The 69,424-nt window shown below is 43.5% G+C and overlaps 10 protein-coding genes across 10 annotated transcripts; 5 read left to right on the top strand and 5 right to left on the bottom strand.

Moving 5' to 3' along the window:
* Positions 1-12,872: 12,872 nt before the first annotated feature.
* On the bottom strand, positions 12,873-14,390 carry LOC128297374 (venom serine protease-like). The gene is made up of 5 exons (XM_053033003.1): positions 14,166-14,390; positions 13,829-14,047; positions 13,646-13,748; positions 13,126-13,577; positions 12,873-13,052 (listed from the first exon to the last, which is right to left on the bottom strand). The coding sequence occupies exons 1-5, from the start codon at positions 14,388-14,390 to the stop codon at positions 12,873-12,875; spliced, it is 1,179 nt and encodes a 392-aa protein (XP_052888963.1).
* A 7,196-nt stretch (positions 14,391-21,586) lies between these two features.
* On the top strand, positions 21,587-23,024 carry LOC128299077 (venom serine protease-like). The gene is made up of 5 exons (XM_053034933.1): positions 21,587-21,590; positions 21,641-21,852; positions 21,923-22,135; positions 22,198-22,306; positions 22,387-23,024. Exons 1-5 carry the CDS (start codon positions 21,587-21,589, stop codon positions 23,022-23,024), a joined length of 1,176 nt encoding a protein of 391 aa, XP_052890893.1.
* A 22-nt stretch (positions 23,025-23,046) lies between these two features.
* Positions 23,047-24,290, bottom strand: LOC128299086 (venom serine protease-like). Its single transcript, XM_053034943.1, has 2 exons — positions 23,735-24,290; positions 23,047-23,666 (listed from the first exon to the last, which is right to left on the bottom strand). The coding sequence occupies exons 1-2, from the start codon at positions 24,288-24,290 to the stop codon at positions 23,047-23,049; spliced, it is 1,176 nt and encodes a 391-aa protein (XP_052890903.1).
* Positions 24,291-24,863: 573 nt separating this feature from the next.
* LOC128297081 (splicing factor 3B subunit 5) lies at positions 24,864-25,245 on the top strand. The gene is made up of 2 exons (XM_053032643.1): positions 24,864-24,880; positions 24,945-25,245. The coding sequence occupies exon 2, from the start codon at positions 24,971-24,973 to the stop codon at positions 25,226-25,228; it is 258 nt and encodes an 85-aa protein (XP_052888603.1). The 5' UTR covers positions 24,864-24,880; positions 24,945-24,970; the 3' UTR covers positions 25,229-25,245.
* Positions 25,246-25,270: 25 nt separating this feature from the next.
* LOC128297082 (exosome complex component MTR3-like) lies at positions 25,271-26,306 on the bottom strand. Its single transcript, XM_053032644.1, has 2 exons — positions 26,117-26,306; positions 25,271-26,054 (listed from the first exon to the last, which is right to left on the bottom strand). The coding sequence occupies exons 1-2, from the start codon at positions 26,280-26,282 to the stop codon at positions 25,294-25,296; spliced, it is 927 nt and encodes a 308-aa protein (XP_052888604.1). The 5' UTR covers positions 26,283-26,306; the 3' UTR covers positions 25,271-25,293.
* Positions 26,307-27,010: 704 nt separating this feature from the next.
* LOC128298081 (glycoprotein endo-alpha-1,2-mannosidase) lies at positions 27,011-28,826 on the top strand. The gene has a single exon (XM_053033813.1). It carries the CDS (start codon positions 27,011-27,013, stop codon positions 28,469-28,471), a length of 1,461 nt encoding a protein of 486 aa, XP_052889773.1. The 3' UTR covers positions 28,472-28,826.
* A 203-nt stretch (positions 28,827-29,029) lies between these two features.
* On the top strand, positions 29,030-31,015 carry LOC128310095 (mitochondrial-processing peptidase subunit beta). The gene is made up of 3 exons (XM_053046646.1): positions 29,030-29,209; positions 29,374-30,588; positions 30,670-31,015. The coding sequence occupies exons 1-3, from the start codon at positions 29,141-29,143 to the stop codon at positions 30,808-30,810; spliced, it is 1,425 nt and encodes a 474-aa protein (XP_052902606.1). The 5' UTR covers positions 29,030-29,140; the 3' UTR covers positions 30,811-31,015.
* Positions 31,016-31,299: 284 nt separating this feature from the next.
* LOC128297747 (uncharacterized) lies at positions 31,300-32,781 on the top strand. Its single transcript, XM_053033439.1, has 3 exons — positions 31,300-31,444; positions 31,584-31,743; positions 31,820-32,781. The coding sequence occupies exons 1-3, from the start codon at positions 31,309-31,311 to the stop codon at positions 32,262-32,264; spliced, it is 741 nt and encodes a 246-aa protein (XP_052889399.1). The 5' UTR covers positions 31,300-31,308; the 3' UTR covers positions 32,265-32,781.
* A 120-nt stretch (positions 32,782-32,901) lies between these two features.
* On the bottom strand, positions 32,902-40,142 carry LOC128297236 (exportin-4-like). Its single transcript, XM_053032845.1, has 5 exons — positions 39,579-40,142; positions 38,244-39,217; positions 36,622-38,143; positions 35,857-36,237; positions 32,902-35,786 (listed from the first exon to the last, which is right to left on the bottom strand). Exons 1-5 carry the CDS (start codon positions 39,627-39,629, stop codon positions 35,313-35,315), a joined length of 3,402 nt encoding a protein of 1,133 aa, XP_052888805.1. The 5' UTR covers positions 39,630-40,142; the 3' UTR covers positions 32,902-35,312.
* A 6,467-nt stretch (positions 40,143-46,609) lies between these two features.
* Positions 46,610-49,294, bottom strand: LOC128298400 (protein bric-a-brac 2-like). The gene is made up of 2 exons (XM_053034150.1): positions 48,017-49,294; positions 46,610-47,890 (listed from the first exon to the last, which is right to left on the bottom strand). The coding sequence occupies exons 1-2, from the start codon at positions 49,292-49,294 to the stop codon at positions 46,610-46,612; spliced, it is 2,559 nt and encodes an 852-aa protein (XP_052890110.1).
* Positions 49,295-69,424: the final 20,130 nt, after the last annotated feature.

Below are 69,424 nucleotides of genomic sequence, written 5' to 3' on the forward strand. Positions count from 1 at the left end.
TCAAACAAGGCGGACGTCGTCCAATATTGATAAAAGCCTACGTATCCGTCTACGTTTGTATGGCAACCAAGGCCGTACATCTAGAAGCAGTGTCCGATTTAAGTACTGATGCTTTTCTGGCATCATTAAAACGATTCATCGGCCGAAGGGGTATGATACATCAGCTTCATTCAGACAACGCTACCAACTTCCGAGGTGCAAACAACGAACTAAAGGAGTTGTTCAATCAATTCCGCGACCAACAGTTTGTGAACTCCGTTGAATCATTTTGCCATTCGCGTGAAATTGAGTGGCATTTCATTCCTCCTGATGCACCAGAATTTGGCGGTCTCTGGGAAGCTGCCGTGAAGTCAACAAAAACCCATCTGAAGCGCATCGTCGGTAATGGAAGGTTAACCTTTGAGGAATTGTCCACTGTACTAGTGGAAATCGAAGCTGTTTTGAATTCCCGACCGCTCTTCACCATCTCCAACGATCCTGCAGATCCGCTTGTGATAACACCAGCCCATTACCTGATTGGTCGTCAATTGACTGCTCTAGCAGAACCCTCCCTGGAAAATGTAAGGGCAACGCGTTTAACAAGATGGCAGCATCTGCAACTAATGCGCGAACATTTCTGGCGCGCATGGAGTCGCGATTATTTGAATACGTTGCAGCCGAGAAAGAAGAGTCTCCGCACTACGACGAATATTCGAGAGGGAATGATCGTCCTTCTTCAGAATCGATGCGAACCACCAATCAACTGGCCCCTGGGACGGGTTACAGCTGTCTATCCCGGAAAAGATGGCTTAGTGCGAGCTGTTGACGTATCGATTGGAGGGTCTACCTATCGTCGCAGCATAACAAAAATCTCCGTGCTACCCATTGAAGATAATGATACCCAACCCATGCTAGTATAAGTTTTGAGTAACCTCAAGGGGGGGAGTATGTTCCGTTCCCATTGAACCGGAGTAAGTTCGTTCCCGCACTCCCATCCTTATAGCAGAGTAAGTTCGTTCCCGCACTCCCATCCTTATAGCAGAGTAAGTTCGTTCCCGCACTCCCATCCTTAAAAGTGTTCCCATCCCTATAGTGTGCCCATCCCTAAAGCGTGCCCATCACTACCGCGTCCCGATGACGTTCAAGAGTATATAAGTGACAGAGAGAATAGATGGGTCCTTCGATTAAGATAGAGCTACAACTCACCCTGCCGGAGTTGTAATCATACATTGGTCCTTCGAAAAAGTGTAGCTTCAACTCACCCTGCCGGAGTTGAAGTAGAATAATTTGGAAATAAAGAACCCGAACAATTGCCTTTCTTCATGTTCACCCCGAAGCGAAACATGTCCCTGCGTCGCGCAGCGTTCATTGAAATGGTAAAGTTTTTCGATTCCTCGTCCATCATTTCAGCGTTTCGTTTTCGGTTTGTAAGAACTTTTACACGCACCGTTCCGTTGATGATGCTGGTGTGTCGCAGCTCGTGAAAGTTAAGTTAAATTTGTCACTTTTTTTCAAAATATAAAGCACATTCTGCTCCAATGCGACACACCGATCGTCTGCTTTTACAGCTTCCCATCCATAATGCATATTTCCATTTGGTGGCAGCCATTTTTTCCATTTTTTATTTTTCCATAGGCTCAAGAGGCAAGCGAACGCCGGAATATGCTGCAAACGGTGTGTTTACAGATTTTACGGCCGGTAGCATCACATACGCACACCATCGGATCCACCTCCACGCGCTGGTATGATCTGCCCGAAATAGGTCCGTTTAAGTAAATATGATACACACAGCGACAACGAGCACTTTACATCAATTGCTGCGCTATTTGAAGCGTTTTGTCCTGTTGAATGTTTCTACTTTCCGGTTTCCACTTTTTCAGCGGAAAATTCAATCAAAAGTTTACGCTTTTTATGGTGTGCGGGACCAAAACCGAAAAAGAAAAAAATGAAAAGTGGCCCGGCTGCGGTTCAATGGAAAGTGTAAACAAACCAGAACGCTAAACTAACTGCGTTGATGTCGATGATTTATATGACACATGTATTTCGCTGCCTCGACCTCATACTCTTCCGGTAGCAACAATCCCCCCATGGCCGCATACACCTGCACTCCCTCAACGAATTGATTTATTTTTTGTGTTTTTAAAACGAATCAATTGGTCAATTGACGTTGGCGATGTATTGTAAACATGTCACGGGGATGTTGCGTTGCGCCGGGAAATGATGACGGATGGACCGATACGCATAAGCGATAACAACAAAAGGTGACTGTTACAATTGTGAAACTGCACCATTCTGTTTTGGGCATGCATTATTACATCATGATTTAATGACACTGCTTTATTATAACATTTTTTATTTAGTAATTGCTACTTTTGTGCATTAATCAAAAGTCCAATAAAGGCATATTCATTATTATAACTGGCTAGACATGCGTGTACTGTTAAAAGCATGATTTCAACCACAATTTATTTATTTGTCATAAATAAACGTTTTCACTATAATTTATATTCTATCTATTCAATTGGAGATCAAATATAAATTAACATCAAAAAAATCAATATCAATTAAATTTCATCCCACACTCATTTAACCTTGGGCAACTACTTATAAAAAACACAATTTTAGTATGCGATCAATATTGCATTTACAAATATAGTTAAATCATTTAATTAAAAAAAATATATTTCATACCAAGCAAAAAACTACGTTTTAGTAAACTTTACATTTTCTCTTATTGCAAGAGGAGAAAATAAAACCTACGAAGTCAAATACATATACAGCTGAAACATAGAACTATTTCACTGCTAGGTTTGTTATAATAATGTTAGCCAACAAACTTAAGGGTTTTCGAATAATTTATAATAATATCCAACACTTGATGATTTCAAAAATGGTAGCCGTGATAGTTAACGTGTTAATAAGTGTTTTCATGTGAATGTTTACAGTTTCAAGAGTAGGTAATAAAATGAAACAATAAGCACAACAAATAATTAATATTATGTATATCATATAGTCGCGTCGATAAATATTCATAAATAAATTTCCACAGAATTAGTTAGTTAAGAGTTAGTAAAAATCGGCTCTAAAATCGATTCAAATAAAAGAAACTACTCCCGACAAGTGCGGTAAAGGAAATGGTGTAAAGAACACTTAAAAAAGTAATAGATGTAAAGAACACTTGAATTTTAAATCAATCGATTCACAGTTCTTCAAGGAATGCTGAATATTTATGATTACTAAATCGTGTGACTGATTTAAACATTAGTGAAAATATAATCTGAAATGAATCTGAATCTAAATGAATCTAAAAGGAAATGAATCTAAATGAAAACATTACAAAACTGTAATCAAAATTATGAACACCTAATCCAATATTCCTTTCCCTGGGAATCTTTCTCCATACGCTGCACGATGTAGTCTTTAGTCATTAGTTGTTCATTTTGTTCCGTACAAGTGACCATACAGATGACATGATGACTGTACTATCCACATAATAGCCTAGCTCAGATTTTGAGCTAGACGGCCCGATACTATGTTTCGTATGTGTGCTGAATTTAATGCTCCCTTAGTTATGGCGAATCACAAATCTTCAGAGATAGATTCCGGCTCATGACATAGCCGTAGTAATTCTGCAAATTTGTTTTCGTGATGTTCCATTTTTTGTTTGAAGTGCCTTTTATAAATTGTTATCTATACATCCTCAAGTCATGTTGAAGATTCATAAACGGCAATATTATAAGGCCGTTTATCTATTAGCAATTGTCTTCTCTAATTGTCAACAATGGAAGATTCGTGTTATGACTTCTTTTTTGTGTTTTCTGTCAGACAAATGAGCTTTAACGAAAGACAAGCTTGCAAGCGAACTAGTTGCTGGTGGGTGTCTGCTAAACCCTGATGTTGGTTCTGCTGCAGCAGACGTTACTGTTGTTGTTGCAAAGCTAATGTGGATATTGTGGCCAATGTGAATGGCAAAAGTAATATAATTCAAAGCACTGTCAAATGCATCTGTTCTGCGTATAACAGCAACATCAGCTTCAGTAACTTCTTCGACAACCAATAGCAGCAGATTTCATTCTATATAATCTCAACCTAGGTACAAGTACTACTCGAAAACGGATAAATAAAGTTAAATTAATTTCTGTCCTCTCCTTTGCCTCGATTTTCCCTCTGGGAATGTTTGAGTTAAGAAATACCTGTGCTGTAATATATGAAAAAATCACCAAATCTCTTTCTGGTAGTGTTGTGTACAGTAGTGCAACGGCCATATTTCAAAAGCAAAACGCATAATAAAGCTCTTAAAGGTTTGTCTCAACTCAACGAGGCCAACAACATGACGAGTCTAACATCATCTTCATCACAGCAATCTGTTTTCCGTTTTTGTTTGTCAGACAATTTTGTTTGTAATACATAATTGGCCCTTATATCAAAAATTCTCTTCAAACCTCACTCTTCCTCGCTTTCAATTTTCCTCAAATATTTTAACATCATGAATAATTTAAAGCCGTTAATTGAGATCGAACTCCGCACTTCCCTCGATCACATTCACAGTTCAGGGGCAGTAATTAATTTGTTATTGTTTTATTGTTTTTGTTTCACGTAAAGCAATCCGAATCTCTCCAGGCATTTGTGTACGTTCCTTGCATATCATCAGTGAGACCGCACGAGACGTGTCTGACGGGCCACTGACTGCAGGAAACCACGTGGCCACTCTTGAGGTTCAATTATATTAATTGACAAAAATTCGCACGCACAAACACAACGCAGCAGGCGACTCGCCGTGCCGCACCAGGCGCCTCCATTGTGTGGAGGCGATGTAATACAATCCGGGTGGGTATCAATAAAAGAGCATTATTATTTCGATGAGTTTCGTTTTCGGTGCGATTAACTGACACCTAGAAGCAAAGGACCGTAAAGCACAACCGAACCGAATGCACACGTGTATAAAGTACCGCACAGTTCAGCATTCACTGCACACATGCGTTCGAGCACTGAACCAAAGAAAAAGTTAAAAAAGCAGACTGCAAACACACGCCGGAACACAAAAAATGTATGCAAATGAAAGATACACGTTACGCAATGCAATGGCACTGATAGGTGTACCGGTACATGGAGCAAACGAAAGCAACAACAAAAAAAACATCAACATCGGAAAACAATTAAATTTTCTCGCTCCTTTCGGCTTTCAATTTAATTATCACCCATAAATCAAACCCCACCAAAGCAAGTGGTAAAAGTATAACAAATGCGCCCCTTTCGCAAAAGTGTCGAACCTCAAAGTGGAATGGTTAAAAATCACCCTAATTTAAAGCATTTTGTGGATGCTGGATTTTAAGTGCCCCCTTCTGGTCTGTTTGGAGTTGTCTGTACCGTTTGGAGCAGCTACATCCAAACTGCGCCCCTAACACTCTACCTGCACCAAACGCCAACCCAACCCTCAAGCAAACGAACGAAAAAGTGTCAAACAGCTTGAGCTCCTGTACTCCCGGTGCGCTTTTGTCGCGAGTTTTGTCACAATTTCCCACATCGTTGTTGTTCGTTATTTATTTTAATTTAATCCATTAACGAAATATCCTAGAGCGACCGTCTCGCATTTCCCGGTGTCTCATTATATGAATTGTCCCTGCTACGCATCTGTAAAACATACTTTATTTTGCAGTAACCGTGAAGTGCCGTCACGCATCACGCATCATGGCAACATCATTTTAAAATGGAGCGAGCAAAAATGAAAAAAATAAAATCTTCGGTGAAAAACTTCCTCGTACGTGGGGTTTGTCGCCAAATAATATCGTTCCTCTTACGGGCGCCACGGGCTTTTTTTTGTTTTGTTTATGCTGGAGTTCATTTGTTTGGCTCCACAGACACAGATTACGATATTTTTACGTTCCCCACGGCGCACTGCTGATTGAAAGACACGCGAAGGAACAGGGCACAAAGCGCACATAATGAAATTTCACTTCACCATGCATCGGTAGCACGCAGCCACCGAAAGTGAACAACGTCGCCACACAAGTGGAACACACCCCTTGTGGTACAGTAATGAAACGCTTCACAAACCAATTTTGAGCAAAATGCGAACTCGAGTGTGTTTGGTGTGCGGTTGCATCCCGGGGCAAGCGAATGGTGCCATTCACCCGGTGCAGTACCAAAAAAGGAGCGCGTGAGTGACAACCAACACCACTTTACACTGATCAAACACTTCCACATAGCATGTAATGCTCCTCGTAAAGAGCGAAAGCGAGAGAGAGAGAGAGAGTGAAAGCAAGTGCTATAGTGAGAAAGAGCAGGTAACAAGGAAGCATTGACCTGATGATTCCGGTTCCGGTCATCAGTGTGGGAGAAAGTCGAAAAATATAACCAAAAACGCCATGTCCCTGTTTTGCCACCGTAATGATCGCCACAATGTAATCGGAACGACAATTTAATGATGAGGACCCCCCTAGCGAGACACACACACACATTCACATTTCCATCACTCACAGGTGGTTCGAATGACAACGACGACACCCTAATTTTGTCAGCTCAACCGTACCAGCGTGGGGATCCCTTTTTCGCTATCGACGCGTTCCCGATCCCGATCTCCCCCTTCCTATTGAAACCGCGCTAATTTTCAAAGAATGAACCCCTAACACACACGCGACCAACTAAAAGGACGTTCTGTTTGACATCATCGACAACCCGACCGGGCAGGGATGGGATTAGGATAATTTTGTTTGTAAAACCCACCTTTTGCGCCAGTCGGTTCATAGAAGGGATCGCATTTGGGTTACGCGATGGAAAATGAACGATGTGCATTATATTCTGGTAATTGATTTTTGTAAAAGCTTCCTTCGACTAATCGCGATGTTACTAATTAGGTGTGCTGAAGCATGAACAGGGGTCACCGTCCGGGCTGTGACTCCGTTGGGTTCCGTTTCGGTGGGATGTTACTATTGCCAAGGTAGAAAGGTTTCAATGGGTTTGAATTTAAATAGGTATTGGTTGTGGGCGTAACAGGGCGAACCTAATAGAAAAAGTTGAGCAATGTTTTTTTTGTGTTTATAATGGCTCCCGATTATATGGAACCCATTTATCCATTTGTGGATCAATAAGGATTATTTTCACATTGAGATTTCAAAGGGAAAGTAGTGGTAAACCTATTACTGCTTTCTCCAATCTCAATGTGGAAATAATCCTGAATTACCTCCATTCTCTCTTTCTCCAAAGAACAGCTTAACGGGCTACTAGATAAGTTCCATTTTTGTTCTAATGATTAGTCCGTGCTATAACAACTCGATTCATATCAGATTTGATCCAAAGCTTTCAACTGGAAGTGGGACTGTCCCAAGATGTATCCCAAATTGCTAAATATTTCCAGTGCACCAACAGTTTCGAACGATGCAATTGTAAAAATTTAAAAATTTGTCATCAATTATCGATTTTAGATAGAAATTGGAGACATGATTTTAACTCATAAAGGTGCTTTTTTAGTTGAACTAAAATTAGCAGAAGAAGATTTAGAATTCGTCGTACTTCAATTTGCAAACTGAAATCCACACTGTCTGACATAGAATACTTTGAACAGATGCGATTTTAGCTCGCAAACAGTCTCAGACGACGCAAAAGATTTAGTCTATTTTAGTCCGGAAATCCTGTGAAAAGCATAACCAAAGTAGCAAGAAGTTAAATTTCTAAAGCTTCAATGTAAATTAAATTAAACATAAAAACGTATTTATTCCGTTAGAAGGCATGGATTTTTTGAGCAAAAAATAAATTGAAAAACAAATATTCAAAGATAACAAATACCAGAATCATAAAAGATTTTCTTTTTCTCGTTTGGAAGCGTTTAGAGGAATGGATCTGTTGTTAAGCACAACAGCAATTGTGGGGTTATTATTTAACGTATTCAGAATTCGGGACTCACTTTGGACCCTCCTTGGATAAATAATAAACGTTTTATTTTATAAGATACAGTCCTGGTCATAAGTATACGGGTAAATGTTTTTTTTATTATTTTTTTAACATTCATATCCATTTAAATTCTTCTTTTCTTAAGCTTAAGCTTAAAGCTTCTTAACCTTAAATTCTTCTTTTAATTCTTAAACATTGCCGAAATGCCTTTTTTTAATTCAATTTCATGTATTTTCATACATCTTTCAACCAGTATCTAATGAATTGTTACGCTTTTGGACATTTGGAACAACGACTTTAGACATAAATAATGGATTCAAATATTAAAAAAAGAAGAAAAAAGCTAAATAAATAAAGTTATAATTAAAATAATACTTGGGCAATTTCTAAGATTAATTTTACAGACACTGCTGAAAACTTTAATGATTTTTAATAGAAAATGTTTAACTATCATCTTACTCATATACCGAAACAATTTGTGGTAACAACCTTTTCATTTTCAAATTTCAGGATTTTCAATAAATTGCAACAAAACAGACGTTAGTTTATGTTATGTTGCCGTATAACTATGTTAAGCACTGTATGATAAAATATTAGAAATTATTTATAATTTGAAAAATTGTCTAAATTGAATAGAAGAGACTAATTAAAATGAAAACGAAATACGATCATCTTACACATGTTTAAGCTTCTTACAGCTATCGTCCAAAAATGCCATTTGTATCTCTTTAAGCGCAAATCGTTCTGTTCAATAATTCAATACGCGAATGAAATGCATTATTCATCCGTTTGAGCACCCTACGATCGTTCCAATCGCGCAATCCACCGGTTCATCACAACTCGCCTACGCTTGCCAAACAACAATTTCGGCACCCCTTTTTAAACATTCCTTGACTATACGCAAAAGGTGCATTTGAGTTTTTTTTTCGTATTTCGTACCAAAAAATAAAACCACGTACACACACACCTACACACCGTTTTCACTTCCACACACGTGCCGGGCATGGTAAAGCTCTTAAGAGAAGGTAGAAAAAAAGCCCCGGTTAAAAGGCTCCATTTTTCTGCCCGATTGTTCACAGCGACTAATGAAAACGATAAATTCAGCATTCAGCACGGTACACCGAAAATCTCAACCCCTTGCCAAATGGCCAATTCTTGCCAGCAAAAGAGTTAACAATCGAGGCCTGCTACCCGGTGTTGGTATGCGTTTCCCGTGCAAACGCTCAGTATTGCGGGGGAGGATTTTGTTGTTTTTTTTGCGCCTTTCTTTTGTGGAATATGTTCGCCTTTTTGAAAACAAAAGTCCCCGGCTGACGGGGAAAAACGGAATTTCATTTGTATGCCCTCCACTCACACACGACGCACGGTGGTTTTGTAAAATGAGCGATTTTTGTTAACCTTCTGTCAAAATATTCTTATCACACACACACACATACAAAAAATGCTCACCGTTTCATGCTGTCAACCCTTCGCCGGGTCAACACGTGCATCTCGTTTGCAGGAAACAAAAGGGCCACAAAGCCTGGGATGTATGGAATAGAGAGAAAAAGAAAAAAAAACTCCTCTGAAACGATGAATGATATAAAACCGTTGTTGCTCTCGCATAAGGCGCCAAAATCAGGGCAGGCGTAAGTAAAACAAGCGCACACAGAAGGATACCGGTAGTACGGAAACGTTAAAGCATAAAGCCCCGCGCCATCGAGAGGCACGAAAATGGGGTCCGGCCCACATCCAATTGAAATGCATCAAATGTTGGGTGTAAAAACAGTTGCAACAATCTGCAATAAATTTAACGTTGAATGGTTTTTCTTCGCGCACGCACACCGGGCCCAAACCAGGGTGTTTTCCGGGCCAAACCTCTTTCGAATCATAAATAAAAACCAACTTCAACTCGTCGTCCGACGGTACGGTACTGTGCTGTGCAGCATTCGGCATACCATCGCAGCTCACAGCAGCCGGCCCTAGCACCGCTGTCACTTTCCACGCCGCAACGTGATGTACTATCATTTCCACGCTAATTCCTTGCACCGTCCTGCACCAACAGCAGCTTGCATTTCCTATTCGCTCTTTTTTTTTGTTACAAACACGGGAAGATTGCAGCCCACTACATCCCTAAGGTATGGAAGGCCGTTTTTGTGTGGCCCTAGCCGATCCGTCCAAAACCTTGGCGCATTGTTGTTCATTACACATACATACATACTGGTTCCTGGGTGTGTGTGTGTTTTTCCTTTTTCCGAAATGCTTCACGAACAGAAACATGGAAACTTGGAATAATTCTGGCTGTGCATGCAAAAAAAAACCCAGTGCCACCAACAAACAGGCCCAATCTCGTAACGTGGTACACCCACTCCGGAATGTCCCAGCTACAGACACGCTCCCAGTGTGCCGAGAGACAAAAACTGACAAAAGAAAACAGATCCTCCCGCAACCGACAGCAACAACAACTCTGATCTGGTTCCAACATTGCCAACATGCCACCCTACGCCTCCAACCCCACCCACCCATACGCTTTCGCGGAAGTGAGGTGTCCATTTGATATGAAAAGTTTCCGAAACCGCGGAGATTGGATAAAGTCAATCCGGCTAAGCTTTTTGTGTATCGTGCCATCGAAACCAACGTTCCCGGGAGGTTCCCACAGCGAACCACGGGCACCAGAAGCGAGTGGGTTTTTGGCTGACGCTACATAAATCTCACTTTTATGCCTCAGGAATGGAATACCCTCTCCATCGGTATCCACTGTCGGTAACAGTTGGTTTTAATATGTATTCCTTTGAGCGTTTTTCTCGGTTTTTTTTTTTTTCATTTGTTCACTTTCGTCGGACCTGCCGGCAACAAAACCTGCATCTTTTTGGGGTGTAAATTCATGTACATTCGGCTGTAGTCGGCGTTGCATCGCAATGGCACTGCAAATGCGATGCTAGTCGTGGCAGTGGGCACGTTCATGATGATGGTGTTGCAACACTGTCGCACTCGCTGGGCTGCTTCGTGCGAACTGGAAAGTTGAATTTGTTTTCCATAAAATTAGAAGAAACAATTTGCCATCCCTTTCGGACGAATCGTGATACGGTGCCGTGATGGAATCGCTGGAAATATTTGTACAAATATATACGAGAGGTACGCTTAGATCCGTTGGTTCTGGAAACGGAACTTGTATGATTTCAATTTTGCCAATAGAAAGGATTCGTCCAAGGACACTCAATTTTGAAACACGATTAATCGTTACAACGATTAATGTAACTCGATCGATAAAAATGTGACCTACTTTGATGGTTCCTTACAAGTTGAACTGTTACAAATACGGATTATCGGTCTAGTGTTGGATAAAATTCTAATTTTATTTTTCCGGAGTCTGACTCTGGTAAATTCCGGAGTTAGCTCTGGATGAACTGCGGAACCCCCGTAAAGACCCCGGAGTGAACTCAGCATTACTCCAGTGTACTCAGGTCCTCCGCTACTAATTTCGGTGTTAACTTCAAAGTCATCCTGAGTAAAACCCGGATTCTACTTCTAAGTAATCCTGAGTCTTCTCCGGCGTGGACTGTGGAATTATCCGGAGTAATCTGATTTGAAGTTTACTTCATTTTTTTTAAAGTTGAATCAGGGTTTTTACCTTCGGAGTCGGAATGGATTTATGAATCCACTCTGGTTCTCACAACAGTATACCGCTCTCGATTCTATTGAAAGAATTTCGCGAGATTATTTCTATTCTGAGAATTCAACTCATTTTGTTGCACAAGGATTAAGCGAATTCTGTTTATTATGTTTGTTTAAGTATGACGGTTACATATGAGCTAAAGAGTTTGCAATTTTCTTAAGGAATTTCCACTTTGTCTTGTGTCATAGGCATACTAGTTGTTGTTTAATATTCTATTAGATCTCAATATGTTAAATTATATTCTCACTTGTGATTCGTGAGTTAATTATATTTCAAATGTTAAAAGAATAATCAAAACATACTTTACTATTGTATTTCTTTCTGTAGCATCTCAGAAAACGTGGGCTACATGCGAAATTTGCGAAAGAACAAGAACAGAAGGAGAAAATAGCAGGTGCCTAGAAGAATGTTGCCCTATGTCCAATGAGTGGTAACGAAAGAGAAAAAAAGGACAACATTAACTACTTTAATGTTTTATTTTATTTTATTTTATTTATATTTCCATTGTGAAAGCTTTCTCCGTATTATCGACTACTTTAATGTATCTAACTAGAACTCTGAGTACTTTAATGTATCTAACTAGAAATTGTTTTCTACTTGGTAGCTCGCTGGAACTCATTAACTCCAGTAACGATCGTACCGATTTGCCATCGGTTGGCATTTAAATTAGCAAACAAAATCAAACCATTTAAATCATTTAAATCAACAACAGGAAAACAAATCAAAAGGGATCTCTAGGTTCAAAATTTATATTATACTTCGTTGATTATTTGTAAACTGACATATGTCCGTACCTATATGTGAGGTACTTTAAAGGTTTGGTATTTTAAGAATTTTGTTAATTAGTGTATGTTGTTATGTTAAGAAACTCCATTGGATATTAATTTATTTCACACGTTTCAATTGATGTCGTTATGAGAAAGAAAATAACGATTTTTTTTAAATCCTGTAACTAGAGAGTTGCTCAGAACTAATAGTAATTAGGATATTATAAAGTAGAAAAGGAGTTGGCAGAAAAAATAGCTCTTTGACCGATGCTGGCTAATTAGGATGATTTGTTGGAAAGTTAGACGATAAACTCTTTTTAGTGTCTTCAGTTTAAAATGATAAACATACAAGATGAATTCCGTGAATTTACGTGAAAACTTTTAATGTCCAACACAGCAAATCCCAGGGACACATTTAGAAAATGCACTATGGTGCGACATAACTTTCTCACACGAAGCGTTTCCATCGTGTATTTGACACCCGAATGAGCACAGTCAATATGTTAAGTCAAGTTAACTATTCGTAACAAGGGTTTACACTAACTATCACCAATCTATCAGCAATCTCCCTCGCGCACTCTGTCTCACTGGTAGCAGTAAAATGATCTAGGCGTGTTTGCGATAATCCAATCGAGATACTCAGTGACCCTCGTGTTAACGCTCGGTTTCTCGGTAGCACACGCGATACCGAAGCTCACGATACCAACGTTGTACAGCAAACCTGTGCTGGGGTTTGTGTAAAACAATGGCCCACCAGAATCAGCCTAAAACAACAACAAAAAACACACCCTCAACAATCTTTGCAAGCGTAACGAGCGTGGGCGAATGTTGCCTTACCTGACACGTGTCCCGTTTGGGGGTAAAGGTGCACAGCTGCTGGGCCGGAACCGTTGCCCGAATTTGCCGGGAGCAGTCCGAATTTCCGATAACGTCCAGCTGCACCTTGTTCAGAGCGGTCGCGCGCGGCCCGCCAAAGTCCAGGTCGCCCCAGCCGGTCGCCACGACCGTGCTGCCCTCGAACGTTTGGGACGTGTAGCGCCACGGCAGACAGACCGGCCCAACGCCCGGATTGTACTGGATCGGTTGCTGCGTGCGCACGAGCGCAACATCGTTCGCCAACGGTTTGACCGTGAAGCTCGGGTGGCTCATAAACTGCGCCACGATGTGCACCTGCGAGTAGCTGGTATCGCTTCCGGTTTTGATATTGTGATCACCCACCAGCAGCGCCGTATCGTTCGTGGTGCGCTGCAACAGACAGTGGGCGGCCGTCAGGGCGTAACCGTTCGTCACTGTGAACGGGAGGGCGAAAAGGTAAACAACGGAACCCGACGAATTCGTGCTGGCACCCCGAGCTTACCGATAGTCGCGCCGCAAATGACAGTTTTCGTTTTGACGTCTATCAGCGCGGCCATCATGGGGAACTCATTTACCATCGTCTCCACACCGTTCACGATCCGTTGCTGTAAGAAGCGGGCCGACAGAAGGGAAATCCTTGAACATAACCGGGCACGCGTGTAAGATGCGCACAGCCATACGATACCGTTTTCTTTCTGCCACACTCGCAATTCTGCTGCGGGATGGAGAGCTGGCAGGAGAATAACCCACCATTGCTGGTGGGGGCGGATGTAAACTGTATCGACATGACGTTACCGTCCGATTTTTCCTGCAACCGGCCGGCTCCACAGTAGGCGATTGCGTCGGAGAAATTCACCAATCCGCTGCGCGATACCCGGAACGAATCCAGCATGCAGTTGGTACTCTACGGAAACAGAAACGGGGTCAACTAATAACTGGAACCCAAAAACTACCGGCCTAAATAGACACGGAGTTTAATTTTTGTGTTTTGTTTTTGTTCGATGTTGGAACGGAACACTTACGCTTGGTATCTGAAAGGTGGGACAATCGAGTGCGATACGGTAGCCGTACGGTGCACGGATGTGGTACGTACACCGCAGGTTCGGCTCGTACGGCGAAGGATACTGGGGCGAGATAAGCTGATACACCGATCCGAACTTCATATCGAGTATGAACGAACACTGGCCCTGCACCTGACGTGTGCAGCAGGCGAGCGCGAGAACAACCGGAACCAATTTCCACCACATTGTTTGACGGCACACTGCAAGGCTTCTGCTTTCCGTTGGCCGGTGGCAACACACTAACTGCTGCGGTACCGTATTTTGCATACTTAAATACATTCGCCCCTTTGCCACCTCGAGCTCCCACCCCGACGGGGAACGGCCGGAGTGTTGACGATTCCGTTGGGGACTAAAGCATTCCATCACCGGGGAACGTATCAAGCGATCACTTGACGCACCAATAAACAAAAAAGCACTACCGGGTAACACTAACTAACCTGCACGGAAACATAAATAATGGTGCTGATTCTGGATTCTGGTGCGAACAACAACACGACAAAAAAAACCGGTTCCACAACGCGCTTCGAGCAACACAACATTGCGTGCTTTTTCGGTGGTTTTTTGATTAGTTTTTGATTGACGTAGCCTAAAATTGAACCTGGCCGGACCGAACCGTTGGCGTTTATCACTAACCTGCATCAGGCCAGTCCGGGAGGGGTGTGTGCTTTTTTGCTTCCGATGCGGTTATTTCTAGTCACACTGCGCCCACACAAAGTGCGTGCAAAGTGGTGAAAAGTGTCATTTTGGATGTTTTGTTTTGGGGTCTCAGTGTCTTCCCACCCAGTGGCTCAGTGGTCGGCAAACTGCTCGGAGCAAAGAACCGTAAAAGACACGTGGAATTAGTATCAAAGCGTTATTCTGCAAAACTTGCACCTGCATTAGCAAACAGTTTGAATGATCCTCAGCTCTCCCAACGGGACAGCGGGAATCAACGCGAAAGCGTGCAGTCAGTGGTGATTCTTAATGTTACTACTATACTCTGAGCATCGATTGGAAGGTAAAATGTATTTGTATTTATATTTATAATTGAAAAACTGGTTGGCCAAACAAACTGGCATTATCACTTGACTTAAAAATTTGGCTAAGAGGTACAGTCACACAGGGTGGTTCTGGTTAAAACATTCGTCGAAAGGTACCAGTCAAAATCGTCATAAGATAGCGATTTATAGCGAGTCCTTAAACAGTGACGGTTGGTGAGCTTACTCGACTGCTTGCGAATAAACCCTAGCATTTTGTTTGCCTTGTCTACAATATCGTAGTAATGTTGATGAAATCAAAGCTTACGATCAAGGGAAACTCCTAGATCCCTGACAGTGTCACTCCGTTTTAGTAGAGTCCCTGAAATCGAATACCCAAAGACTAAAGGACGAGCTGATCTATAGAAGGACATGGACACGCACTTATCAACTGAAATTAGCAGGTCATTATTTTGACACCAGTAAGTAAAACAGTCAATGGCTCTTTGCAAACAGAGACAATCAGACATGCATCGAACAGAAAAAAAAACAGTCTAACGTCGTCAGCGTAGAGTAGGCAGTAAGATTCAGTTAAAACAGAAGTAACGTCATTAACAAACATCGAAAACAGTAACAGCCCTAAGCTACTGCCCTGGGGAACAACCTGAAGAGCTCTCGAATTCGTGCGATGAACAGCTTCCAATTTGTGCATGGTTAACGAGGTATGTGATCGGAAACATGGAAGAGTTATTGGTGACCAGGATCATGCGCCAATCCCAATGTTTCGGCCATGAATGTGGACACAAAGTCCAAGCCTTGCGTTCAGGGTGTCAAGAACCAGAAGGGACTACATACATACAAAGTTCCGAAGCTTCCAAATAGTAACGAACTGCAAAATATCGTGAGAAAGTCATAACCTATGCACCCAATTGTTGATGGCGAAGCCTCACTGTTTCATCATGGATGATGCGGTTCCATCAAGATAGCATCAAGGACCATTATTGTCCAACCTTGACGTTGGAGTTTGATGTTCCGTAAGAAGTAGGGAAGTTTAAACTTGGAAAGCTTGTCTATAAATGCATCCTTTGACAAACGATCGGCTAATCTAATCAGATTACTACATTACTCTTCGTTAATGTTTAATGTTTATTATTCAGTCGATACACAAGGAATCCCTCTATCTTCCCAGGGTAGATCTACCTCAAGGACTGTCTAGGAGTGTGTTTAATTCTTCTGTTGATGCAAACCGAGAGACCAACGATCTTCTTGGCTGATTTAACTGCGTAACACTATTCAAATTTTATTTTTTAGTAATTCGAATCCAACGCCTCCGAAACTGAGGCCTATCTCCAACATCCCAAGGGTATCGAATCATATCATCATATTTCCGAGAAGAATATGCTGCAATCAGATGTTGTGCAGAACTCAATGATATAGATTATTGAATTTGAAGGAAATACATATAACAAAAGTTTACTAAAGAGTTTTAATTTGTTGGCCGAAAGTTTGCAAATTAACGGTCAACTTTCATTCAAGTTATTCCCTTTTTAGCCAGCCTTATATTAAAATTCTCGGTGAGGCTATTAATTTGGAACCTCACCATTTAAAGCTTTTGTAATGCGTAAGTTTAGCTTAATTTAGATAAACTTTAGTTGGTATTAACGGATATTCTTACTTTATTTTGATTTTTTTAGTGTAAAATTATTCTTCCAACTCACAAAAGCATCTGTTAACAAGATCAAAGTGGCTGCATCATTAAAACATCCTATGCTTCATCTCGGCCCCAGTTAGAAAAAAAAAACTGAACGAATCATGAATCATGTTTGGACTAATGCAATAGAGTAGCATGGCAGAAGCCTCAAGTAACCGAAACGTCCAAACACAACGGACATCGAAATATCTCCCTTGTTCTCGCCCGATTCACCTTGTTGTCTAGGAAAATTTCAACAATGTCTAGAATTTATATGAACATTCTCATAAGGTGCAAATGAAGTTAGAATTTGTGGTAAATTTTTAGAAACCTCAGCATGGTACGGACCATTTTTGATGAAGAGCAACAGTGAAAATGGCAAAGAGAAAAATTTAGATGAAGTCACGCGAGAACGCATCGTAGCGTTGAAGGATGAAAGTGATCGTTCAATGAGCCGATCAGATCAGTTGCTGTTTTAAGATATTTTTACAATTTACTCCTAGAAAATGATGTGTTTGTTGTGAGATGTGGGAATGTTTCACTGCAAATTTAAACCACCCTTTATTTTTCGAAAATCAATAAAAAAGTCCTTCATTCCAACCAAACCGTAGGCAGCAAACTAGATTCAATGAAGCAGAAAACGGTTCCATAAATCATCGCCTCGGAAAAACCCCTCCGGCGTATATGCTTCCTGGGTTTGTTGTGGTAATGTGAGTGGTTTACTGTACCATCATTTACGGTCGAACGAGCTGCTGAAATCGAAACACGGAAGCAACAACAACAAATGGGCAAAGTGGCATCCCCTGGTTTCCCTATTACGGCATTAACCCACCGGCCTTAAGCAACAAGCAGGGGCTTTTTTAAACATTTTTTTTAATTTGCATTTTTTGCATTTCCTGATTACCTGGTACTTGTTTTGTTTTGTGCATGCAAAATAAAAATACAAAACAAACAAATTTCAAGCCTGATAACAGACTGCGGGGGTGTTTGATAGAAGCTATTAAAACACACACACACACGCCGGTATCCGTAATCAGCAAAACGAGCTTTAGTCGTATTTTATTCCATACCACACAAACAATTAAATTCAATATTTACCCCCTACAATGGTGGCCCCCGCGGAAGGGTGTTTTGCCGACGGGCCATAATCAGTAGCACCCTCCCCAGCCATCGGGCCGGTAATGGTAGCTGCGGAGATGCATCGTAAATTTTCGTCAACTTAGTTGTGCGTAAAATTAAATTTTTGTCAATCGATTTCACTTCATTCCCGTAATCGGTGGTGTGTCGTTCGGTGCAGGTATTTTTTACACACTTTTGTTCGATTGATTTTGAGCTTCTTTTTTTGCCCATATTTTAGCATCGTTTTTTGCTTGCCTTATTCAATTAAACCCACTGCAGAATGTGAAACATGGGTTGGCGCATTGTTTCATTGGCTTGCATGGGCGATGGGTTTGTGTAATAATTTCATACGGAAATATATCTTATGATGGAGATTGAAATATATTTCAAAAGCTTTGTTTACTCAGCAATGTATTCTGGATAGTGTATTCACCTTCCACTCGTTTCATCACATGTTCCTTAATAGTTTTGAAAAATTTGATAATACGACAAAAGCCATCAGTTTTAAAAATTAAGCAGACATTTTAAGGCAATCTGATATATTAAAATTGACGACAAATAATAAAAAAATTACAAAAAAAATATAAAAGAAGAACAAAAATAAAAAATAACTGATAAAACAATATTATATGATCTAAAAATAACAAAAACAAAATCTAAATTTATCGAGACGATCGACAAGAACCGAAAGCTATGAAATGGCGTATGCAAATGAAAATAATCAAAAAATAATAACCGAAAAAACTAAAAGGAACAAAAAACAGTAAAGAAATGAAAAGAAACAAAGGGAAACGAAAAGAAATAAAATTAAAAAAAGAAGTAAATAAATAAATTAGGAGAACAGTAGGTAAATGCAAAAAAGGTGAAGACTAAAGGAAAGAAACAAAAATTACATAAAATAAAAACAACAAAAGCAGGAGAGAAAGAGCGAGTTTCATGTTTTTAATCATTTCTATCAACATTTTTTTTCAGTTTAGGTTTTACTAACAAGTTTAGTTGTATCCTGCTCTTTAAACTCTGTCCGAGGGCTGAACTGTAAAAAAAAAGATAATCTAGTAAATATTTCCTGTTTCAGCATAACCTGAATTCTTCTACTTATTAGTGGATGTCTTTTTAATTAACGTGCTAATATTATAGTGAACGTAGAATCACAAAAAAGTAGACACAGCATCAGAAGACAGCAAATCAATTAAAAGTTATCGCAATGATTAGTGTAAAAAAGTTTTCCCAATTAAAATGATTCCGAGTTGTCTATCGGGAATGTACCGAAACATTTGATAAGGTATGATAAAAAAAACACACACAGAATTTCTAACAAATTGTTTCGTTGACTGTTTTCGTCCTACTGCCGCCCATGCTACCCACGCAGGTAGTGCATGATGAGAGGTGCGATTGTATCGTTTTACTTTTCCCTTTTGTGTTTTTTTTGGGGTCACATAAAACCCACTACCATATTGTGCCTTCCGTCAGACACCTTCGAACGTGTTCCCAAACGCATGATGATATGCAAAATTTATTTTTCCCCCGCCTCGGCCAAAAGTCTGCCAACATCTCCCACATCACACACATCTCTCTGTCCATGATGTGCATAGTAGTAGCCATTGCTTTTTTTGTGTGTTTGTTTGTTTTGCAACAGCTTATCAGTTTTTCCCCCCACTCCCCAGCATAAGGCCACCATTTGTTAACATCCAAATTACTCTGTCACACCCGGTATTGCTTTAAGCTTACGGTTTCAAAGATTAGGAGAAACGAAAATCATCTCCCGTCGCAGGCTGCGAACACGCTGTGGGGTGATTATCGTAGTGTGAATATGCTGAAAATAGTACACAAACACAATAAAAAACAAAAAAAAAATAACAACCTAATGCTTCATATTTCTGACCTCATTCCAGGGACAGGCACAACTTTTGCACAACCCTTCCCCCCCCCCCTCGCCCCCCACCCCCTCACATTTGCCATCTTTCATTGTGACAGTATTCTTTTTGTTATTCCTTTGTCCACCGTCATACTTTTCCTTTTTAATATTTTCCTGCTTCCGATTGTACATTCCAACTCCGCTCGAACGCTGTAATGCCACGTGCTAGAATGTGGCCCCACATATATCGTCGTGGGTGAAGCAACTATGCGAAACTATAAACACTCCACCCGTGGTCGTGTGGGCGAGCTTTGTTATATCAACCCAGCCACCCATTACGCTTCGCAGTAGGCGAGGAGGCGAGTGAGCAAATAACTTTCCTCGAGGACACCCACACCCGAGTTTTTCTTTCCCACGCAATTTACACTTCCGCATTGGAAAGTAAGGCACAACGACAACAAAAAAAAACCCAAAACCGGGACGGCCAAAAGGATGACTGCCGGGATGCAAGGATGTGTAAAAGTATTCGGAAGTTTGCCGTTGCCATAATGAAAATGAAAATTCCCTCATCAACGCTCGAATAAAATCTCACTCACTATCAATTTGATGCCTTTTTGCTGACTTTTTTTTTCTTCTCCCGGTATTTCAATCCGCTTGCTGTCCGTTGTGTGTGTGTGTTTGTGCGAATGTATATTTACTTGTTTTATCTTTACGACTGCACAATAGGACCCATCCGCTCCCAAAAATAAACGCACCCCCCCATTTCAGCCCCAAAAACTCAAACCGACTGACCCATGTCAGCACAAACCTTTTCGAGGGAGGGGTGGGAGGGTGTGCAGGAATAAACGGCGAGTCGGTTTCCCACCACGCTTATCATGGTTATCTTTATCCGACTCGGACCTAAGATCCCGAGAAGCGCCGAGCATTTCGGCGTACAGACAATTGTGCTATAAACGCAAAAGAAATTATGCCGAGAGTTTCAGTAGCGATACCATTTCGCTACCTTCCACATTTAATTGAGAACCAGGCAGGAAACTCGTTGCCGTGCGTCGAGGTGGAAATAAGAGTTTGGGGCAGTAGTACATAGATTTGTTGGTGAAAGCAAACAAAACCCACCCATAGTTAGGCTGTGTGTGGTGCGCGCAAGCGAAAAGATAATTCGAAGTGAATAGACATCCGTAACGAGTGGACCATCACCACCAGAAATGACTTAAAAGAAGAAGCTAATACGTTCAATTCGGAGTTCGAAGCAGCGGAAACGTCTTCCCACCCCCGCTCCGACGGGGAAAGTGACCTTGATTAATCAGACAAGAATTAACACCGAAACGGAAGCAAGCATCCTCTGCTCCAACCCCAGCAACCTCGGAAGATCTTCACGAGGACAAAGCAAAATGAAATTAAAATTATCCTTCGGTAAATAGTAATTCCCTCCTAAGGGGGAGGGCGTGGGGGCAAGTAAACGGACGTGAGGTTTACAAACCGAAACCGACATTCGGAATCAGATTCGCATCCGGTACATAATTAAATATCACTTCCCCTCACTGTGATCGATAAACGAACCGGCGGAACTGAAGCGTTAATGAGCGTTTGTGTTGCACTGTACTTACGCCTGTACGCCCGGAAACCGGGAGGTGTCCGAGAGACATTTCATTGCGGCTTTCACATTTCATTACATCCGGAAGAATTGCAAAACAAACCAGAGAGCTCCCGGGAGCGTCAATTTACGATTAAATAATGCCATGTTCTCAGTAGCCTCGGTATCATGGGCAAACATTTAATCAAGTCTTTACTACCGCATCTACGTACATCTTTGCAGGTGCCGGATTATGGCTTGTTTGGTGCTCAGTGGTCACCGCTCAGTACGGTGGTTGTGACTACACGATCAATATCGCCAGCGGACAGTCGTACTCGATCTACTCACCGTACTACGGCGGACTGTATCCGGCCTATACGCAGTGTCGCTGGACATTGACCACTACGCAAGGCTCTCGGATTTCCTTGTCATGCAGCGACATTTCCCTTCCATTGGTAATTTTACCATTCGTTGTCTTAACTTGATCAACATCCCTCAGCAGATTCGATCTCTTCCGTCTCCCAGAGCCCTTCCTGCAATGCCGACCGGCTGGTTGTTTCCAAAACCGGTCAAAGTAACCTCACCGATGGTCAACTTTACTGTGGTTCGGGTGTACTCACCACGGAATCATCCGTCAATCGGATGGTGGTTGCGTTGCAGGTCCCCGCCACCACCCAAGGTGGACGGTTCTTCTGCACTGCCACCAAGATCGAATGTCAATGCGGTGTACGTCGAACGGTGGGTAACGTCTTGGGCATCGTGCTGGACAACGTTACTACGTCCGCTTTCAATCTTTACAGAGAAAAATTGTGAACGGAGAAGAAACGCTTGTGAACGAATTTCCCATGATGGCCGCCCTGGTGGATGGATCGAAAAGTGGCGAAGGCATCTTTTGCGGTGCAACTATTAGTAGGCAAACCCATTACCTCATTCACCATTCTCAATGACTTCCTTATGCAACCCGCTTTTGCTCTTCTGTTTCTTTCCAGTAACGAACTTCCACGCAGTTACGGCCGCCCATTGCTACATGGGAAGATCGATTGTAAACTTGGCGCTGCTGGTCGGAGAGCACGACATTACCATCGGTACGGATTCACCCTACACAGCTCTGCTGCTGCTCGCCTCCATCACGATCCACGAGGGGTACAGCAGTTCCGCAGCCTCCAGCAGCAACGACATCGCGATCGTACGTACCCGCACGGAGATCCTGTTCAATGCCGGCGTCGGACCTGCGTGTTTACCATTCAAGTTCGCCGGTGCATCATTCGTCGGAATTCAGCTGGAGGCGGTCGGATGGGGTACGCTCGATTACGGTGCACCGAAATCGAACGTACCGATGAAGGTTGGCCTCGCGGTTGTACCGCCGGCCCAGTGTGCATCGATCTACTCCAACTTCTCGGCCACCCAGCAGCTGTGCACATTTGCCGCGAGCAAAGACACCTGCCAGAGCGACTCCGGTGGTCCTCTGTTCTACACCGATGCGTACAATATGCGAGCCTATCTGCTCGGCACGATCGGGTACGGAATCGCGTGTGCTACCGATCGGCCCAGCGTCAGCACGAACGTCCTGTACTACATGCAGTGGATAATGAACAATACCTCCGAGTGGAATTACTGTTATCAATAAAGAGCACACGCGCAATCCTTCTTCATTTAACGCAATACGATACATTGAGTGTTTTTTGTCGAATCCAGCCCAGGTAGGACGTGACGCGGGTAGCTACGGACGGTGTCGACGCTGCACAGGCTGACCCATAGCTGATGATCCCAATCGTGTACATACGTTGGCTTCCCCGCAGGTACAGCGGGCCACCCGAATCGTACTGACAGGAGTCACGGTTTGCTGCAAAAGTGCATATCTTTTGGTCCGTGATGTACGTTGCCGAACAGCTCCCGTTGTCCAACACGTTCAGCGTTGTCTTGCGTAGCACCGTGGTCATCGGACCACCGAAGCTGGTTGTACCCCAACCGGCAATGTCTACCAACAGCCCGGCGAAGCTGTACGTGTTGTAGTTGAAGGGCAAACAGATCGGACCAACACCACGGTTGAAGTCGATCTCGGTGGTGGTCTGCAATAGGGCAATATCGTTGCTGCGCGTCTGGTCGTTGTAGTTCTCGTGAACAATGATCTGTTCAATGTTGTAGATCGCCGAATAGGGTGTATCCAGTCCGCTGCGATAATCATGATCACCGACAAGGGCCTGGACGCGACTCACACTCGGAATAATGCGAACACAGTGTGCAGTTGTAAGTACATAACGTGAGCTTACTGTACAAAATAAAACGAGAGTTAGTCTGATGTTAAGCAACTTTGGACAAATTCACCAAAACACATACTTATCACTCCAGAGCAGAACACGTTCGTGGTGAGTGGATCAAGCAGTCCCACCATGGAAGTGTACTCATTTACACCGGCCTCAGTACCTCCGACGATCTTCGCGGTTCTCGACCATCCGCAATCACATTCCTGCGGCTGCACTACTAACCGACACGTAAACGAACCCGAGTTGGTTGAGCTGGACGAGATGTACGAGACGGTCAGCTTGTTGAACAGTGACTTCCGTACGATCTGTCCCTTGCCGCAGAAGAATTCGCTACCCACAGGCGAAGCAAAGCCTTCGGTGGACACGTACAAGAAGTCCGTGGTGCAAGCGGAGGTCGGATTGGCCATGTTTAGCGTACACGCTGCCTGAATTGTGTACCCCGGTGGGGCACGTATCGCAAACCGACACGAACTTCCAGCGGGATAGTTCGATGGATATAGTGGAGAATTCAACGTTACATCCGCCACACTGGTCAGCTGAAACTGTCGATCACACGAATCGAACCAATCGGCTCGTGCCGAAAACCCATGGCTAATTAATGCCAACACTACTGCACGTAGCCAACCCATCGTGGCGACTAAAGTTCTTCAATTCCAGCATGCAAAAGATATATATCGATCCGGTATCTTGAAAACGCATCAAACAAACTATTCATTTCGCATATTTTCATAAACCATCTGTGCAAACAACTTTCCTTCACACAAGTTCAAGTTGTATTCGGAATTGGATGCTGCATCATCATTCATTGTTTTTTTTTTTGTTACTGTGTTTCCTTGAATGTTTTTTTTTACACTTTTTTGTCAACATCGTGCTTTTTTAGAGGTGAAAATAATAAAGTTAAGAGGTGGAATCTAGATCATGATAAAAAAAAACCAAAACGGACAAACATGCCTTAAAAACTTTACCTTTACTTATTCACATGCTATAGTGCTTATAGTATAACTAATATTACTCAATATTACTAATTTATTACTACTGATTGCATTTCAATTTTAGTAGACGAAATTTGAATTATGCCAGCTTTATGCCTATTTTATGCCAGAGAACTTCCCACTGTGCTTGACAAGCTTTCGCTACCGTCCACCAATAGCGCTGCTGATGCTTTGAAATGTCATATATCTGACAACAAACAAAACAACACAACGCTGCTCACAAAAAGGTAGAAGACAAGCGTAAACAAACGCGGCTTGTTGTGAAATATTCACGATTTCTTTAGCAAAAAGGCTGAAAACTTCCTGCTAGCACAACGATGGGCGACCGGTACAACATCCACAGCCAGCTGGAACATCTGCAAAGCAAATACATCGGTACGGGACATGCGGACACTACCAAGTACGAATGGCTAACAAACCAGCACCGTGACTCGCTGGCCAGCTACCTCGGACATTACGATATGCTGAGCTATTTTGCGGTCGCCGAGAATGAATCAAAGGCTAGAATCCGTTTCAACATCATGGAAAAGATGCTTCAACCGTGCGGCCCGCCTCCGGAAAAGACGGAAGACTAATAATAAATGTAATTGAACGCAAGTAATACAAGGTTCGTGTGTTGATTTTATTCTCTTGGTTTACATCATTTATCTGCACCCGAACTGACGGGAAGGGCACTGCCGGCTGTGTCCTCCTTGTCTTCGACAGGTTCGCTTTCATCGTCACTCTCTATCTCAAGCTCTCGAAGGTGTGTCTTAACTTTGCTCACCAGTAGGTGTTGTACGATCGGAACCAAATCGCCGCAGTTCGTGTTAAGTTGTTTACACGTTTGCCACAACATTTCGACATCCACATTCCCGTACTGCCGTATCTCCGATACCTGATCCAGCGTTGGAAGCTTTGCTATCATCACCAAACCATGATTATTTTCGGTGTACCCATCCATACACAAGGCTTCTTCCTCTGCCGTAGGGTCGACGAGAATACGGTTTCCTAGGATGCCGGCCGTTGCAGCCGTCACTATATCGAACATCGGAATGCATGCATCGCCAAGTGCTAATCCGGAAGCTGTTATTGCAACGGCTAGCGCCGACCCATCGTCTTCCAGCACGTTCGCAAACACATCTATCTGCAGATTAGGGAACAAATGCCGACAAACGGATGGGTTGAGAGCGCTCGTTAACGCCGTTGCCATACTGCGTTCACGTGCATCTGTTTGTGGAGATTTCCTCACCACCGAGGCAAAAGGAGAGTACTTAAAGTCACAGTACAGTTCTCCCAGCTGATTGAATTTGTTCTGCTTCGGTATTTCTCGTGGATCGAACACGGATACTATGACTTTGGTATTACCCAGCTCCACGTACGCTGATCCCTTCGCCGTTGAAACTACGCCGATTTTTGTATCTAAAATGTAAACCTTACATTACGATTATCCATATTAACGATGCAAATTTGTTGGTACGTACAATACTTGCGGTTTTCCAGCAGCCGGCGACCATCTTTGCGTGTTCCATCTTTTTCGAACGCCTCACTCAATCGTTCTTCGAACGCTTTCGGTGCACTAGCTTTGCAATATATCCGATGCGGTGTGGAAACTTCCGGTCCATTAATTCTTTTCGTATCTTGCGGCATTGTGAAAGTGCTTCTCCAACAAAAAAACAACAAAACGTGCTTTGGTTCTCGATCACAATTGTTTTGTTTTCAAATTGTTCTTTCCCCTGCAACATCTGATATGACACTTCACGCGCTAGCGCCATCTCGCGGTATACATTTGAAGTTAATCAATTCAAAATCACAACAAAAAGCATTGGCGAACAAACAATAGAACAGGAAACCACAAAACCAATGTCGTTTGGGTACAAAGAGCCCCAACATTAATAGATAAAATTTAATTTATTTTCCGAATCCCAGCATTCCCAACTAAAGCTATCCTAGAAAACATAAACCACGCAACGAAAAGCGAGTTTTTACACTGCAATTTACAGAGAGCAACAATTTCCCAGCTCTCCAGTAGTACATAATTAATTTGTTTACAAACAAATTTATAGCTATTTCATTTCATTTGCTTTTCCAAGCGTCGAAATCTCTTTTCCTGCTCTCGCGCTTTTGCCGGAAAGGATACTGTGTCCAGCGGAGGCACATGCGCATTTGCTTCTGTATATCCTTCATTATTTTCCATTTCCGTCCTATCCTGTTCAGACGGTTGTCAGTGCTTCCATCACAGAAACAACTACAGCTACTCCTCTCCGACTGCGTTATCTCGATTTTCATCTTTTCCCTCCAGTTTTTTGTGCGAAATGTACACATCGGGTTGCTCCAGCAAGTGAAACGCATCCCCGCGCAATCGAACGCCATCGAAAATGGCCGTTTTAGGAATCCACAAACTGAGCAGCATCAAATCGATGAAGCTGCTCGTCTGTCTGATCGGTGTAACGTCGTTCCTGCTGCTCATATTCTGTCTCTACACAACAATCAGCACACCGGAAAAGGAAGTGGCCCCACTGTCGTTACCGAACGATGGCTACCAGAATGTCGTATCGTACGAACTGCGACGCAGCCAAACGATCATACCGGAGAAGTACAATGAGCACCAAGTGAAGGCACGCATAATTCGGGACAAAATCAAACGGCTGGTAGGCAATAATAATCCACACACCGCAACGGGACCGCCATCGGAACATCGCAATCGAACCTTCCCTCTAAATCGTAACATACAAATCTTCTATCACGGTACGGTCGCATGGTACAAGCCACGTCCAACACATCCATCCAGCGATCGATTGATAGCGCGGATTTACGAAAATAATTCCGTGTCCTTTAAACCGAACGATGAACCGGTCATCAATACGGCGTTCTATCCAAAGCGAAGATTATACAACGCGAGCGAATCAATCATACGGGAACAGTTTAACGAGATACAAAACTGTGGCATCGGCACGGTGATCCTCGGATGGCAGCCCAACTTCTCCGAGTACTTGTTGCGCACGATCTTCAAAGTGGCGGATCAGTATGATCTGAAGATAGCGATCGAAATTCTCGACTACACGGACAGAACTATTGAAAGTATGCGGAGCAACATAAAGTATTTTATCGATGGATTTGGCAAAGGTCCGGCTGGTACAACTAGCACACTAAGCTACTACAATGTCCTGTCAAAGAAGCTCGAAATGCCACTGTTCTACATACGCAAAGCGTATCGCATCACGGACCCGGAATGGAAACGACTGCTTAGCCGCAACGGAATACTCACCATCCGGGGATCAAACTATGACGCTGTGCTACTGGCACATATCACCTCGAAGGACCACAAGTCCATGATCCGGCGGGCAGGCTTTGACGGATTCTACACGTACCTTCCGAGCAACGGAGCCAACTATGCGGCCACCTGGAAAAATTGGAACCAGCTGAAAAAGTTTGCCGACAGCTATCGGCTACTGTTTGTGCCCACAATTGGGCCTGGTTTCTACGATCGCCGAAAGTATCATCGTAACGTGAACCAGAACCACGGTATAACCAACATCAAACGCTACCGGTCGAACGGTCAATACTTCGACGTCGGGTGGCGCACATCGCTCAAGAACAATCTACAAATCATCACCATCAACAGCTACAATAACTGGGTCGATGGCACGCAGATAGAGGCCGCCATTCCGGTGTTCGGCTTCCGTGACTATTTACCAGGACCACCGGAAAAGTATCTCGATCTGACGCAGTCCTGGGTGGAAGAATACATCAAGTACAAGCTGAACAACATCAAGTTAAACAAGAAAACGGAACTCACGTTGAATTGTTACGATTTCATTAACAGCACTATTTGTTAGGTGTCGGAAGTATTTCGTTGATCTTACATGACGGATCTATAGAATAGTATGCTACGATTTGATAGATCTCGTTAGGATAGTTAGCCATGCATCTCGGTCCATTAGATTATGCTCCCCGGCCCCTAGGTGAGGGATAGCAATAGTAGAGATGATTGTCGTGTATTTCAAACCCCGTTGTACCACAGATATCCACTGTTTAAGTGCTCAACAGCTGATACCAAATTCAATGCCAAAGTTAGGATGCTGTCTGCTCCTTTGCCTGGACATGCAGACACACGCTAAGGTAGTTTGTTAAATAGTTGAAACTATATTTTGCCAAACAAGGATTGTAGAAGGTGTGTAGAGTGTACATATATTTTTCAAAGTTCTCAATAAAATCGTATTGATTAGGTTTTAAAAGAAACCTCCTTGGCTCAACCGCAATTTAAACCGTAATCCTAAATCGAAAATCATCGCTTGGAGCAAACGGATTTGAAATAACATCGCCTGTCGTACACATCTGCTGTCAGCTGGTAACATCGCACTTGACATCTATAGATTATGTAAATAGAAGAATTTTGCACTTACCTGCAGAGCGGCTCAGAACGAGCAAAAGAATAGCAGGTTTTCCATCGTTTCACATTTGAGGCCTCCCTTCCCAATCAACTGTACGATTTCCGCTAAAAAACGATGGCCTCGCTGTTGAAAATTTCAGCTGGCTTGCGGGCGTACAGCCGCTGTCATCAGCTACTGCTGCGGGTAAGAACATTCTCATATATAATCGACGCTGAGGAACAGTTTCCGGGTGTTGACTAATAGTGATGCAATTAAAATTGCGTATTTATTAAACCCATCAGCGAGTATTTGCGCGATCGAAAACTAACTGGAAGAGTGTATAAATAACCTGTTGTGATTCATTTCAGCGCAACAAAGTTTCGAATGCTGCCGAATTCCGTGCCGCTCTGGTCAATGTTCCACCGACGGAGGTTACAACTCTCGGCAGTGGACTGCGTGTGGCTAGCGAAGACTCTGGTTCACAGACGGCCACCGTTGGTCTGTGGATTGATGCTGGCTCACGGTACGAGGATAACAGCAACAATGGCGTGGCACACTTCCTGGAACACATGGCGTTCAAGGGTACGGCTAAACGTTCTCAGACCGATCTGGAACTGGAGGTGGAAAACATGGGTGCCCACCTAAATGCATACACATCCCGCGAACAGACAGTGTTCTATGCCAAATGCCTTTCCAAGGATCTGTCGAATGCCGTCGAGATTTTGTCCGACATTATTCAGAACTCGAAGCTCGGCGAAGCGGAGATCGAACGCGAACGTGGAGTAATCCTGCGGGAGATGCAGGAGGTCGAAAGCAACCTTCAAGAGGTAGTGTTTGATCATCTGCACGCGACCGCATATCAGGCCACACCTCTCGGCAACACCATCCTGGGACCGACCAAGAACATCCAATCCATCGGCAAGTCGGACCTGCAGCAATACATCGATTCGCACTACAAGGCACCACGTATCGTGCTGGCTGCGGCCGGTGGAGTTCGCCACGATGAGCTGGTGCGGTTGGCCGAACAGAGCCTGGGCAAGGTGAGCTCCGCCGTAGATACCAAGGCAGCAGCATTGGCTCCGTGCCGCTTTACTGGATCGGAAGTGCGTGTGCGCGATGATTCCCTACCGCTCGCTCATGTTGCGATCGCAGTCGAGGGTTGCGGATGGACCGATCAGGACAATGTGCCACTGATGGTGGCCAACACGCTGATTGGCGCGTGGGATCGCTCGCAGGGTGGCGGTGCTAACAATGCATCCAAGTTGGCCGTTGCCTCGGCAACTGATGGGCTGTGCCATAGCTTCCAGTCATTCAACACCTGCTACAAGGATACCGGTCTGTGGGGCATATATTTCGTGTGTGATCCGCTCAAGTGCGAAGACATGCTGTTCAATGTGCAGAACGAATGGATGCGCCTCTGCACGATGGTAACGGAAGGAGAAGTCGAACGGGCCAAGAACTTGCTGAAGACGAACATGCTGTTGCAGCTGGACGGCACTACGCCTATCTGTGAGGATATTGGCCGCCAAATGCTTTGCTACAATCGCCGCATTCCACTGCACGAGCTGGAGCAAAGAATTGAGGTAAATGATTCTTGTGAATCGTAATTTAGGAATGTTCACGGTATAATTAACATTCTTTCTTCATTCTTATCGGCCTCACAGAGCGTTACTGCCCAGAATGTGCGTGATGTAGCCATGAAGTACATTTTCGACCGTTGCCCAGCTGTTGCTGCCGTCGGACCGGTTGAAAACCTGCCTGATTATATGCGCATCCGTTCTTCCATGTATTGGACCCGCCTGTAGGATGATTTCGTGAAATCAATCCACCACATTTGGCGATATATGGAACAAAAACCAAACGTCAACAAAATGTGGTGTTCAACACCGCAATCCGGTTGGAAAATGTTTTCCACAGCGTCCAAATATCAGCCGTACTAGAATGTTTTCAATTCGTTCCTTTGATTGTACAGATAGCCCAAACGAAAAACCACTAAATTAAACATTGGATAAACGAAAATCTTAATTAGTTTCATTTTTTAACGTACTAAACATGCCGATTAAGGAATCTCAAATAAGACATGGTAGTATCTCGCTATGGTTTCCCAGAACGGGCTCTACCGTTTTGGATAATTGGCTGGTTCTTGAATTTCGCAACCAAACAGCTCCAAACATCGCATTCCGACGACAGGTGCAAAATAACATCGTCTATTACGCAAAACAGCTGTCAGCTGGTAACATCGCAGATGACAGCTAGAACACAAATAGAGAAATGTTTACAGTGTTTACAAAATAGCCCCAAAAATGACCTTCGAAGACCAACTAATTGCAAAAGTTCGAGCAAATGAGGTCCTGTACAATGTGAAAAATGTGAACTACAGACGAAAAAACGACAAGGAACGACTCTGGCAGCAGATCGCGTATGAACTAGACAGCTCAGGTAAAATATCCTTCCTGTGTTCCGTAAGTTTGTGTTCACTTGTGCAACTTGCAACATGCTAAAGCTTTGTGGCCGAATTTTGTTGCAACATTGCCAAAACATCATGACCGTCGCTCTGGTAACACTCGTTTGCTTTTAGTGGAAGTATGCAAACGTCGGTGGAAGAGTTTGCGGGACAAATTCATCAAGCTGAGCCGAGTGGAACAATCCGCAAGAGGAACATCGGATGAAGAGCAACCTAAGAAATGGCAATACTTCGACAGCTTGACATTTCTCCAGGGCTATAACAAAGCCTCACTGTACGTAATCCAATCAAGCCGTTTAGTTACTTTCGTATTCCCGACATTCTGCTAATTTGTGTGCTTTCCATTGTAGTTCTACAAACAACTTCCTGGACAATGTGTATCTCTCTGAGGAAAGATATGTCGACATCAAGTGTGAGCATCCGCTAACGCGACAGTTCGTGCGCGATGATGCCACCGTAACGGTCGCTGTAGATTGTGGTTCGGGAATAGTGTCAAGCGAACGATTCGCACCAGCCGATGCCCGTAATCTTGCGACAGTAGCACACGAGCTGGCCAGCGGTACTGGCAGTGGTAGTCGAAAGCGTCAGCTAGATCTCATCGAATCGGAATGCATCAAAATCATACGGTCGGCAGCAGAAGCTATGCAAATTGAAGCAAATTCTCACATTCGCCGTAGCAGCACGCAATTGCTGTTTGAAGCATTGGCACTGCGAATCGACGAAGCGAATCTACCGGCCAGCCGACTGAATGCCATCCAAACCGCCGTCACCAATCTGGTGTATTCATCCTTATGAACGGCCCGCGGGACGGTAAAGAAACGGAGATCCGTTTACGTACTTTAAAATCGGACAGGTTCACTGAAAGTAGTAACGCTCCGTACGCAATACAAGACAAAGCTGCAATATGATGCACATGTTTCGAAAGCAAACATGCATTAATTAATTTATATTACATAAATGGGTCTTAAGAACGAAAGAGTTGCTTTGGAGGAGGTGGAAAAGCGATTTCTTTCCAACCCGAAGCACTGAATCAAAAATGCTCTCTCTTGCTGGCTATCGCATATGCGGTGAAACGAATTAGTGTAGAATAATTTTAGTATGTTATGTTATGTATTAGCAATACACACGCTCATGATAGAATGCTCAACCCATCGTTTCAGCCTATTGTTTTCAGCCGATGTAAGTGTAGCGAAAACGGAAAACGATGTTCGAACAAAGCTTCGGTGCAGCGCTTATACCTTACTTACTTATTCGCTATTCGAATACCACGGAAGCAACCAGGTACAACTGTCTACAAGATATAACGATTACAAAGGGCAAAAATAAAACGTATGTTGTTTGCTTTTAAACTTCGTCCGTCTGTATGATTGATTTCTTTCCCATCTTTCTCGCTGCAATCATGGCATAAACGTGCACGTTCGGTTAGCTTTGTTATTGATCTGTATAGCCCAATCGGTAAACTTTATTCTCACAATCCTCAGTTTTTTGCTCTTGCCTGCAGAAGCTGAGCGTATCGAAGTTTAAAAATTTCCCAAAATCGTAGCTGATACTACCGCCAGTCCACGTTCCCGTTCATAGACGGAACGAAACCGACCCCCTTTTGTTTTGCATACATATTGTTTTGAGAAGTAATCATGATCGTGATCATGGTTCATGAATGATCCATGATCCATGAATGCTCAGATTGTTACCTTATACACAAGCGTGGTGCGCTGTTTTAGTACTCTGCTCCGTAGTAGCGTGTGTTAAGTGTATTGTAATTTGTACTCAACCCGTTCTTGGGTTGTTTTTCTTTACCCTTTTGCGTGTGCGAGCTTTTTTTTATTTTTTACTAGCTGTGTAGTACATTCAGTAGTATTAGCTGGTTTATTCGACAAATGCATTTGAAAGAGTTGATTAGTTTTTGATGTTTTCGTTTGCATTTGTGTGTGTGTGTGTGGGTATATTTTTTTGTTTGCTTTTAATTACCCTGCATACAACAGCTTCGTACAGTAATTTGTGTAGCACAGATTTGATTTATCTTTACATAGTCATTCATATTGGGTACTTCCCATCGTTACATGCTGATTCCGAGATCCAGCAAAATAACAAAAGTCCTAACGATCAACATAATCCACGCCGTGCCTTTAAAACGCACACAATACATAAACGAACCATTCTTCCCTTTTTTAAATCTCTTCCACTTCTTAAAACAACACATAATAACGCGCATTGGCAGCCAAAAAACAAAACACAAAACAAACACTTGTTCCCTGATACCATCTCCACAGAACTCACCACATTTCGTTCGTGCGTTCAAAGCATTTCGTCGGGCTTTACTAGAATCGTTTATCACTCGCAGCATAGAGGCGCTAAACCATCCAAAATACTTCATTATCATTATCAAATCTAGCTATAGCTACAACTCGGGAAAGGAAATGATCATCTACCAGTTCGTTACCGATGCTGGGTCGCACAAATAAGTATGGCTGTGTGTATATCTGTGTAGATCATCCGTGGTATCCTTCTCTGCTCGGTTCTATCATAATCGAATATCACACAGAGACAAAGCTCGGCACATTCATTGAATTACCAAATCTCGCGCTAACTAAGTTTTTCGCCTTATGCTCTCCTTATCCTTTTAGTGTTCTTACGCGGCTCTGTCTGGGGAACATATGTGTAAAAAAAAGGACGCATAACGACGTAACTGAACACGCTCTCGATACCCATCAAACACGTTGCACTCAGTAATTCTTTGCAAGAGTGTTACACTTCAGTGTTTTTCCCCTCTCTTTATGAAAACGAGTGCATCTTGTTGCATATACTTATCTACAGCGCCACACAGATTGAGGGAGAGGAGGCAAACAAATTTTCGCGTATCGACACCATCGCGTACCCCTTTTTTTCAGTTAACCGGAACGCTCTAACAGTATATTGCATTTTTTTTTTCTTTTCTCAAACACGATAAATAGTTATAGGTACGGGAAGAAAAAACACGAGCATCAGAAAAAGAGTGCCGCTCTAACGCATCTAATCTATCTGTTCGCAATCGTAAATAACTGTCTAAGGTTTGTTGTTTAGCTCTTCTCGCGAAACCCCTTCACATAGGGTGATACTGTTGTGTGCGTCGTATTTGCAGAAAAAACGTGCAGATTTCGAAATACATTCTACGCTCTATCTAACTTAAAATGAAATGTAGTGCACAAGTGCGATTTTCACTTTAAAACTACCGTATCACCGTGTTGTGTAGATTTTTTGTTTTGCCAAATAACAATGCCCTTCTCTGATCACGTTTGATCGCATGCATCGATCTCTTTTTGTCCCGCATTTTGTAAGCAAGACCCGGCGCCGTACAATTGTAGAAAGCCCCTAGCTATCCTTTTGTTAAGTATTGTTCCACTATCTAGTAATTTGTATATATCTTCGTATGGATTCCAACGAATCTTTTGTCATTTCAGCGCACACCATCACGGACTAGTTGCTCGTTAAACACCATCGCTAAAATTTCGTTTCTTACTCACGGTCTTATCCCTACCCCGAGCCAGAGATGCGCAATCGTTCTAAAGTTCACATACAAAGACGAAAGGAACTGTACAGTCTGTGAGATAAATAAAACTCATCAAATCAAGCGACGAACGACGAAGTAAAATATGGTTTGCCTTATCATTCAAATCCTCAACGCAAACAGAACAATTTATCAGGGCGTTTAACTTTGATCTTCCATTCCCCGCACACGGTAAGATTGGTGTTACACTTCCCTCTTCTATTAGCGTGGCATTTTATTAGCCACATGTAGGTGCATTATACATTCTCTATCGAACAATATGTTCACAATCTGTCTCATAGAATGTAACAGATGCTTACCTACTTCTTATACATAAGACTTACCAGCGAAACGAAACGATCATACCAGTCGACAAACCTTACCTTCATCAAGCGCAGGTTTATAAACTCTATCTGATTCAAGCGCACCAAGCTCTCGCCGATCATCTCCTTCGCCTTATCGGTGCTGCTGTCCACGTGCTCCTGCAGGAAGCTTTGTATCATATCCTTAAACGTTTGCGGAAAGCAACAGATCACGGTGTACATTGCTTTGTACCAGTCACTCGTGTTATTCCAGTCGATCTTCTGACCGATCGTCATGTCCATCATCAGCTTTAGGAAGGATTGCAGTAGCTGCGAGACGAGCGATTCATTATTATTATGCAGCCGGACGACCTGGGCAAATGCCTCGATAAACTCGACACACTTCAGCTCCACCTCGGACGTGAACGAGGTTAGCCCAAGCTCGACTGAGGCGACAAGTTGCTTTAGGAAGTCGGGATGTAACGCTGGTACCTGCAAACGGAAATGCAACCGAATTAGTCTCTTTTCGCAATCTATGAATCGCTCGCAACTCGCTACTTACCACATGAGGCTTCGAATCGACAAAAGACGTAATAGTGATGTAGTACTGATAGCATAACTCCGGGTATCGGATCAAATCGGTCGTAATCAGCGGTACGATGTTCGTTAGTCCGAAGATACAAACGTCCGACGATTGTTGCTGCGTTTCCTCATCATTTGCCACACGGCTCGCACTGATCCCGTGAATAAGCTTCAAAATAAGAATCAAATCCTGCGGATCCCGCTCGTTGTTGGTGGGATCGAGCGAAATACGATTGCTGTTGTTCTTAACGTACACACCGATCACGTCCATACTGTACTGATGCAGCGCAGCCCGTACTTCCTTCACTTCCGCCGATCGTTCCAGTTCGTTCAACAGCTCCAGTACAAGCTCCAAAATAACCTAAGAATAGACAATGACCAGAAAGTCGAATAGTGATTAGTTTTCTGCTTAATGAAGCTTTAGTGAGGAGTCATTCTAGGCACGATTCGCAACGATTTATGAATCTTAAATCCTCATTCATGAATCTTTCTAAATCTAAATCTGAATGAGAATTCATTAATCTTTGGTGTAAAGATTCAGAATAATTCATTCAGATCAAAGATTCGTCCTGCTGAGTTCAGTACGTTGAACGCTTATGTTTGGTCTATAAAGACCCGAAACAATCGGTACTGTGAGTACATCAAGTTCAGTTTGAAGTCAAGTCTAATTAAATTCAGATTGGCTTGTGGCAATGAGTTTGGCATCACTGTGTTATGTTAAACCACTTGAACCATCACTACTTACCGTTTCATTCCTGTACACAGACATGAACGTGCTGAGCTGCTTACAGATAGGCTCAATTTCGTTGAACAGTATCAGGATCAGATTGTCAAACGCACCCTCCACGCAACCGATCGTTTCCTCCAGAACCTCGATCACCTTCTGCTTAAACTGTTCGCTCTGATGTAGATGTGCGTGCTGCTGCAGCGTAGTCTGCAACAAGTTAAACTTCTCCTTCGTCCCCTGCACAATGCGCATAATGTACTCGCTGCGTATTTCCTCCCCCTCTATACTGCCCCCGATCGTAACGAAGCCCCGAAGCAGCTTGCGCTTAACCGCCATCGGAAGCTCGAAGCCCTTCAAGTCGCATATCGATCGAAAGTATTCCGAGTTGAATATGGTTTGTGCACGGTAGCGGTTCCGTTGCAACGCAAGCAGCAGCTCGATCGTTTCCTCCATTACGGCCGGTTCCGCTCGAAGGTTTTGCGCGTTGAGGCAGATCTTATTCAGCAGATAGTTAATCACCCAAAGTGCACCGGCCGTACCGACGCCGAACGCGTTCGAGAAGATATGATTTGCGGACGGTTCGTAGGCGGACATTACGTAGGTACTGCACCAGTGCCGTAAAAACCACATCGTAGTGGCACTCAGCTCGGGACTTAGGAACTGATACATGCGCACCTCGATGGCGGTCTTTTCCAGCTCGCACAACCGAAATCCGGCCGCCATCAGCCGAATGACGGGGTCCACGTTCGATTCGGCATTCGGTATTTCCTGAATATCCTGGTTCGGCGAAGCTAACAGCTTCAAGCTGTTCGTCACATCCGTTGCACCCGACTCAACCTGTTGCTTGCTGAATGTTAAAATGGGCTCCGGGATCGTGGGCGTTTCACCGACCGATTCCATCGCAATCACGTGCCCGCTGATCAACAGCAGCCAGTGCAGATCTTCGAACAGGTTCTCTAAATTTACCCCATCGGAAATGGAAAGCGATTGCGAGGCGTGCAGCATATGCAGATGGGTGCCGAGCTTTCGCGTGCGATCTTCCAACAGTTTCGCCAACAAACCGAGGGAATGTTGCAGAATTTGTCGTCCGAAGAAACCCATAACGGTCAGCTGCTCCTTAAACCGCTCTCGATCCGATTCCTCCAGTTCGGTAATTTCATTCTCACCTCCTTCTCCGTCCCGGCCCGTTGCCCCGCGTATGCCCTGCGGTGGAGCCAGATGGCACTGGACGTACTTCTCGAACATTTGCATTATGTAGGGAAGTATCGGGTCGAACGGGTGGTTTCGTTTGTCGTCGAAAAACGACAACCATATGCCGAGCATATTGCTCAGCGCATCAACGTAGAGGGCTTCATCCGGTGCTACCGATTCTTCCGCTGCAGACTGTTCAAAAAATTTCATCGTCAGCGTGAAGCATTGCTGCATGGACGCATCCAAAAGGGAATTGGGCAACATCTTCAGCATGTCCGTGGGCAAAAACTGGAACAGTTTGCGAAGAATCAGCGAAAAACTGTACGCTTCCTTGTCTTTAATTTCGATGCTAAAATGGAACAGAGAATTGGGAAAGAATATGATCAACAATAGTCTCTATTAATCCGAGCGACTCCACTCTTTTAATTATAAAACCTAACTATTCTTACTTGGTCATTAACGATAGAAAGTGCGTCAAGTAGTTCGCCAGATAGGACATACTTTCGTCGATGTTTTCCGTTATGATAGGCCCTCGCAGGGTGGAAAGCTGCAAGATACACGTGAGCGCTTTCGGTTGCAAATCGTCTATTTCGCGCAGCTTCCAGTAAGTGTGAAAGAACACTTCCAACACTTTCGGATCAAAGATGACGCTCTTCCATTGGGCCTGCAGACGAAGTGGCGGAGCGTGCAGCGCCTTCGTTACCGTTTCCGACGTGTCAATAATGCTCTTGGACAGCGAGTGACGCACACGCACATTCCTCAGGTTGGGCAGCAGAAAGCCCCAGGTCAGTACAGTTTCCATCACAGTGAGCAACTGCTTGAAAAGGTACATCTGCATGCTGTTGGACGTATCGAAGCTATTCACGATGGCTACCATGGCCTGCAGTGTCATGCAGAACGTTTTCAGCAGATCCGAATCTTCGAACTGCTTCTTCGCTTTGAAGTGCTCTAGCGTATTCAGCCCGGTATCATCCGACCGAACGATGTTGCAGTATTCTTCCAAAATGGCCAACATAATGCTGCAGCTAAGAATCTGTTGCTTCAGCTCACCCGATGTCAGCATCTTCTTTGTTTCTTCCAAAATCTGACCTCGTTCCGCACCGTGATCTTCCAGGCTGGCGCGCTTGATCATGATGGCCACCACCTGCAGCAGCTTGTCGCGTATGAACACCGGCACATCCCGCTGGATGACGTAGTTTAGCAGATACTGACGCAATGAAGCCCGGTCCTGTTCGGCAATAAATTTCCACTCTCCCACGACCGTTTTCTTCAGCACATCGGCCGCTTCAAATAGTACTAAATCAACGGACGACTTTTCCAGGATCGTCTGACACAGCGCGTACGGGGTTTTCGTTTTTCTGAAGCTGGTAAAAATTTGCTCCGATTCCTGGCGCTGCTGGTTTGTGATGGAATTCGGCGGGGCCTATGACATGCACCAGCGGGGGAGGAGAAACAAAAAATGAAAACATGGAAAATTATTACTACGTACTACGCTAGCGGCTGTGGCTGGAAGAATCATAATGTAAACAGTCACTGGCTGAAAAGAGATGCAATCAAAACAAAGAAATGTTTGCTTGCGAAAACGCAAAGGATTCTTGGATTGGGATGTGCGCTGGGCGGAGCAAGCAAAACAACGAACTATCGATTTTCTTTGCGCCGAGCAGACCCCATAACAACACGCACCGCGCACGCATTCCAAGGTCCTCGGGTGTTCCTTTGTTTTTCATCTCCTCCTCTCCCTATCGACGATTACTCGAGGATTTCAATACACATTTTCCACCTACCATAATAATATGGGCCGCCGTTTCGAGATTCTTCAGATATGTTTCATCCATCGTTGCTGCAGTGATTTTCCACTTTGCATCAAGATTTGGGCGAGGATTCTATCATACGATACGATGGATTTGTGTGTGTATGTGTGTTCCTCCCGAAGATCCTCCCGCGATGGTTGGTCGTCGCCGAGACTTTTTGTTCATACAATTCACTCAGGCAAATTCCTTCACCACCGTGGCTATATCACTTTTTCACACACCTCGGGTACCTTCGTGGACGGTTGGAAACAGTAATCCAAAGCGCTTTTCAATCGTGCGTGACTTTTCACGCGAAATCAACAACGGAAAATAGCCTCGAAAAATTGTCTTCGGTCGATCACGACAAAGACGAAAAAACTGTGGTGCCTGCGTTCGTGTACGCACACCCCGAATTGCGCGACTGTTGCTTCGAAACCCCCACCCGGGAGTTTACGCGTTCCCGGACGATTGCGCTTTTTACTAGCAAATGAATGCTTCACGCAGCCTGCAGGAAGCCAATTCACATAGCAAATGTTTATATTTTCTCACTTCGTCACAGATTTCACCAACCGGCAGGTGTTGATTTTATCCAAAATGGGTTACGGAAAGGCTGCACCACAACCATTCGCGGTAGCAACATTGCGCCACGAAGTTTGACGTTTGAGCAACACAGCAACCAAACCTAAACAACACAGTAAACAGAGAAGTACAAGTGGAAGTTATTAACGAAATGAGTTGTGTGTACGAACAATTAGTGCTTTTTTATTCTAGACCATAATTAACTCATTTCCATTAAACGTTGTAGGTAGTACAGGAAAAAGTTTTTGAAGGATGTCGATGGATTTGCTCTCCACTGTCAAATAACCCTTGACCAGCCCGGTGACACACAGCGTTGCATTCAGCGCAAGGTTAATAGATCAAACATTCAGCAGCTGGTTGAGAATCACACGAAATCCTTTCAAAATACGGGAATGATTCGAGAATTTGAGAGCATAGTTTTATTTTTCCTACAATATTTTTGTTTCGTTCACAAATCCCACAAATGCATCTTCCACAGTTGCTCTATGAACAAAAAATTCAAGCTGGCGAAATGCCTATATACAGCTTGAGGAAGGGGCGAAAACACTGAAAAAACTCGATCAACAAACATACCCACGCGGTGTTTATGCAGTGATTTTGTGTAGTGATTTTGTGTAGTGTTTCGATAAAGTACTCATTTCCCCAGTGCAGTTATTACCTACGCGTTGAGTAATATGTCTTTGTAAAGTCTCTTGCTTAATCAGGCAAATCGGAATAGAACAAACTAGGATAAAAGACAGCAGAGTGCTCGTGATAGTGTGATACAAGTGCGGGTGTAGATCATAGAATGTTGGTGCCGTTCCAAGATAACCCTGCTCTGGACTTACGCCAAGCGAAACAATGGTAACCGTACCGCAGTGCCGGAAAAGAATAATAAAATGATATCGGTATGCATTTGAGTAACAATGTACGCTTTTCATTCAATAAAGAAGTTATTTTGATTTCACTTACTTTCAGATTGTAAAGGTGCTGCAGAAGATAGTGTATCGTTCAAAATGGAGAATATGCCGACGCATATGAATGTTTAAGAACCTAACAAGTGAGTATTAGCAAAAGGGAATCTTTCGATAATCCTAGTGTACAAAAGAAGAGTTATGTTAGGTTTAGGAACAGGAGAAGATCCAACGTTATTTTAATTTGATCTGTGTTTTTGTCGATTGGCGATCCCATGGTGCCTTGCCTCGGCGTTCGATCTAATACACCGCTGATAATCATCTCTGGTTCATATTTGAGTAGCTAGCGAACTAAGTACAGTATTCTTATGTTAACTTACTTGCTTTTCCGGCGCTACGTCCGCTTCGCGATCCTTACCGATCTGTGAAACGGCTTTCAATCGAGCGCCGAAAGTCAATCTATTATCCCGATCTTTTTCCGGGACGGATCAACTCCATCACCCCATCTTAGTTTCCATTCGTCTCATCAATCCATGCGATCGTCCTGTAGGGATTTTTCGTGTTGGGTTGTCCGTAGTCATTCTTATGCCGTGACCAGGCCATCAGAGTCTGACGAAACCATAGTAAGTTCAGCTCGTAGAGTTCTTGATTCTAGAGGGTCCATCTTTGTTCTTACAAACACATATAAATTTTAACAGTCTCAGCCTCTTTCGTCACAAGAGATATTTTGGGTAGAGAAGTTTCTTCAGGTTGTAGGAAGAAACATTGAAATATTGAATACTATTGTCTTTTGTGAAGATGCCGCTCTAGCACTAGGTTGAAGAGTAGACAAACTAGCACATCTCCTTGGTGTTGATCCACCATCACTTAGCATGTGACGTTGATGATTGTCATTGTTCAGCGAACAAGTGAACTGAATGGATGGTAGAAATTGTGATGGTGCTGAGACGGCCGCGGGAGAATAACAAAATAAGGTAGAGATCGAGCATATGGGTCATGGAATTAGAATGACGGTACATCCTCTTGGCACATAAAAGAGGATCTTCGGTACTTGCCGAAGTTTGACAAATTGTGAGGGCGATCAGACAACTGAACAACGCTCCAGATACGTTCCGAGAAGTCGTGGGCAATTTGTCTAATTAAGCCCAGATTCCTTCGAACGAACTAAACACGGAGTTGGTTTGAGGATTGGAGGCGAGAGCTTTGATCAACCAGAGAACTTACTTACTTACTTATCCGACGTTACAAACGCATCGCGATCTTAGCCTGCTGCAGGAGTCCTCTATCAATAAATCCTGTCCAGGGATCCAGTATCCCGGCCTATCTCAATTTCGGCCTACCGCGCCCCCTCTGTTTATCGGGACGACCTAAAAAGACTTCACGGGCTGGGTCGTCCGGTATCAATCTCATGACATGAACCACCGGAGCCTAACAACAACTAGATGCTCAAGAGATAACCAGATAATTGAGATTCGGTTGCTGAGCTGATGATCAAAGATACACTTCTCGGAACATAGGACGAGGGAATTTTGAGTGCAACAAGTAAAAAAATGATGAAGGATACCATTTAGAAAATAACAAACCAAACAATATTTGTTCTTTCATTGCATAAACGAAAAATACAAACACTCACGCGGTATGTAATGTTTCTACAAAGTTTTTATTTATTTTCATGCTCATATTCTTTTGTATTTTTAAATGCTTGATATCGATTTAATTGTGGTTGTGTGTGCAACATTCCATGAACGTGCTGCATCGTTCCCAACCCGCTCGTTTTTTTTTACACTGTAACATCCTGCATACTGTTTCATGCTGTTTCGGTTTCTCCATTTCCTATTCTTATTCACACGATTGCGTTATGTTTTGCACTAGTTAAAAACAACATCTATAGTTTTTGTTTACGGATCCATACCAAAAACCCCCGTATCATACCGCAATCAGAACCAGATCTAATTGTAAGAGTTCTCGCACGTACCGTGGATTACATGACATGCATCCCTTTGTATAACATTTTACTAACGAGCGCTGTTTGCGTGCACACGATCTCACGTCAGCAGCTGCGTTTTGCGCTGTACGATCGGCTCGACTGCTTGCCGCTAATAATTCAATGACTATTTCACAAACTTAATTTGGATTACAAAGGCTTACGGGATCGCCGAGGGGGGCACCTAAACTACATACAACTTTACAACTCTGCGAGACGAACTGTGGCCTAGCAAATACTGGAGGATGTCCTTGTAATTTCGCGACGAGTGAAGCCGAGAGTTCCAGTTTTTTTGTTTTGTTTACTACAATGAGGATATTGCATCGCCCCAGCACTTTAACTTGAGAATTAAACAACGGACACACGTACACACTCACACAGGCACATCCATACATACATTCACAATCACACACACACATACGTTCAAAAGGATAGTAGCATCCGTCACAACTTCCTCCAAAGCCCTATTAACCACCGCGCTATAAATATTGGCCTGCGAAACAGTCCAACTGCACTAAAGCAAACAAAAATAGAACAGGGAAAACTATTTAAAGGCAAGTTTTTAATTACAACAGAGAAACGGGAAAATGGTAAAACAAAAAACCTAAACAAAATAAATACAAGCTACAGGTGTTCTTGGTCTCTGGGCCGGATGTATCCCGTGTAGCGTTCGTAACCGAAGCATCATCAGTATAATAGTAAACTCAGTCTTTCGTATTTGCGCGCAACGTAACGGGATGATGGGTGTGTGTGTGGAGGGGGTGTTAAAGGGATACTGCACGCAGATCGAACACCGGTAACTTCGGAAAGGGACGGGGTTTTACGCTTTTTTTTTGCAACTCTCTACCTGCATACCGCGCAACGGTGTGTCTTAAGACCCGCTTTTCACTCTTTATCGCTCGCGTGTTACGCCTGCACGTTAAAGCCCATGTCTAGTAACAACAAACAGGATCCTTAATCAGTCTTTTCAATAATTATCCTTATCAAAAAATGGTACCCTTTAATAGTACTAGCATAAAGTTTTCTTATCCCGTCTTGCCTTTGCCTTTCTTTTTCTCTAGCTTCGTTTGATTTTGTGGTCGCGCCCCTTCGTTACGATATCATATACTAGCATTACATGATTATTAGTAGGCATTAAACATAGTTGCATGTGTGTGTGTGTATATTTATATGGCATTGTTTTTTTATGTTTCAATTGTTTTCCCATTTTTTTCGCTTCTTAATTTTTCTTCTTCATTTGTCAACTCTTTTTAGCATGTTACACCAAGCGTTTTACTACTGTTATGTACTACGTTACACTAGTTTTACAATTACGCTCAACTAACACCGTTCTCTAATATGATGCGATAAGAAAACCAAAACTGTTCCGTGTATTATACACATTTGTTTATCATTGTCACTACTATTACTGCGTCTATATCTATAGTTTGATTTGCTTGGTTTTTAGTTTTTGTTTTGTTCACTTTGACATCCAATCGGTAAGATATGGCTTCATTTGAAGAAAGAGCAAAAGAAATATCTACCTTTTTTTTTTACTGCAATCGGCAAAATGTGTGCCCCGTTGCGGCATCTAATACATTTAAATTCTAACGTACGTCTAACGTTCTAACGCACCCTTCCGGTAACTAACACTAATAGGAAAATATTTGATGAAGAACATTTCCACTTAGCGTAAACAATAGGTACAGCCTAATTAGGTTCATAGTCATATTGGTATAAATGGTATAAATTGTGTGCGCCTTGGCGCCCAAAACAGAGACACGAAACAACATAAAAATAAAATGCAGGAACCGTGTTTTAGCGTTACGCGTTCTTTTGCTTCATTCGTTTCACCTTCACTCCGCGCTCTACTAGCGTATAGGAATCATCATTAATTATAGGCACTCGATGGTAGAATCATGCTGCATTCTGGTGCAATCTTGTTTGCCAGATAGAAGCAAGCAACCGTACAATGGTGTTGCGGTTATGCGACTTTACAACTAAACATTACAAAGCTAATCAGTTAGTGACGAAAGGCCGCACGCACATTGCACCGTGCGCTCATGTATGTAAACCTAGGAAATAGTGTATATCAGCACTTAACGCAAACTAGAGCAAAATGTAGAACTAATAGTACATGTTTTGGTGATACCAACGTTCTCCGCAAATCGTTCTAATCGTTCATTTGTTTTTTTTTTCTTCTTTTTTTATTTTCAGGTAAGGAAAAGATGCATTTTAGTTTTAGTCTTCGTTTTAGATACCGCGAGCAGAGCTTAAGCAATACTCAAACCCGTACCGCTGGAGGTTGTAGTGCGAAGATTACTACCAAGTTTAAGAAACGATGGTGTACAGACTTTAGAGCCCGGATAGATTTATGATCTTTAATTGTTTTTTTTTTGCTCCTCCTTTCACGCATGCAACTTATCAAAAAGGACGTTTGGAAAAGGAAAGCAATTAGGGATTTAAGGGTAAACTACTACTCTCCACAGTTGCGTATAGGATTGGCAGAGAGGCGATTCCTTATGCAAGTGTAGTATAAAGAAACAACTCATCTAAGATGTTGCAAACCTAGCTAACATAACAAAAGGCAGCGAAAAGGGATTAGCGTCCTTTCGATGCTTCTTCTATTGCACTTCCATTTGTGAGCCTAGCGTTCGAAGAAAAGCGCACACTTTCGACATAGACGTACAGACGCATCATCTGTGGTTAAGAGTTCATTTACACTTGAGACCAGTATCGAATGTCTGGTTGATTTTTTTTTTCGTGTGTTTTTGGTTGGTGGGTGGGTAGTTGGTTTTGATGATGAGTACTCATTTCAGTCTATAGATTCTCGATTATTTATTTAATCAACGAAGAGAATGCTTACGAAGTTAGGGAGAGAGAGATTCTGTTTCGAATGAATTGATGGTGTTTCTGCAAGCGTTACTTACGTATGCTGCACTTCTAAACGGTGCACTAATTAGTAATTGTTCTATGCTTCCCACCATAAATGGGTTCCAGCCATCGTCTGCCGGCGGTGTGTCTGTGTCTGGTTAAGGTGTTAAGATACGTTAAACATATTTAAAAACGAAGAAGGATACAACAAACAGTTAAATACTTCTACAATTGCGGGTGTGCGCTAGGCGGCGTATAAAACAAATTGGTGGGTTCGGTTCGATGACGTCGTTAAGGTAACTTATGTTGCAACGCGCGCGCGTTCTTCTTGCCGAGAAGACACATTATGGACCTTGTGCTTAACTTCCAGTTCGGGTGGTGCCCCTAAGTGGCATTAAACCCCACTAAAGGAATAATAGGAGACGGTTGTGATTCGGTGCTGAATCGGACCGCTTGCCGTTGATAAATGTAAACATGGTGGGTTCAACAAATATTCGTCAACTAATCTTAATGTACTCCCCCTAGTGGATTAATGGTTTAAAAAAAAACTCAGTGAACTTCGTTACCCGTTTCGTTTTCCCTAGCGTTTTGTCTATGCTTCACAGTGGTGATAGTAATAGGTATTAGGTGTTAGTAGTAATAGTAGTAGTACGAGCGTTCCGTGCGCCTGATGCGTTTTGATCGAGGGCCACCTTGCAGCTAAATGCTAATGCGCTCTACGACGATTCTGACGGTGCGTTACTGTCGGCGATGATTTCCCGCTTGATGGGGATGTTGTAGTCTTCCTTTAACTTACCGGGTGCTGGCACGATGACACCCTGCTGCTGGGGTGGTATGGAGGGTGGGGCCGGTTGTGGTGAAGGTGATCGCGATCGTTGCGGCGGGGCCCGTACAACGGACGACGGAGGTGGCGATACCGAAGGACCCCGCTCCTCCGAGTCACGCTTCGGGCCCATGGAAAGATCCTCCACGTGGTCCTCCTGTCCCTCTACCGGACCCGGACCACTCGGTGGTCGTTCCCCACAGTCACTGCCTGCATCGTCGATCGAGTCCTGTTCCATCGGATGATCGCGCCTGGCGTAAACCGGATCGGACCCATTATGGTGATGGCCATCCCGATGAGGATGACCCTCGGCCAGATCCCGTTCTCGCTCTCGCTCTCGCTGCTGTTGCGCCGGATGGTGCCGATCGTCCTCGGGTGAGCTCATCGAAACCGAGCGCATGTACTTCATCAGCACGCTTGGGCTGGGCGATCGTGCAGTGCCGTGCGTGCCCGGGGACGTACTCATCCCATTAACGGCCGCATGAGCCGCCGCGGCAAAGGCCATCGCGTGCAGTGCCTCACGGCCAGCAATGTCTCCGCCGCGGGCTTCCAGCGCTTGCTGCAGAAAGGAAGGATCGAGCAGGGCAGCGGCAGGATGCGGGATCGTAGGTGGCAATCCGTGGTGACTACCGTGCTCCAGCTTAATCATGCGACCGGCGTCATGGTGCGCCATGGCAGCCGCTGCCGCAGCAGCCGCAGCCACCGATGCGTCATCGTCTTGCTGCTGCGACTGTGATGGCATCTGCTGATGATGGTCGCCCGGATGTGAACCGCCCGGTGCACCACCGCCCGGACCGAACATGTGACTCGCACCGCTTAACCCGTACGGAAACGACGCCGGACTGCCGCTTGAGCTGGGCGATCGTTTAAGCGCCCTGTTAATGGGCCGCCCGGTGGTAATGCCCAGTTTCTTCACCTTATCGTAGAGGGTGCGGGACGGGACACCAAACTTGCGCGACGCCTGCAACGCACTCATGCCCTTGCGCACGCACTCGATCGCGTTCAGAATGTCCGTGCGGGTGTACTGCTTGTAGCGCTTCCATTCCGGTTTCTGTTGCTGATGTGGCACGTACGAAGCCAACCGAGCATCGCCGCTGAAATTGTGCGGCGAGTCCAGCAGCTCATCATCGAAGGATTTGTCCGCGTATGGCGAATGGGATGGTTCCTTGATTGACTGGAGGAACGAAGCAAAAGGATACAGATAAGTTATTGGTTTGCTAAATTGTTATTAACACAAGCATCATCAAGATCTTGCAGAAGTACTTTTCAAGTCTCAGAAGAGAGTCTAAGAAGTGCCTACCTTATAACCACTGCCATTGGAGTGATGACTGCTGGGTCGATCGGGATCGGACTTCATGCTGCCTTGGATCGTCTGTATCGTGGCCACTGTGGCTGCTGCACCAGCCGGAACACCTCCAACGGCTGTTTGGGAGGAATCGGCCGGATTCGCCTGTGCCAGCACGTTGCGCAGAATCGGAGTGTCACGCAGCATACTGGACATGGATTGCAGTTTCTTGCGCTTGAGCGGATTCATATCGGTGCTGGAATCGTACGCCGAACTGAGCATGCTGTGGAGCTGTGTTTGACCGAGCCCCGGCCAACCGGCAGCAAGTGCGGCGGCTGCCGCCGCTGTCGACGGTTGCGCAGATGCGGAGTTAGCACTGACGGAACTGCTGGACTGATGTGTGGACGATTGATGGTTGCCGCCTTGTGACTGTAGTGCGATCTGTGCCGATACCGAGGATACCGACGAACCCGACGTGGACTGGATGCGATGCGGAGAGGTGGCCGTGTGTGAGAAGGATGAGGAGCGATCGCGACTGCGTTCTTCCCGTTCGCGATCACGCTCTACGGCACCGGGACTGCGCGAGTATAGGCTGGAGTAGGGCGATTTATACGAGTACGGCGGCGAGGAGCTGCTGCTCTGCGCAATCGATATGTTCGTCGAGGTCGAAATAACTGGCGATGACTGGTGCTGATATTGGTGGTGTGAGTAGTGACTACTGCCGCCACCACCACCACCACCGCTGCTGCTACTCGTAGGCGGGGTGTCTTTCCACGAAGAGGACGAAGCTGTCGCCGCTCCTGAACCGGCCGTTGACGACCCTTTGCTACCGTAGTTGTTGTTGCTGGCAAGCAGTGTTGTGGCCGGGTCGCGATCGCGCATCAAATGATCTACATCGACCATTTTGTTGAAACGACCCTTCAGGTCGGCCATATCGTACAGGCCCTTCACCTCCAGCTGTTCCGCGATCTTCATGATGCGCGGTATCTGTGCTTGGGTAACGTTCACCTCACCGGTGTACATGTACTCCAGCAGGGCGCGCATCTCAAACTCTTGCACGCCCGGAAACAGAATGCTACAGTGATCCATCGGGACGTCCTGCAGGATCGTCTGGAAGTAGGGCGAGTTGGCGGCGAGCACAACGCGATGCGCCTTGAACTGCACCTGGTCGTCGACGTAGATCGTACAGTCGACGTAACACTCCATCTTGATCAGCGCATCCAGTATTTCCACCAGGTTCGATTTGTGATTGTTCCATCGCAGACAGTACGTTTGTCCTTCGCTGCTACCCATGTTGAAGGCTGATGTATGTTGTCCGCTGTACTGCTGCTTAAGCTCTGTGTAGATGCGGGAGGACTTATTCCGTCCCAAAGCTATCCGTTATTCGTTCTATAAAGAGGGTAACAGGAGAGAAAAGCAAACATTACATTGGTTAGCTATGCGCGAAGAATGAACAGCATACATTCGTCCAATCGTAACATTATGCTGATAGTTTGTGCAACAAAACTGAGATGTCTCTGTGTAGCTCTCACCGGACCCACCAATAACACTGCCAAATTCATATCACCCATCGACGGTGCTGGTAACAAACAAAAACAACATTTGCGTCGCAAAAAAACAACCCTCCTACGGTACGACACCCCACAGCATGTTGTTGTTTACGGGTTTTCTCGACGTCTCGAGGCTGCGCCCCCGTCCACAGCGTGTGACGGATTTTCATTCACCCATTCCTCACGAAACTGCACTGAGTCACGCGTAGCGGAATGTGACGATAGCCGCAATCAAGGTATGTGTACGGTGTTGTAGTTCCCTCTCTCGCTCACCAGGTCGCAACATAGCATCTGATTCACGACGCACCGTATCGGAAGCGGTGATTGCCGAAATGGGGCTCCCGGGGTCGTTATCTTCGCGCTAACGGGCGATTGTATATTTACGGCTAAACTAGTGGCGCTTTGTGCGAATATCGTGCAAAAATAACAACACATCATGCTCAGGATACTCCTTCTCTCTCTCTCTTTTGCTCTATCACTGCCGATGGCCATCATCCATTAGGCCCCCCGTTCCATTCCCGCGTGGTGTACCGTCTTATCATCCGGGTGCCCGTCTTCTGGGCAGGTGTTGACCACCACCATCACCGGAAACAAATCTCCCGGAAAGGGGTACGGCGGCGGCAGCACCGGCGCTGACTTCTGCCACCGGCTTATCTGATTATTCTTTTTGTCTTTTCAAAGGCATACGTCAGAACGCAGGCAAGCAGGCGGGTGGGTGCGAGCGGAACAGTCGTGTCGAAATCGCACATCGCGTGACCACTAAACCATGCTCCGCCAATTTTAGTGTACAAATTAGAGCCGAAGGAGTTGGCTTTATTGCTGCTGTTACGATTTTTTTTGTTTTTGGTTTTGCAAAACACATCCCTTTCGGGGTTCTATTTAAGGAATTGTTTAAAAAGAAGAAAAAAAAACGAAAAATCAAAAAAAGGTACAACACCCACAAAGAAACGTTCAGACGATCTAATATTTGCAACGGAAATGGACGAAAGTCAGGAGCGTTTGCAAATCCTGGGTTGTGTTTTTTTTTTGTTCTTGCTTTCACATTCAGCTTTCTTTTCGATGCTTATCTTGGTGTCTGAAGTAACAGAGAAAAAAAATCCACTCCCATTCCATTTCCACTCGGCCAAGAAAATTAGAACACTTGTTCGTGTAAAGCTCGAGGACGTAAAAGGGCGAAAGAAAAAAAAAAGAAAAAGAGCGTTTGGTGCCCTCTTACTATAATCCACTTCCTGATGTCCTAATTTGTCCAAAGTCAGTAGGGTCACAGCACGCACACACCGACTGCCGTTGCCAAATTTGTGCCTAACTCAAGTGCCAAAAGCTACGAAACAGAGAAAGAACAATAAAAGGACGGTATTAGGCACAAAAAAAAATCCCAGACGAAAAAGGATCGCTCATCACAAAACTGAACAGCAACATGGACAAAGAATGCTGGAATTGAGGATTAGAGTGATTTTTGCACTTTGCACACTCACACACACACACACGCGAAGATCGTGCGCAGGTCAACAAGGGATCGAAGAACAGAAATAAATCAAGTTCATGAAGTCCGTGTTCCTTCCTTCCCAACGGCTCCGTTAAATGTGCAAACGGACGGATGGAGGATTAGATACAAAAACGCAAAAACGGACCAGCCAAAAAAAAAACAACCAACCCCGGTAAGCAGTTGTGCAATATTATTGGGTTAAAAGGTTATAAGGTGCAGTTAAGCTTTTTCATGCCTGTTTCACAAATGTTTCTTTTATCTTGCAGGTACAACGGTTGAATTAAAACGATCCAAGCTGAAGAGGAGGTGCATTTGGTTGGGAAGGTTGTCCGACCTTGCGCAAACATTCACGGTGACCGTGTCCGCATTTTTCCGTCTCGGTCAGCAAATTCTCATCGGTACGATCGCACCAGCACACACCATCATCATCCGCATCATCCTCATCATTATCGCCGTAAGCGTAATGATTTATTGACAAATGCCTCTAGCATGGGATCGGACGAGACCCGTAGATGGTGGTGGGACGCGAAAGAGGGCCTGCTAGATAAACTGCACCGGCATATCAGCACCGGGATCGGAATGAATCCTGGTTAGGGGATAATGGGACCCTTGTCGATGTGTCGTACCATTAATTACTCTCGCTACGGAGCAAATGATGTTGCGAAACGATGGGACCCTCCCGGGACCCGGTAACTCCCGGCAGCTAGAAATCATGGCCATTTCTATTTTTTTTTATTTTGGCGATTCCACCGACTCTTCTCAATGTTCCCGCGTTAACGTCACCCACAAAAATCGTACGTCCAAATACCGTAACCGTGTCAGCAACTGCTGCGAACGTTTGGTTTTTCCCACGGCTATGCAGTTCCATTGCAGTTGCGCATCCTCCGCAACTCGCAAGCTCTTCAAATTCAAAGATCATCAGTTTTGATTGCGGTTCGTTCACGTCTTTTTTTTTTCATCCTTAATATTATTTTCTGGCTGGTCTGGGACGGATCTTTCTGCATACCTTTTTTGCCGTGTACTGCCACTGACTGCTGCCACTGCTCGATTGCCGAAAGGGCAAGAAAGGGCACAAATAAACTATCACTTTGCCATTGTTGGCAATCCATCGGATTGTGACCCGCAACTGAGGGTTTGGGTTTTTGGCTATGCCGAATGCCCACCAACGGAGGAGAGACAGAACGCTGTAGTTTTTAATTCAAGAGGGAGAATTAGAAAACTGGAAAACACGCCAAAAAAAAAAGGGAAAACAGTGCCATTTCGGTGAGGTTAAAGATCCTCTAAATAAAGGGTAGATCGTCTTTTCTATTGCATTCAAATGGGATGAGGTGAAGAATAGTTAGGCACAAAGGAAAAAGATGCACTTTGGTGCATCCGTGTATAGATCATTAAAAATGGGGGGTATCTTATGCAAATTTTGTACCTTATGCGACCTCGGGGAATGAAGATTTTTTTAACACGATCAAAACGGTACGATAAATGGGTGGAAAACTTTATGCAAATTCTCTTTCACTTTCGCTGTTCTCACACTCGAGGTAAGAGGAATTCTATTCTACATCTTGAGGAAACGAATCCAATCGATTGTGTGGATGATTCTAACCTTATAACAACAGCAACGACAACCAAACGTTGCATCATAGTACGAATTTCGTTCGAAATGAGTCGGGAGCTGCCCAATCTCCCGTTTCGTCTGAGGTTGATAATGATACGTGCACAATCTTGCACGATTACTCACGCGTCCGGAGTCCGTATCTTGTGTAAATAGAAGCTATCTTACACATGAACAGAATGGTTTGCGTCCAAAACTATATATTTGCCTTGTTTTGCCTCAAATACCAATACCCCCGTGTCGATACAAGGTTAAGTTGGTTTATTGCAATGGTTGTGCCTTTGCGCGACTCACCAACGCAACGACATTTTGCTAGTTCTACCAGCCAAAAACCCAGCACTGCCAACGCAACTAGAAGCTGGTACCCCAAAAATGCATTCCCGCAGCAACAGAAAACTGAATCCCGAAAAGATCAAATATCCAAACACGACGATGTCCAAGGATTCCTTGAAACGGCACAACATCCTGCGGGAAAAACGCTTCTTGCGTTCCAATTCCATTTCCCCAGACGGAGGAGTGCATCTCTCGTGTGGGCAAACATCTGAACAGCACACTTTGCAAAGAATTCGGCGGTTAGTGTAAAAGAGGGAAAAGGCATTTGCGCTTTGTTCGCTCTTTGCGTTGGTTTTTGGTTTCCTTTCTTCATCACACCCACTGCAATTGTGCAACGGTTGTGTAGTTTCGCCTTCAGCTGGCCTAATTCTGGCGTTTTGTGGCGGTGATGGGCGAAACAAAAAGAGCACGTCTGATATTTTCGGGAGAGCAACGACAGCGTGGGTCTGTTTTGCTTATGCTTATCTTTACATAAGACATTTCAGACAAAGTTCCTCCATATTTTTGAACCGGATCTTCAATAGATCGTGAAACAAAAATGAAGCTGAGTATGAAAAGGGGAAAAATAACTTACCTTTCCGGTTACTTTCGTTTTTCGTTGCTTTACGCCGCCAATTTCAGGATCGCTTGATAGACATACGGACACACGACGCACGTACGCCAAAGTTCACGCTCATCACGATCGCGCTAACACCACCAACACTAACACTTTCTGTTTGTTTGCTTCGTTTTAGGATGTGTCCACACGCGGGAGTTGGAATGGAAAACGTTTCAGCTCGCGAGAACAATTCGCGCCCGTTTTGGATGAAGGTGGGATGAATCTTTGCGAGGGCTTTGCGACTCTCAGTGCAAACAAAAAGGGGGAGGAAAAATTTTGATAACCTCAAGCACAGCTAGGTCCGAAAAAGTTATTGCAGAAATGTGTGGAACATGTGCACGGCTGAGCCCCAGGACACTCCAGGACGAGCAATGAGCTAATCCGGTCTGGGCGGGGTGAGTTGCAGGTGCACGCGACTCGCGGCACTTGAAGTTCTAGCCTTGCGTTTGTTGTGTTTATGCTGTGCGAGGTGAGGGAGTTGCTGTGAGGCTTGTTTTTTTTGGTTATCCTTTCCGCGATCGGGAAGATGAAGGAGGGTGGGAGAGTGTTGAAAGGGTGGGGACTTTCGAGGAGACGCGCGCGCGACTTTCTACGCCACTGTTACTTGTGCGGGCACAGAGATTTACGCCGTTTCTTCCTTCTGCTTCTTGCGCGTTGTCGCGTTATATTCGTTGCTGGTTGCTTAACGCTTTCTACTGCGTTTCGTTGAACAAAAAAAAGCAAAACGATCGGTTTTTTTTTGCGGGCTCGTTCTTCACTCACTACACTACTTGGCAAAACGTTGCAATGTTTTACTGCCTTGTTTTGTTTTGTTTTGCTTCTTGTTATGTTTTAATGCATTCAAGTATTTTTTGTTTTCCACTCACACACGATTCGATTTTTATCACTAATGTTTCGTTGCGTTTTGGGGGGTGCTTCCAAAACCTTTTTTTTTCGCTCTGTTCGCTTACTTCGTTCTACACTAACCTTTCGTCTGTCGTTTAACCATCGTGAACTGCACGGTTCCACTTGCACACTGGCACACTCACTGCAAACGTGTTCCACTTTCCGTGCGACCACACATCCGGACCTCCGGGAAGGTCATCTGCGCAAACTTCCGCCACGGTGCGCTGCCTGCCTGCTGGGTTGGCGATCATCCGCCAGATGTGGGCTGTAACGTTTGTCGAATTCGAACACACCTACGACGAGAGGGGAGATATGATCGCGGTTAGAAGGCAGCACTTTATGACTTTGTTTCGCACTTTGATGTTCGAACAGTTTCGTACCGTGTTTCGCTTTGATTTTGTGATTCGACAAAACAAATATGGGAAATAAATGCTATATTGCTTCTTGCATAAATTACTAATGCACTTTCGCTTGCACCGACTGTTCGACTGGGGTAAACCGAATTTTTAATTCAATTTATTCTATAAAACCGATTTTTGTTTGTTTGTTTGTTATTGTTGCTGTTGTACCGCGAACAACACCCTTCAAAACTGCACATGCAATTTTGGACTTTGCCCGTTTTTCGATGGATGCCTGTCGGTCGGTCGATCGTCGACGTGCTTGCCAATCAGCGGACTTTTCGCTTCTGATTCCGAGAACGGTTGCGGCCAAAACCAGAGCCCACCGAAAATCGCCGAAGTCAAACCCTCGCGCCTAGACACTGGCGAAACGCAGGGGGCCACGGGTTGTGGAAGAGTGCTTCACGTAAAAGCGGTTCGTGCACACTCTGCACGAAGACCTGCCTCAGCAACGGGCACTCTCCTGGTCATGGCACCACCACCATCCCGCTGGTTTCGCGCTGTCCCGCTCTAGCCTGGGCGAATTTTCCACTGCCCCGCAAGGATGCTCGTGTGCGATCCTTTTCCAATGTCACTCATACCCGTCTCCCGTCCCTTTTTCACATTAGTGTTTTTTTCCGATTTGGAAACCCTTCGGATTGTGCGTTTTTGTGGGCATGGTGAGTGAATCTGTGGCCCTTTTTCCTCTCTCTCTCTCTCTCTTGCCTTCTCTCTTTCTTGCGCTCCTCTGCGCACAGGAACCCACGGCTAGGGCGCATTTTTATGCTGCACCGCGCAGCATCGCAATGGGTGAGAAAAGGTAGGCAGAAGGTAGGCCTTCTCCTACCAGTACCCAGTACGGACCGACCTTCTCACTTCTGCACAAGCCCATTGCCCGTGTCGTATGCATCAGTCTAGCCCTTCGGTTATGTGCCCTTCGCACAATTTTTTTTGGAAGGGACTTTTACTGGTGGCCACTCATCCACCAACGTCACCTTCCGTTTCTTCCACTGCTCCGTGCGCTCACGAGTGCACTCACGCACACCATCTTCCCGTTCGCCCGAATTATGCATGCGAGCAAATTCGACTGCAGCGGCCAACATAAACGGCCAGCATAAAGCCGTAATTCGGGGTGGGGGAAAATCTATGTCGAGCTGGGTGCGCAAATCGGCACTGGAGGGGAGAGACAGAGAAGAGACAGCGATGCATCGCGATGCGTCGTGAGTTCTACGATCGCGAACAAGTGAAAACGCATTCGCTTCGTGAGTGACGACGACGTATGCTGTGCGAGATGCATTTTTCGGGTTTCTGCGCGATCACAAGTGGATGACGAGTTGCGAGGTGGTGGAATGGAATGGCCAGCATATCTACACACACACATACACCATGTTAGAGAGTTCGGAACAAACACGGCCAAATTACTGTTGTCGGAGGCAAGTTTCATCACAACAAGACGGCGATAGAGAAACACGAGAGGTATCTATCGGCCTGCTACGCTGTTCGACGCTCTATCTATCGCTTCTATCGTTTCATCCAACGGATGCTTAATTTATCTTTCTTCTTTCTTCCTTCACACGCTTTTCCCTGTCTGTCGCACTGGCGTGTGCAGCCGGAGGTCAGCATTCGACGTGACACGCCACGTCGATTATATTGGCGCATTCGTTGACCATTATCGTTAGCATCTCACCGTACCAACACTGGTGCAGCTCCACACAAGTGCAGGCTTATGGAGGCGAACCTGAGGAAGTTGTTTATGGTGTAAAGCAGTATTTTTCTTGATATTCTGCACATGTTTTATGTTCACCTTCTTTTTTTGCCTTAATAATAGAAATATTTATGCAATGCAATAAACACTCTATAGAACAAGATATTATTATTTCTAAATATTTCATCAAATTTGTTTTCATTAACTTCCGTTAAAATATCAATTAGCAAACAAAATTAATATATATGTTCTAATACAATTTTGTTGGTAATATTTACAGGTTCGAAGGGGACGCCTGGTGCCTCACGAAGCAGGTGCCTTTGGTAAGTGCTATTAATTTTTGTTATTGCGATTATTGTTGTTTTATGGGGTCATTAATCGCATTGTGAAAAGTTTTGGCGCCATTTAATATGAATATGTTGTGCAAAGAAGCTTACAGCAACTGTATCTTTTGCTGAAATTTTAGATCTTCAGTTATCTATTTTAATTATTTTTGTATTCTGTTCTGTTCAAATGCACAATATAAGACAGTAAAGCGAAAGTATTTCCCAGCGTTCTATAAATTCATTTTTGATATTGGCATTTGCTTTAATTTTGTTTTTCATACTGAGCTCGATTATGCCTTAAGTTATTCAGCCCTTATAGTATGACGGTATATTAGTACATAGGCACATCGTGTTCCAAGGACTAGTCTCGTTGTACTTGATATTCTTGATCTACTTTTAATTTAAAGATCGTAGCGGAGTAGAATTTCTTGAAGAATTTTCTTCAAAATATCATGTAAAATTTAAATATTCTATCTTTATTTAAATATTCTATATTTTGAATATTTAAAGATAGCTATCAATTTATTTATTAATTCATTACATTTATTTATGTATGCATTTATTTGGATATTACTAGTACTCCTCTTTGAGGCCCACTAGTGTGAGTACTGAATCATTAAAGACCCATAAAGATTCAAGGAATGTGTATTAAAGTCTATTCCTGCATCTCCTGTATTAGTCTATAACTAAAATAAATTGGCACAAAGATGTTCATAAAGGAGTTATTTAAATTTGCAATGTAAAAAAATACAAAAAAATAAGAAAAATGAGCCGTTTCGATATTTATAGTGAATTTTTCTATTAGGAAAACAATCTAACCTTAAAATCACAGGCTATCGTGGCTTGCTGTTGCGGATATGCCTTAAAACGTATAAGGAATACTGCCTTTAGGTATGATTAATCCAATTGTTTGTTGGAATATTATTCGATAAGATAGGCAATTTTGCAGTACATGAATGAAATTTTTGGAACAGCATAGAAATAGTTTTTCAATGAAACTAAACCTACCCCAACAGGCGATTTGGTAGGCGAAGCTGTCGTTTTAATATTTGTGTCATGCGTCGTAACGCCTCTTTTTGGATTTTTTTTATCAAATGTTTAAAAAAATCCTCAGGAAAAAAACACATTTACCCCATTTGCTTATTTTGCTTTTCTTTTTGTAAGTAATTCGCGCTGTACCCTTACATAATTATGAATGAGAACGGGGTAAAGCGAGGAAAGCGAACTTAAGCAAGAAGGACAAATTACCTCCTTAGAGCAGGGTACCAAAACGCCAACACAATGGTAAAAATTGACAAAATTGAACGAAACGCGCTTATGTGAGTGTTATCTTGAAAGTGAAATTAAGGGTATCGCCGTGGTATAAATGGGAAAACCCAAACTTTACCCCGATGAGGATGGGGTTAAAAACCTAAGGGAAAACGATACTGGTAGCGTGGTAAAGAGCTTCCAGTGAAACAACAGCGTAGGAAAAAAAGGAGCTGAAAACATGGCACACAAAAGGATTACAACTCGCCTTTTTTCCCCGCGTTCCGCACCGAACGGGAATGATCGAAATCCGAAGACACTGCACCACTTCAGCCGAAGATTTTTCTCCGTTTTCTCTCTAAACGGAGCTTCCTTTACCTTACACTACACACGAGCGTTCGAATCGCCTCTTCAGCGTACCTTTCTCTTTCCTGTTTTGGGATACGGTGATATTTCTTTTACGACACTCTCGAACCCACCGTCCCACCGGTAGGGGGTGCGTTGGGAACAAAAGGGAAGAAATTGCACATACACAATTATTTGCTTCCCATTCAGATTCGACTCGAACGGTGGAAAGTGCATACCCCCGCCGTGGGTCGATTATACCCTTAAATAACCACAATAAAAGAAAGGCATAACAACATTGCAGTGCAACATAATAATGCTGCGGCATTTTGCGGGTAGGGACTGGATGAGGCAATTTCCTTTCTTTTCCCCTTTTTGCATTCTCTTTCCTTCTTTTGTCTAGCGTCGAACCGGCTGTTGACAAATTCTTCAATACAATGGTGTACGAACGTCACCGAGGACAGAGTGAATGGGAGTGATTCGATTGTAATTTTTGGCAAGTTTTGAACAGAGTACAATAAGCTGTTCTTTGCAGATAAGAATCGAATTAGGGTTGTGGATTACAAGATTGTGAGCATTACTGATCCTGGCTGCCATCAAGTATTTAATTGTTTGTGTTGGAAATACGAATAATTAAAAGAAACACTTGATGATATTAATTTCGCTGATTTAAAGTGTTTTAAAATTGATTTATACAAGCAACTTCACTACTTGAAACAAAGTAAAACGTGAAAAATATTTTACTATGCTCATATACTGAAAGATTACAATTTCTAACAAATGTCATGCTTGAGTGTTTCGGGTCGCACACGATCACGCCTAGCTGGAGCGATAAGAGATCGGCCAGAAATGCGTATATTCACCCATACCCTTACATACATGCACACACACACACACACACATAAGCGCACCGTGCCGTGCACATAATACGTGCATTGACTCGCATTGCATATCTCACGCATCGTCACGCTCGCTCTGCCTTACGCACGTACAGCACAAACCTACGCAAACTGCAGAACCAGTTCTAATTTGACAGCCAACCAGTGAAGCAATAGCGCGTTCCCCGTTCGCACCTCCCCACTTCACTCCTCCCGCATTACCTCCCCTTGTTACATCTTCCAAATTCACGAGCCACCACCAACATAACATTCGCGCGGTGCATCATCGCGGTTGGACGTGGGGGAAGCTTCTGGACATTTTGGAAACGTATTCCGGACGGTCAATGCACTTTGAGTTTTTCTCGTCTATTGTCGATGTGCGTGTGTGTGTGTGATGGTGTTTTTTTTGCCCATTATTGTGCGTCCCTTACGCCCCATGGCTACGCATTTTGGGGTGGCGGCATGCATCAGGCGGTCAATTGAACCGCACCGATAGAGGTGCCACCCGAACATGAAGGCCTCCCTGAGAGGGACTTCTGATGAACGTTGGCACGTTGGTCTCTCTGTTGGGTACGAATATTTTCCTGCAAGCGGTCACTGCTGTTGACATACTCATAACATTTTACTGATTACGGACCACCGTTAGGCTAATTGGTTTCCAACAATTATGTTATTATTGTTTTTGAAATTGATGACATTTAGCAAGAGACTGTTCTTGTTTTAAAGTACCTAAAGTACGTAAAGCATGTTATTATTGATATTTCTTGGTTAAAATTAGTATAATAAGGGCATTAGCAACAATTTAAATGACAAAAAATAATTAATAATAATAAAATGCTTGATTTTTATATTTCTTTAAGAACATCATGACTATATTGCTAATAAATATACAATTAAGTATTAACTAATACTCACAAACCAACTTATAACCAACAAAATTAATAATCATTAGTTTAAAAAAATGTATACAAAGCCTTCAAATTTGATTACTTTATTGATCTGTTGATGTTATTTAAAATTACTTCTTTTGGTGTAATACCTCAGAATTTATTATTAATTCGTGGAAGTACGTAATCTCTATAACATTACGTTTATTTATACGTTTGCGGAATTATTTATTTGTGATTTATTTTCATAGATTTTGATAAAATCTAAATGTTTAAAAAACCAGCAATTTAATAAAAATAGCAATGATGATGCTGATGCGATAAATTTCTGATGAAAATGATAAATATTTTCATGGTTTCTATATTTTTTTAAAATGAGAAATCATTTATTTATTTTGCTGAGAAATACATGTGATCTCTTACAAACAGGGTTTCTTGTACACGGGAAGAAAACGTTAAATTCTAGTGATCATTAAATAAATTTTAAAAACATGTAAATTATCTCGGACTTCCTACTCATTTCACGGTCAGTATTTTTATCACTTATTTACACATAGAAGCATAAACGTTTTTATTTAATTTATTTTCGCTATTGAAATATGAATGTTTTTTTGTTAATGGATTGTTGCAACTTATAAGATTATATTTATATTTATATTAATTGAAAAGTACAATTGTATACTAATTGTACCAAGCACGATCGATCAATAATGTTCTGTAATCGTCTTATAGCTTCGCCTCATCCTAACGATAACAAATAGATTTTTCTCAGTAAATAGTTTCACAAGAATTCTGGCAAGGCGCTGCTATCGAATGCGGGATACCATTAGTGTGCCATTTACAAGCGATTGCGCACGTGTGTGGGGAAAACCCTCCGGAAAATGTTTATCCCTTCGGTAATGCGAATCATCAAGCAGCAATAATTGACACTCTATCAATTGATTGAATGCAATTGGCATCGATCCGGTTTCGGGCGGGACGGTCGATTTAGGTCTTCCGCTCCCGTGGTTCGTACTTTAATTGATCGCCTTTTGCAGAATAGATACAATCGTTGCGTTCCCTGTCATGATGGTTTCACACGATGCATCGAAAAGATATCATCCGCGTCTGGCGGCTTATGAAAGTGATTAATAAAATTAATCAAAACGACAAAGTACCACCATCGAACGATGCTGCGACCATCTTCAACATGATGGTTATGATTTCAAATAGAGAGAGAGAGAGAGAGAGAGAGTGAAAGAGAACTCATCATAAAAATAATTCTTGCAAAACAATGAATAGCATTTCTTGTATCGAATAAACTCTTAAAGGGTTTTATTATGTGCATTACAAATCTTTTATTTTCTTAAAAAAACATATCACAACCTACTCCCAATCTCGCTTGCAATCTAACCCTTGCCTTTTCCTGTGCACCATTCCATGACTTTCCTCACTATGGACGTAAAGCAAAATTCGCTTCTCGCCTTGTCTTCCTCACCTTTCATTTCTCCTGGAATTTTTCACCAGCACATGAACAAATCCTATTTTATGACAGCCCTAATCGATTGTCACTGCCTACTATGCGTCCTTTTTTTTTTTGGCAATACAGTATGCCGCCACGCTACCTGTTTTTTGCCTCGTACTTGTGGCGGCTGTGCTTTGGCGAACAAATTTGCCGATCGTATCAACCATCAGCTGTAGGTTCGCCATGGTTGTTAACTTTACAACCGCCTTCTCACAATACGGCTGTTGTTTTTTTTTTTCTTTAGCAAAATGATGCGATTTTACAGTGCAATTTTGTTCTGCGCGAGGGAAACCGAAACGGCACAGCTTACGAAAGAGTTAAGGCTCGTAAAATATTCCTATGAGGGATATGCTGTCCTCCCAATAATTCAAACCTTACAGGTAACACAATGTAGCCATTTTAGCAACGAGAAGAATGATGCATCATAAAAAAGCGGATCAGGATGTTTCAGCACCGGAGCTAAATTCGCACGTAGGAAGGGTTCCTTCTTACCCCGTTCGTAATTTAGGAAAAGGCTTAAAATAACAAACGAAACTGGGTGCATCGGACGATCTCTACAGTGAGCCATAACATCGATAGAAATACGATTTTTTTATGGAACAAAGCATAATGTTGCATTTCGTCAGGTAATTGACAGTGCAATTTTGGCGACTGTCGCCAGAAGGGTTAGATGTGCAAAGAAAATGTATTTCTTTTATATTGAATTTACGCCATAAAGCATCAGGAAGCTAATATAACCTTTCCAAGGATTTTTTCGTGTTAGAAATATGAATATTTCACTACTCATTTACATTAGAACAAAACATTTTGCCCATCAACTGACCGGTACTGAGCACGTTCGCTCAAGTTAGTAATGAAAATTTCGGTCCGAAACTGCTAGGTCCGTGCCATTCCTTCTGCGGAACGATCGAACATAGCTTCAAAACAATTAACAAAGCCGGTTTTCTGACACCTACATGTTGTTCGTCGTGTAAAGATCATAACGTTAAAGTTTACTTCAGAGCTACTTCATAGCGGAATGTATGCAACGCTTAAAAGAAGTAGTGATGGGAAAAATCACTCCCATGTGGGATTTGATCCGACCGATCCGGATCCGCCTTTGGATCGATCCTCAGAATCCGATTCGAATCCTACTAGATTTTTGAACGACCACAAAAAAAACTCTTTGCTTTGTAAACAAAGAAAATGCATAGTGGATATGCTAATACGACATTTTTTTTTCTTGAATTAAAAAAGTCGGTTCACAATGGAGCTATTGTAAAATAAAAAAAAATATTCTTTTTTATCCATTATTTAAAAATTCATATTCAATTCATTCATTATTTTCAGTATCGATTTCAGTACTTACTTACCACAGCAAACCATACAAACTAAATCTATAAAAATCCAAATCCAAAAAAAAATATCCAATTATTTCTATGTCTTTCTCGCTTAAATTATGCTTTAGAAATAATATTTCATTCAGTTTTTCAATCATTCCAATCATGACAAATCCGGATCCGGGATCTGGACTCTTGTTTTGGATTTCGATCCCGGTTTCCCATCATAACAGATCCGGATCGAAAAGGGTTGTTTGGGATTCCAATCCAGAGGATGGATTTAGGATTGAATCCGGATTGATCCAATGAAGGATCTAATCCCAGAATCCGATCCGATCCGATCCGCCCAACACTACTTCAAAGTATCAAGAATGTGTTCACGTTGCTTCAATGACTTTTTGGAAAATTGTTACACTTTTTAGTGCCATTTTGCCAATAATACTTATGAAGAGTTCATTATAATACATTTACATTCAACCCATTTTTGTAATTGTAATGTAAACTACTGAAGAAATATATTAATATATTAAATAATGGTTACAATATTTACAAAAATCATATGACAAAGATTTTTCTTAATTTTCTCTTGATTTTCGATCTTTGACAACATTAAAATCCTGGTGCTGTTCCGTTCCGAAATAAAATGGAATTTTCCCACCAGCAGCACAAGCCTGTACTGAGGCGTCTCCCTTCCTGTTTAGCTGAACCCGAGCGCACGCAGTTCAACGAACTTCTCCAATTTCCGGACTGCAACGCGTGTCTCCCGGGCAGCCAAAAAGTGCATTAATAATCATATCGCTCATGCGGGTGCATGCGAAACCTGCGGAAGCTTGTTACTTCCAGCGAACCTACGTGGTGGTACCAGGAAGTGTGTAAATGTCGCAAGCCAAGGTCCAAAAATGCTACCGGGCAAAAACGAAGTCGAAACGTCGTGTCGAATAATGCGTGTTTGTTGGATGCTTGCGATAAATGCGACGTTCCGCAAAACATTTTCGGGCTGTTTGTGGACCACCGGTTTCTTTGTTTTCGGGGACATTTTCGAACCTGTTCAATTCCCCCTGCTACCCCCTGGGTTCATTGAACCGATCGGTCACCCGCTGACCCGCTGCTGAGTATGTTGAGTGTCGGTGAGCATGATGTGTACTGCGCACAAAATGGAACTTGTTTGTTGTATGCGACCGATGCAGATAATTTTTGGCGATTCCGGCGCCATAGTGCTTGTGCCGTGAATGTGACCTCTGGAAAAGTCCATTAGAACTTGAAGTCAACGACAACACAACCAAAAATAGTTGCAATGAGCAGCGTACTTCCTCATTGTACGGGACCACGCCGTCCGTGATGTCTCTGTCTTTGGGACATTCCAGTTTTAATTCTACATCATGCCTTCAGTTAGCACAACTTAATGCAAAGTTTACGGCAATGCAGTGAACGCACTCGCGTCGTACGCGGGCTTATGCAAAGCAGCTCCAAAAACTAGCGGAAGAAACGGTAACAACTTTTGAAGGTGAGCCCAGTGTTTTCGTCTCAGCGGGCATCGGCTGACCAGCGGGAAATGGTTTACATCAGTAAGAATCCTTCTTTCTGTCTGTAGAATTTATACTTTCAACCCACGCTCCGCCAGTTTTGATGTACTGTCCGAGTGGTACAGAAACAGTGTGGTCCGAACGAGGTCATTACTTCCAGCTGTGTGCCGATTACCACTTTGTGTAATTCCACAACTCCTGGGGTGTTTCTCAGTGCATGATGAGTGTGTTTTCGTGTAGCATATGATTTGCCACCAGCGGCAGGGATTAGAATAAAATTGGCACGAAAGCTCAGTCATTCAGCGCTGGCATTATAGAACCGCGACCCCATTCCCGGAGTCCCTTTAATCCCCGAAGGGGTTTTCCGACGATTCATCCAACTCCCAGCCCGCCGCTTGAATGGCTGGAAAAACTGAGTGGTGGTCGCTTTTCGTTTGGTTTTGTTTTTTCTTTTGGTCCGTTCGCCTGACCGACACCATCGAAATCGCATGCAAACCGAGATAGTGATTTTGTGTGTTTCCACCCATATTCTGCAGGGGAAATAGGGATAGCAATTTTTCTCCCCATCACACTTTTTCCTGTCCCGCTGCCACCGCGCGACCCACCATGGGACCTTCTGCACGACAAATAAATTGCCAATTTTCGTGCCATTGCCCATGGCGCGGACCCACCACCCCAAATGCATGCTAACCATCCTCTCCTGCAAGTCACCAGTCTCCACCGGAGTGCACTCTCTGCACCTTCTGAAAGTCGTCAGGACGGGTCGCGCCAATATATGACCATTAGCCTTCACCGCAATCCCTGACCAGCGAAATGGCTGCTTAACAGCGCCAGCCTTTGGCGGTTTGGCGAATGGTTTCCTTTTTTTTCGTGAATTTTTTATGGTTCAAACTTCAATTACCATGCCCACACCGTGGCACCGGCGGCTACGTACGTACATTAAGCGACTAGCGCAAATATATACACACCGGGTCGCGGACACGGTGAACTGTGGCCGGTGGTCCACCTGGATTGAGTGAAGCCAGAATTAGCATGTTTTCTGCGATCCCCGGGGGGGTCGACCCACCGGAATCCGCCACACGACGTCAATCGATTAGTGTGCAACTGGAGGGGAACCAGAGTGCAAACATTGTGAAGCACTCGAATGACTTTACGAGAGAAAGATAAAGAACGGCAGAGCGGTAATCATCAGACCCAGGCTCTGTCTGTGTGTGGTTTAGTTACACGATAATGCCGGTGGACGAAGGTGCACTAAGCATACGTTTAGAATTGACAAAGTTATTATTTTAGTCGCAGTTGGTATGCCAGTTCGCTTCTTGGGTAATTTCACAGCTATGACGGAAGAGCAGTAGTATCGGGTTGTGATTTTATTTTGGTAAACAACAAACCACTCACCATTATTTTGCAATCGATACGCTGAACATTTCAAGTAGAGCAGTTGTGGTTTATAGTACATCATTTGGAGTTCTTTTTATAAACCATAAAAGATGATCCAACTTGGAAAAATTCATAATATTATCCAGAAGTATATTTTGCCACAGTTTTAATTTATATCATTATAATTGCTACAGTTCCTTATAAAATTTTACGATTCTGAAGATTTATCTAGTTCTTTCAATGTTGCAGGAATCATTTCCACAATAAAAATGTGATTTGGAGAAACATAACAAATTGTTTCGTATTACGTACAAATTAAAAACGAATGGACGTTGGGACAATTGAAGACCGACTAATTTGCTGTAAAGTTAAACTATCGATTAAGATATCTAGATATATAACTGAATATATTATAAAAGAGTATCAGCGCCAGTTCACACGACAGGATCGGTTAAAAATAACATCTGGATCAATGTAATAGTACGCAGGACTGACTGTCCAGCTATCTATAAATGACATAGAAAGTCAGAAATGACAGCTCTTAGATCTCGTGAGGTTGTTGTGCCGATAAAGAAGATGTATAAAAAAATACCTCAAATCTAATTGAAAAACATGTGATACAAAAGCTGGGTTTTATTTTAAACTTATCCAAGGTTCCTGAATGGTTAATTAATTATAGATTAGAAACGATCTTCAGATTACTGGTCTTTCTACAGGCTGAAGTTCTCTACTCAAAATACCTCTCACGACGAACGAAGTTATGATTATATAGAACTTCAACACTCACATATGCCTTTTAGACATGGACTTTATCCAAAACTGACGAAACCATCTTAGTCGCATTCGAGTAGAAGATTTTTGGTCCAAGAACAGTAAAGAAGCCTCTACAATGACGAACTCAACGAGCCGTACTAAGAATTCACTATATCTATGCTCCGCTGCTAGTCATGTCATGAGAATGACACCGGACGATCCGGTTTGTACAGTCCTTTTAGGTCGTCTACATAGACAGAGGTGGCATGGTAAGCCTATTTTCAGATGGAGTGATGACGGCGATCGACTGTGAGAGGTTTAGAGGACTCTTGGAGCAGAAGACTCCTGGACTCCAGAGCAGATTAGTCAATTATTGATGTACTGTATTGTACTTGTACAATTGCTCTACTATTTCTACAATTATTACATTTTTTTTAACCTGCTAGAAGCTTATATAATTTACATAATTTACAATTATTTGGATAAATTAGCGTTGCCATATTATTCGTATTATAAAAAAGGGTCCGTGCAACGGCCCTGGTGAAGTTTTGTCTCGGTTATGTAGTGTGAAGAATCGTGAAGAAAATTAATTTGAAATTAAATAACAATAAAATTAAAATAATTAATTTGGTAATTAAATTAAATGAATTCTTGCCGAAATTTCGAAAATGTTTTCTGGTTGGTATGGTAATATTACGGTAATATTACGAAAATCGATTAACTGCTTTTCATCCATTTTGAAATATGAAATTCTCAACGCTGCCTGGACTTATGCAATTTATGTGCGCGGAAAAAGAACTTTAAATAATAAATTTTTAAAAGAATAAATCAATAACCAATAAGTATTTTCTTATAAAAAAACAAACCTTCTTATCATTACTATGTGCAACTCCACACTCCGCGCACCAACGCAGCCAATTATCTCTCAATCAACTCCGCACCCTCTCGCCGGTCTCTAATTAACCAAATAACGTTTCTGCTCACGTACCGGCATCCTTCAGGATAGCAATCCAACCCGGTGCCGGAAATGTGCTAATTTGTTTGCAAAGGAAAATAAATACATTACCCACATTACAAAAACACCGACAGCATTATTCGGTTGTGCTGCATTCCGAAACAATCATAATCCCATTTTCACATCATCATAATAATGGCAACTACTGGCGAAAAAGCGACGGCCCAACCGGACAATGGTGTTTGCCACTTTGTTTCTCCTTTTGGGCCGTTAAGATGCAACATTCCGGGGGTGTTCATTCTCGGTGCATCGGGCAAGATACGTACCTGGCTGGGACCACATAAAGCCTCACTGGCCTGTGTTGGCTAAACAATGGCCTGAGTGGGTACAATAGTGGAAAGGAAAGGCATACCCGGCACAGAAGGCGCAAATTGCAGGCTGTGAACTGTTTGATCCTTGTTGCGGCCCGACGGGAGACAAAAAGTCCCGGCACCATTTGGAAGCCGAAGAAGGGTTTCCAAACCCCTGCGTGCACAGGAACAGCTTCCTCCACGCTTATTAATCAATCGAACGTGGAAAAAAGGATAAAGCTTTCAGTGACTTTTGTGCAGTTTTTTTTTTAAATTTTTTAAATGTTAAATTATTCTTTTCTCGCGTTTTCGATCACACGCCGGGGGTAATTAACACCGCAGGCAGGACTGGCGGGTTTGACGGGACAAAAAGAGATTGATAACACACCGAGATAACGTTGCACGGTATGCGTGCGGAAGATATCAAACCCGAAAAAGGATAACAGCAGCGGCGAAAAGGGCAAATTCCCGATTCACCGCCACGCGTAATGGCGTAAATGAATAATCTGCTGCCCTCCGACGTAGCGCAACGACTATACAATTCACAAATTACCTTCCCATTTTGGATGTGTTCTGTTTTTTTTTTTTTTGTTGTTGTTATCTACTTTATTTGAACGAAATCCACCCCCTGCTTGGTTGGGGAAGGAGTCATGCGCACGGAAGGGGACGTTGAAACGCAACAAAAGGAACGACCTCCGTGCGCGCCATCTAATTCGTCGATTTCTCGATATCCTGATGGACAGCTCGGCGAAATGGACAGTCAATTTCGGCCGTTAACCATCAGCTTCGGACCGTCCGGCTCCCCTTCCCGCGGTCCTTTCTGCCCGGTGCGGTGCGTTTTATATTTTCGGTCATTCCCTTCATGGCCAGCTGGCTATCTTTCACGCCCTTCTCCCTCTGAAATGCCGTGTGTTTGTGTGTGTGTGAGTTTGCTTTTTTTCTATTTGGGCCTCACACGACACGCACAATTCATCGTTGTTAAAAAAAGGGGCTCCGGTCTGCGTGGGTGCTTGTCCCCGAAGGAGGACCGGGTACCATGCGTACGCCAAACGTCAATATCTCGCAATTTGGGGTCCTCCGCGCCATTGCGTTTTGTAGTTAGGGCACGACGGTTGACCACCCTCGGTAAAACAGGCGACACGCGGGTTCCGTTGTTCAATTGATTTTATCATTTCATACCAGAACTCTCTCTCTCTCTCTCTCTCTTTATTCCCTTTCCCCCCCATGGCTCTTTTCGTGCGTGTGGTGAATTTCCACCGAACCACAGTGTGATAGAAAATATCCGAAAGCAATTTTCATGCCAACTACAGCCAAAACAAAACGTCAACCGAAAAGCGGCTGCCGGCCACCACCCCATTCACTCCTAAACCGGCCTCGATCTGAGCCATTTCGAAATTAATGTCCAGTTTCGTTAA

Source organism: Anopheles moucheti, chromosome 2 (genome assembly GCF_943734755.1).
Source record: "Anopheles moucheti chromosome 2, idAnoMoucSN_F20_07, whole genome shotgun sequence".
NCBI lineage: Eukaryota > Metazoa > Arthropoda > Insecta > Diptera > Culicidae > Anopheles > Anopheles moucheti.

What these genes read in the sequence shown, in the direction of transcription:
- LOC128297374 (XM_053033003.1), bottom strand. Translation starts at nt 14,390, where the DNA reads ATGTGGTGGAAATTGGTTCCGGTTGTTCTCGCGCTCGCCTGCTGCACA. An exon ending in AGTGTGGCAGAAAGAAAACG is followed by an intron (nt 13,749 to 13,828) that starts GTATCGTATGGC and finishes CGCTTCTTACAG; the next exon opens with CAACGGATCGTGAACGGTGT. An exon ending in CCAAACGGGACACGTGTCAG is followed by an intron (nt 13,053 to 13,125) that starts GTAAGGCAACAT and finishes TTGTTGTTTTAG; the next exon opens with GCTGATTCTGGTGGGCCATT.
- LOC128299077 (XM_053034933.1), top strand. An exon ending in GCGACATTTCCCTTCCATTG is followed by an intron (nt 21,853 to 21,922) that starts GTAATTTTACCA and finishes TCCGTCTCCCAG; the next exon opens with AGCCCTTCCTGCAATGCCGA. An exon ending in CTTTTGCGGTGCAACTATTA is followed by an intron (nt 22,307 to 22,386) that starts GTAGGCAAACCC and finishes GTTTCTTTCCAG; the next exon opens with TAACGAACTTCCACGCAGTT.
- LOC128299086 (XM_053034943.1), bottom strand. Translation starts at nt 24,290, where the DNA reads ATGGGTTGGCTACGTGCAGTAGTGTTGGCATTAATTAGCCATGGGTTT. An exon ending in GTTCTGCTCTGGAGTGATAA is followed by an intron (nt 23,667 to 23,734) that starts GTATGTGTTTTG and finishes TATTTTGTACAG; the next exon opens with TAAGCTCACGTTATGTACTT.
- LOC128297081 (XM_053032643.1), top strand. Translation starts at nt 24,971, where the DNA reads ATGGGCGACCGGTACAACATCCACAGCCAGCTGGAACATCTGCAAAGC.
- LOC128297082 (XM_053032644.1), bottom strand. Translation starts at nt 26,282, where the DNA reads ATGCCGCAAGATACGAAAAGAATTAATGGACCGGAAGTTTCCACACCG. An exon ending in GCTGGAAAACCGCAAGTATT is followed by an intron (nt 26,055 to 26,116) that starts GTACGTACCAAC and finishes TTTACATTTTAG; the next exon opens with ATACAAAAATCGGCGTAGTT.
- LOC128298081 (XM_053033813.1), top strand. Translation starts at nt 27,011, where the DNA reads ATGGCCGTTTTAGGAATCCACAAACTGAGCAGCATCAAATCGATGAAG.
- LOC128310095 (XM_053046646.1), top strand. Translation starts at nt 29,141, where the DNA reads ATGGCCTCGCTGTTGAAAATTTCAGCTGGCTTGCGGGCGTACAGCCGC. An exon ending in GTCATCAGCTACTGCTGCGG is followed by an intron (nt 29,210 to 29,373) that starts GTAAGAACATTC and finishes GATTCATTTCAG; the next exon opens with CGCAACAAAGTTTCGAATGC. An exon ending in AGCTGGAGCAAAGAATTGAG is followed by an intron (nt 30,589 to 30,669) that starts GTAAATGATTCT and finishes TCGGCCTCACAG; the next exon opens with AGCGTTACTGCCCAGAATGT.
- LOC128297747 (XM_053033439.1), top strand. Translation starts at nt 31,309, where the DNA reads ATGACCTTCGAAGACCAACTAATTGCAAAAGTTCGAGCAAATGAGGTC. An exon ending in GTATGAACTAGACAGCTCAG is followed by an intron (nt 31,445 to 31,583) that starts GTAAAATATCCT and finishes GTTTGCTTTTAG; the next exon opens with TGGAAGTATGCAAACGTCGG. An exon ending in GGCTATAACAAAGCCTCACT is followed by an intron (nt 31,744 to 31,819) that starts GTACGTAATCCA and finishes TTTCCATTGTAG; the next exon opens with TTCTACAAACAACTTCCTGG.
- LOC128297236 (XM_053032845.1), bottom strand. Translation starts at nt 39,629, where the DNA reads ATGGATGAAACATATCTGAAGAATCTCGAAACGGCGGCCCATATTATT. An exon ending in CGGCGGCCCATATTATTATG is followed by an intron (nt 39,218 to 39,578) that starts GTAGGTGGAAAA and finishes TGCATGTCATAG; the next exon opens with GCCCCGCCGAATTCCATCAC. An exon ending in TCGATTCGAAGCCTCATGTG is followed by an intron (nt 35,787 to 35,856) that starts GTAAGTAGCGAG and finishes TTCCGTTTGCAG; the next exon opens with GTACCAGCGTTACATCCCGA.
- LOC128298400 (XM_053034150.1), bottom strand. Translation starts at nt 49,294, where the DNA reads ATGGGTAGCAGCGAAGGACAAACGTACTGTCTGCGATGGAACAATCAC. An exon ending in CCAATGGCAGTGGTTATAAG is followed by an intron (nt 47,891 to 48,016) that starts GTAGGCACTTCT and finishes TCGTTCCTCCAG; the next exon opens with TCAATCAAGGAACCATCCCA.